Here is a 72,089-nt window from a genome sequence, read left to right on the forward strand (position 1 = left end):
TGATCATAAGAATCTTTTGAGCTATATTGTGATAGAAATATCCATAAGGATCAGAGTATCACTGTGTTCTATAAAGGAGGTCACTATGATCCAAACATGATTTACAAAGAATTCATTCCTCAGAGGAACCAGATTTGTTAAACGTATGGCCCTAATTTTCTTCAAAGGAAGAAAAATGGCTGATGTCTGGTTACCTGGAAAGCTGGAGTGAATGTTGTTTGACAATCTGGTAATCTTTTTGCTATTCTATGGAGCCATGCTTCCTGACTCCCCCAATGTCCTGAGCATTAGTTAAATCTTTGTCCTGAGCTTAGTCTCTTGAAGAATAGGAATCATTCTCATGAAAAAAGTTCCATGTACTTCTTGGAACTCTATCTTTATGCTTGTTACATATCCTTCCTCATTAGGCCTTGCCCCAGCACTGTTTATTAATCAATAGAATTCATTCTTATAGTAAAGGTCACAGGTGCTCTGCTACTTTGCTAAGGGGTTTTGACATAGCTATGCCTAAAGCTTTGTTGTAATGATTATCATGTAGAAGCATCTTTCTAAAGTTTTACTGTACTTAAATGTGCAAGAGAAATAAACCATGACATGAAATTCTAGAAATTTCAAACCAGTACGACTGAAATGGTACTTCGCCTATTGTGGATCATTTCCCTGCCAGCTGTGAGACTTGAAGAGAGGGTAGTTGTCCCAACAATACAATGAAATTCTAGTACTAAGGACCAGCCTCAGATCGGAGAGGGGTTCCTGAGGGAAGGGGTGTTTAAGAACAGTGAAAAAAAGACTTTTAATCCCAGCACTTTCGAGGCAGAGGCAGGCGGATTTCTGAGTTAAAGGCCAGCCTGGTCTACAAAGTGAGTTCCAGGACAGCCAGGGCTATACAGAGAAACCCTATCTCGGGGGGGGGGGGAAAAAAAGACTTGAAGTCAATCATGGGGTACAAGCTAATGGCCTGTGTTCTACTTAAAACAGTTTTTCAGACAACCCTCTGCTTGAGACAGCTTTCTCTAAAGATCTCCAGACAGCTCATCCAGATAGCTCTGCTCTCACAGACCAAGGCCTAGTCTTTTATTTACATATCAATTTGGTCATTTACTCCAGGTTCCCTTTTGATTATCCCACAAATCAGCATTCTTAGACCCCTTGAATTCCTAGAAAGATAGCAAGCACATTTTTTAACATTGCAAATGAATTCAGAGTTATGCCTGCCTTTGTAAACATAGACAATAAATTTAGTTGGGTGGAATCTTGCCCTGTGATCAGCTCTCTCCCAGCTGTATCCTTCCTTAATATCTTTCTGACAAGCTGTCTCCTGGTGTAGCTGCCTTTGTTCTTTTAGGTCCATGGAGCTTCTCATATAATTCATATTGCATCCTTATATTTTGCATAGTTGAGAAATTACATATTTTTAAACCCATGTTTTCAGAATTTTTTCCCACAGCCTTAAGGGCTACCCTGAAGGTCTCAGCATTTTATCATTTTTGCTAAGGACATAAACATGCTCCTCATCCCAGACTCAGGCTGCTTCTACTTATCATGGAGTCATTAACCTTAACAGGAAACACATTTCCAGATAACCTCTGCAGGGAGAATATTTTTGGGTCAGAAATTCTGACTGTGGGTTTGTAACCCCATCCCTCCACTTGAGCCCTATCTACTGAAAGTGGACTCTTCAAGTTTCCTCTCCCCACTGTTGTGAATTTTAGCTAAGGTCATCCCCATTGAGTCCTGAGATTCTCTCACCTCCCAGGTTTCTGGGACTTTCTTTATATACTTTGGATATTAGCCCTCTATTGGATATAAGGTTAGTGGGGGGAAAAGATACAATTCGGAGTAATTCAGCAATGTTAAAAATCTTGGAGTCCTTTACAGAAACTGACTCTTGAGAAGTTTCTGCAGTATTTCCTGCCTATTGGTCTGACTAGTTTCAAAAGTTACAGGGTCTATAACTAATGAGATAGGCTAAACAATACAATATTTTATATATCTTTACAACAGAGAGAAAATTCTTATCTTACTGACACTATTCAAGATGCAAATGGAAAACAAAGGAATAGAAATTATCGCACTGAAAACTTGATACTTGGATCAAAAAGGGAAAGACACTAGATAAATACCAAATAAGCTTGACAATTATAAAATAACTATCTTTGGCATGTTATAGAAGCACCTTGGTGGGTTGGTTTAATCAAGAGAAGCATCCTAAAGAAAATGTCATTCACACTCAAATCATTGCCAAAGAAAGATTGACCTGTTGATGAACAGTTAGTTGAAGTGAGACTTCAGTGCAGCATTGACTTCATCTATACATGACAAGAGCAGATAAAGATCATTAAAGTGGTCACTAACATGATCATGTGTGATATTTAATAACTATCTCTGGCAGTAGTAGCTAAAGGGCAAGACCAGAAGCTAATTAGTAGCTTGTTGGAATGATCAACATGGAAGATGACAAAAGTCTAGATGAGGCCATCAATCATAGCCATGAAGCTATATAATTTTGAAGTGGTGTTACACATCTCCTTTGATGGCCTGTGAAAAATGAGTCTTATTTAACATATATTCTTCCAGGTTAATTTTTAAACCTTTAATGTGTTTGAGTCTCACTTTATCATTGTGTGTTCTACAGGACTCTAGTTAGTATACAAATATTTCACATCAGACTAAAACTTGATAGGTTTCACAATCAAAATTAGAATTATTCAAATTTTTGTATATTAAGGCAATGTCATTAATAAACTCTTATTACCTATTAATCCAGCTCATTAATGATTTATGAAACTTCCCGAGGAATTCATATGTGATATTCCATACAGAACATTATATTATGTCCTGAAGGGAGTCACAGGCATCATAGTAAAAAATGCAAATGCATCACTGAAGAGCAGTCACTGGGCCTAAACTATAGCTAGCTAATACATTTGTTTCCTCATTTATTAAGCACTTATTGTAACTCTAATTATGTATCAATTTGTAAGTCGAATTGTAGAAGTTTAGCTAGATGACTATAGAGAGATGTACATATCCTAGGGCTCAGCAAAGGATATTTTAAATTTCATGTTCATTCACCACCAGTTAAATAAGAAGGGATAGTGTATATAGAACCCTGTGCATAAGTCTACTGGCCAAAAGTTTCAGCTAATTTTTCAAATTATGAAACTGTGAAAAAGTTAAGATAAGTGATGTAGTAGCCCAGGATAAGGCACTTTGTATCACACTAAGAAGTGTTCATTTTTTATAGAAAGTATTAAGACACTGATGAATTTTAAGCAGAAGACAAATAGGACATGGTTTGAGGGTTTATTTAAGGTATCTGAGCTAATGTGTGGAAAAGAGCTATAGATTGTAATAAAGTAAGGCTAGAAAATAAATTCAATTAGCTAACAGTACTAAAAAGGAGAAATAATACTCTAGGGAATTGGTATTAGAAATAAGAAGAAGCTTGCTAAAGAGGTAGATGATAAAATATGCAATGATGAAGAATGGGAAGGAGAAGACTGGCATTGGCATGGCCCCACTTTCAAGAGGCAATGGAAATAATGTCACCATACACTGTGTGTGAGCCAAAGGGAAGGGTAGGTTAGCAAAGAAAAATACTTTCAATGTACATATGACAATCTAGAACATGGAATACTTACTGTGGAGATATGCCACTAAAACCAAGAGATCCACTGCAAGAAAGGTAGCTTTACGACCAGAAGCAGAAACTAATATAGCCTTAGCAACTAGAAGACTGAATCTGCCTGCTAAAACCACCATCTATACACTTCTATAAATTAAACAGTTTTGCTCAATGAGTCCCATATTAACCTGCCTGAACCTTTCTTAGACCTATATTGCAGTTGACGGTCTTCCTACCCAACCTATTTATCTTCCTTTCTCGCACATGTGGATATTTATGGTATTATTTGAAGGCTTTCACTATTTCTTCCTTCCTTTTTACATTTATTCCACCACAACCATTTAGCCCAAGTAAATCCCTTGCATAACTAATCCTATTCTGGCATAACTTCCAGAAGGAAACAAACTAACACAGTCAATAACCATAATGCTAAGAAAACAGATTTGTTGTGTACTGGGAAGATTGAACCTTGGATAGAGATGAGTCTGCTCCACAGCTGAAAATTCTCAAGAGTTGCCATTTTATAACACGGCTGCATGTACAAACAGCTAGGGGGATTGATTGTGGCACAGAACAGGCAATATGATGTATTTAGAATAATTAAGGTATATGAGACTTTAAAGAAGTTAGATTACATTGTAGCACTAACATACAAATACACAAGGAAACATTAGCTTTCACCCTAGTCTTAGTTTTAATCTGTGGATAAATAAATACCATCTTACAATTCTCATATCTTCATGCCAGTATTGAAATTTGAGGACAAAGCTATTGTTTTCCTTCATCTTGCCCAAACCCAAGGTTTGAGTATGAAAGGAAAGACAGATGAACATTCTTCAGTACTTGCAAACCCAATGTCTCTTTATTTGGTCTACAAAATGTCATCTGGCATGGCTGCAGCAGAACACATTTAATCTCCATAGCACTCTGCATATGAACATTATTAAATTTATCATTTGCTATATAAATGATTATGGTATGAATTTGCTCATGTAAAATATTTTAACCCTTTGTCTCAACCTCATCTTGAACTTCTTCCACTTCCTTTGTAAGTTACCAAGTCAGGCACACAGTTGAAACCAAGAATTGTTACTAATGGTAATGATACAGTGGCATAATTCTATTCATAAACCATACAAAATTGTATCTGTATTAAAAATATCTGAAGGGCTTTGTTCTCTATGAGATTACAATTTACATCTTTAGGTTTGCAAGAATTGGTATAGTCATAGCACTGGCATTTAAGTCACATAAGTTGCCACATCTGGGCTTGCAACTAAGTCTACCTAACAAGAAACAGATTTACCTAGGTAGGAGCTACCTTGTGTAACCCAAAGAAAGACACAGATCTATGGTTCTTTGAAAAACATTTATAATGTGAATAGATAAAAGAGACAGAAAAGAGAGTGGAAGATAATTCAACAGTTTTTAAACAATTCCACCAAAATATAGCAATTCTTCTAGTCTATGTAAGAGGAACTGACACTTTTTTCTCAATGAAGATAATTATATTCCATAATATACAAAGCCATAATTCATATGAAGACTGTAAATTTGGTAGGTCAGTTTAAAATACTCAAATTTAAATTCTTACATCTAGAAACCAAATTATATTATTTTTGCCTTGAATCAACAGTCACAGAGATGACTAAAGCATGTTAGAGATATTTTGTAGCCTAAATACATCTCTTATCCAAGCATCACTAAAAATATTTAGTTTGGGGCTGGAGAGATGACTAAGCAGTTAACAACTGGGAGGTGAGAGACTCTCAGAACTCACAGGGAGGGACCTTTGATGAAATGCCCAGCAGTAAGGAGAGGGAACTTATAGAGCCCACTTCCAGCAGGAAGATAGGACATCAAGTGAGGGATGGGGTTGCCATTCCAAAGTCACTCTTCTGACCCATAATTGTTCCTGTCTGAAAGAATTACAGGGATGGAAATGGAGAGGAGCCTGAGGAAAAGAAGGTCCAACGACAGGCCCAAAGTGGGATCCAGCTCAAGGGGCGTTCCCAAAGCCTGACACTATTACTGAGACTATGGAGCTCTCACAAAAAGGAACCTATCATGACTGCACTCTGAAAGGCCCAACAAGCAGCTGAAAGAGTCAGATGCAGATATTGGCACACAACCAATGGACAAAAGCAGCTGACCCCTGTTATTGAATTAGGGAAGGCTGAAAGAAGCTGAGGAGAAAGGCAATTCTGTAGAAGGACCAGCAGTCTCAATTAATCTGTACCCCTGAGATCTTTCAAACACTGGACCACCAAACAGACAGCATACACCAGCTGATATGAGGCCCCCAACACACATATGGCAGAGGAAAGCTGGATCTGTGTTCATTCAGAGATGAAGCACCTAACCCTCAAGAGACTGGAGGCCCCAGGGAGTTTAGAGGTCAGGTGGGGTGGGGGGTGGGGGCATCCATGTGGAGATGGGGTGGGGTAGGGAGGAGGTATGGGATGTGGAGTAGTTGGAGAGTGGATGGGGAGATGTGGGGAATGGAATATGGAGTGTAAAAACCGCATTACAAATAAAATAAAATTAAGAAAAATTATAGAAGAAAACTTTCATAACTTAAAGAAAGAGATGCCCATGAACAAACAAGAAGCCTACAGAACTCCAAATAGACTGGACCAGGAAAGAAATTCCTCCCATCACCTAATAATCAAAACATAAAAGCAGTAAGAGAAAAAGGTCAAGTACCATATGAATGCAGACCTATCAGAATTACACCAGACTTCTCACCAGAGACTATGAAAGCTAGAAAATCCAAGGCAGATGTCATATAGACCCCCACAAGAACACAAATACCAGCACAGGCTACTATACCCAGCAAAACTCTCAATTACCATAGATGGAGAAACTAAGATATTCCGTGACAAAACCAAATTTACATAATATCCTTCCATAAATCCAGCCCTACAGAAGATAATAGATGGAAAACACCAGCACAAAGAGGGAAGCTACACCCTAGAAAAAGCAAGAAAATAATCTTTCAACAAACCCTTAAGAAGATAGCCACACAAACATATTTCCACCTCTAACAACAAAAATAACAGGAAGTAACAATCACTTTTCCTTAATATCTCTTAACATCAATGGACTCAATCCCCCCAAAAAGACATAGACTAACAGACTGGAAATGTAAACAGGGCCCAGCATTTTGCTGCATACAGGAAATGCACCTCAGGGACATAGACAGACACTACCTTAGAGTAAAAGGTTGGAAAATAATTTTCCAAGCAAATGGTCCCAAGAAGCAAGCTGGAGTGGCATTTCTAATATCAAATAAAATCAACTTTCAACCAAAAGTTATCAAAAAAAAGGATAAGGAAGGTCACTTCATACTGGTCAAAGGAAAAAAATCTACCAAGATGGACTCCTAATTCTGAACATCTATGGTTCAATTGCAAAAGCATCCACATTCATAAAAGAAACTTTACTTAAGCTCAAAGCACAGATCACACAGTAATGGTGAGAAACTTCAACACCCCACTCTTAGCAATGGATAGATCATGGAAACAGAAACTAAACAGAGACACAATGAAATTAACAGAAGGTATGAACCAAATGGGTCTAACAGGTATTTATAAAATATTTCATCCTAAAGCAAAAGAGTATACCTTCTTCTCAGTACCTCATGGTACCTTCTCCAAAACTGTCCATATAATCAGTCACAAAACAGGCCTCAACAGATACAAGAAAACTGAAATAATCCCATGCACCCTATCAGATCACCATGGACTAAGGCTGGTCTTAAATACCAACAAAAACAAATCGAAAGCTCACATACAAATCGAAGCTGGCTAATGTTCTACTCAGTGATAACTTGATCAAGGAAGAAATAAAGAAAGAAATTAAAGACTTCTTAGAATTTAATGAAAATGAAGACACATCATACCACTTATGTGACACAATGAAAGCAGTGGCAAGAGGAAAACTCATAGCTCTAAGTGCCTCCAAAAAGATACTGAAGAGAGCTTACACTAGTAGCTTGACAACACACCTGAAAGCTCTAGAAGAGAAAGAATAAAATACATCCAAGAGTGGTAGACGGCAGGTAATAATCAAACTCAGGGATGAAATCAACCAAATAGAAACAAAAAGAACTATACAAACAATCAACAAAACCAGGAGCTGGTTTTTTGAGAAAATCAACAAGAAAGATAAACCCTTAGCCAGACTAACCAGAGGGCAAAGAATCAATATCCAAATTAATAAAATCAGAAATAAAAAGAGAGACATAACAATGAAATATATCTTAAAATAATCATTCTGTTTGTTAAATATTAAGAGTTTATATTTTGTATTTTATAATTTGTATTTTGGACTTTTAAACAGAATTGAGACTGTGATAACCTGTAGGGATTTTGAAGCTGAACTAGATGCATTTCACAATATACTATTGCTATAAGCCTATGGAGGCCAGGGAGTCGAATGTGGTAGTTTGAATACAGATGACCCCCATAGGTTCATATCTTTGAGATTTTAAGTCTTCAAGCGTCTCCACCATCCCCAGGGCTGTTGAAGCAGAGGTTTGATACTGTTGCTTGCACTCTCCCAGGCTGAGCTCTGCTTGGAGTAGCACAACTTCCCAGAACATTGGATTAGACTAGTCTACAAAAGACTAAAAGCTTGATTCTGGCAATTCTTTTTTCTGTTACTGAAAATAGATTTTTTTTCATACAACATACCTCAAGAAGTGACATTGAGGATGAGAAAGAATTAAGCTAAGGTGCTACTGAGATACCTGTGGCAAGCTGGTAAAGATGGCAATCTAGAGAGCAAAATGAGCTGATACAAAAGAAACTTTGTCTCATGGGAGCCACAGGGAAGGGGCAGGGAGACTAGGGGGAAAAAAATATAACTCTCTAGAATCTGGTTCACCTCAGGCCTCAATTAGTCACCCCAAACACAGACATCTTGATGACTAACATCCAGCCACTAGAGCAAGAGGACATGGAAAAGCTATTGAATTAGCTTGGAGAAGTTACTCAACTTCTTCATGAAGTCTGTACCTCATTGTGAAGTGAGTAGACTGTACTACTACTTCTTATCTCATAGGAATATTTTATAAGAAAACACGCTTTTTGAGTACATAGCAAAGAGCAGATTACTGGGGGATAGCAAGACTAATTCCTGAAGACTAATAAAATATTTATGTATTAATTTACATATGTTTTGTGATACATGCATGTTCATGTTAGTATGTGGACATAAGTGTAGTTAACAGATGATTAGGTCTGGTGTCTTTTTCTATGGCTCCCCACCTTATTTTTTGAGATAAGTTCTCTCACTGAACCTGAATTTTGCCAATTTGGATAGACTTGCTGGCCAATAAGATCCAGGATGGTCCTGTCTCCAAACCATCCCTCTTCCAGCACTGGGAATACAAATGGTTACTATCATATCTAGTTTTTTATGTGGGTTTGGGGACCAAACACATCCTCATGCTTGTCTAGCAAATATCACATCAGTTGAAACATTTTTCCAGCTCCATAGAATGATTTTTGAAGTTTAAATAAGATATTGTAGGTAAAACTTGCTGGCAGTATTTTGCATAGTAAATAATAGCTATTAATGTTAGTTACAGTTTAAATTATTAAAAGTTAATCAATTAGCATACTAAATATAACTTTTTGAGATGTTTTACCATGTCACCCTTACTGGACTGGAATTTGATTTGTAGACCAATCTGGCCTAGAACTCCTAGAGACCTACCTCCTGTCTCTGTCTCTGCTTCTGACTCTAGAGTAGTAGAATTAAAGGCATATGCCACCACAGCCTATCTAAATATAATTTAACATTACTTGAAACTACCCAGTGTCTGGTTCCTGAAGGTGACAGAGCTGCTTATACCAACATTCTAATATTGCTTAGAATGTTGAGTCATAAAGGGATCCCCCCAACCCCCACCCCCGTGGTAATAGCACTCACTAGCAGTGGCTAAAACACATACATATTTTTGTTTGTTTGTTTTTGTGTTGTTTTTCTTTACTTTTTGTAGTGATCTACTGTAATTGACAACCACACTGATTAAGCCAATTAAAACTTTTACGTCCTTTTTATTGGAGAATCAACTTGAGCCCCTAAAAACTTACTTGGTGACAAAGCTCAAGGATATATAGCTTTTAAAGGTACACCAAAGTAAAGTGGGTGTTGGAGTAATCTTGAAGCATTTATTATTAGCAGAAAATAGTAGTTATTTTAGACATAACTTGCTAATTATTTCGTTTAATACCTCTGGACCATGGCCAAGGCCCTGGAAATCTTCAAGGAGTTGCCAAGGTCAACTGACCTAAAAACTCTTTAAGCAAACAAAGAAGAGTCAATCAAGATGGCATATCTTAATCATTTCACTTTCGTTATCTTTTCTACTATGCTCAACATCCAAGTTTGCCTTGTTGATTTTTGAGAAAGCATTCCAAATTACATCAACATTCGACTTCCTTTTGTTACTGGGAAGAACTTGATCGAGAACAGTCCGCCAATCCCCCAGGTGGCGCTGAAGCACTATCAGAGCAGTTACTGAAAGCTGAAGATGCTCCTCTAGTCGGGTACTGACGCTAGAGATGTCGTCATCGCGTTCTGGTTTGTGACAGCCGCCCGCGTAAATTTGAAATGGCTGATGATTTGCGGGCTGGTGGAGTTCTGGAACCTATAGCTATGGTTCCACCGAGACCTGACTTGGCGGCGGAGAAGGAACCGGTGTCCTGGCAGGAAGGTGAGCACCTCAACCCGAGTCGGAGAGCTGTTTTCGTGGTTGCCGGCCCCGGGCCTGGCCACCCTTCGGACGCGATTACCTGCGTGGGGAGTGCTGTGCTGGGTCTGGCCCCGCTCTCACGACTTCGGAGTCGGGAGATACTGTGGCCAATTTAGGCTCTCTATCTTCCTGACTCAGCTTCCGGGGAAGAGAAGGGGTTGGATCTGGGTGGACATTTCCCAGGCAGAAGGGACTCAGGGGGCTTTGAATTCATTTATTTGCTGAGCCAAATTTTTGTTTGTTTGATTAATTGATTGATTGATTGATTATTGTTTTGTTTTGTTTTTAACCTACATCTAAGCGATCATGTGCTACACTTCTCCTTTTTAAAAACAACCTTGAACTCTCATCCTATGCACTGGGGACAGATGACAGCAGAGCTGAGTTTGAATAGAATCCAGAAATAGAATTAACCCAGCTTTTCTTTTTCTATTCTTTTCTTTTTTTCTTTTTTTCTCACACAAACCACCAGCATTTATTTCCTGGGCCTAAGTATCAGTCTCTTGGTACAAAGGGCAAAGAATTGGTCAGTTAGTTTTGAATCCAAATCCTTTCCGAAAAATGGATCTGTGAGGCTCCATGTGGAAACTTAGAGCTGCAGAGATCATCAGAACTGAGCTTAAAAATCCAAAACAGAAGAAAAGTGATTGTCAGCTGTCAGCTTCTCTCTCTCTCTCTCTCTCTCTCTCTCTCTCTCTCTCTCTCTCTCTCTGAAAAAGTTATGTTTTTAAAAAATGCAAAAGAGGCTTTTAAAAAGGGCTAGGAAGATCTTTCTGACAGACGGCTGGCTGAAGGGTGAGTGGTGACAGGACAGTCCCTGTCCAGGTGGCAGCTGCTCACCTAGGGGCAGGGCCTGGCTCAAGCCCCGCCTAACTGAATAAATAACATCTTGTGGTGCTAGTGTCTTCAAAGTGTACCTGGGCACCGTGGGGAGGTGGGGAAGAGTGGAGCCTGTGGTGTGGGTGGAGGACTTGGCTGGAGTGGGGGCCACAGAGGACTCCATGAGGCTCTCAGTCGGCCTGGCTGGCCAGGGCTCCAGTCCGGGAGGTACCGCAGGTCTCTTCCAGCCTTGGGACCACAGGCAGACTCAGGACGAGGTGTTCGCATCTCTGCTCTCAGGCTGGCTGCTGGCTTCCTTGTCTGGGGTACTTCCCTCTGCCTGTGCTTCTGCTCCCTCAAGTGCGAGCTCGCCCATGTCTCCAGCGAGCTTCCGCATGCTCAGGGCCTCCGAGTCACCCTGGATGTTAGGGACTGCGGCCTGTCCAGTCGCAGGAGATGAAGTGCGAGTAGGAGGACTCGACTTCCATCATGCCTGTCGCATCACTCCTCAGGCCTGACCAAGGGACAACCAAGAAACATGGGTGCTAATACTGCCTTGAATGTGTCCGAGGGATTCTCAAAGCTCACAGCAGAAGTCCAGGTGGTCTCTGACTGTATAGCAAGTCTAGTCTAATTCCGTTTTCCTGCCTGCATCTCTTCAGGTTTTTCACTCTTGATTAGCCAATGCAGAAGGGCTGCCGCCTTGTCGCCTCGTAGAGCCCCGGCCCTAACCCAGCTTTTCTAACCCTCAGCTTCATTGTACCTTATCATGGGAATTTCATTTTAATTTTTATTTGCCAAACTATGACCTTACATATGCTAGGAAAGAGCTCTACCATCCCCAGTTCCTTTTTTACTTTGAGGCAGGGCCTCTACATAGTCCTGGCTGACCTGAAACTCACTATGTAGACCAAGCCAGCCTCCAACTCAGAGTTCCACCTGTACTGGGGGTTCAAGGCATGAACCACCATGTCTGGCCTTGATGATTTTTAAAGCTAGTTTATATTAACACATTCAGTTATAATGTGTAATGGAAAGAGTTAGGTTGAAGTGAGAAATCATAGGTGTGACTTAATTCTTCAACCAGAGTACTTGGTGAACAGCCAAAAGTTTCATATGTACAGTTTACTGCCTTAGAAAACAGCCAGTATTTCCAATGTGAAAGTGTTATAATATGAAGAGTCAGCTTTAAAGTGTCTGTAAGGAACTAAACTTGTATGCTATTGTATGTGAAATCTTAAAAGTGGCATTTACAGGTTAGAAGTGATAGTGCATCTCTGTGATTCCAGCACTTGAGTGGTAGGAGCAGGAGCAATGGGAATAAAGGGCCATCCTTGGCTACCTAATAAGTTGGAGACCAGCCTGGGCTACATGAAACTCTGTCTCCATAAAACCAAACCAAACCAAAACAACAGTCACAATAAAACACTGAACTTAGAGAAACAGAGTTTACTTCATGGTTTCCCAAAGAATGGGGAAACTGTTTGTCAAAGCAGACTTAATGAACAGCAGCAAGAGTAGAATAGATCATGTATTTTCACCATTTAAAGAAAATATGTGAGGTATGGAAATCTTAGCTTTCTTGTAATTATTTTTTAATATGTAAATAAAACATGAATGTCTTCTGTTGATGAGTTTATCTTTCTACTTTGTTTCTTGGGAAAAAATTTAATTTAATTTAATTTTAATTTAAAAGACAAATACAGCTAAAAAGCATTTGGAATGCATCAACTTAATAAACCTAGTTTCTACCAATCAAAGGGCTAAGAAGGCTATCAGCATCTGAGGTTTATAGCTGAAAGTCATCTACTTGGCTATAACTCGCCTTTTATATTTCCACCAATATATTTGAAGAACGCCTTGATTTATGACTGATTTTATTCTGTTACTATTTTTTTAAAAAACAATGAAACTTCTACATTGGAGCATAGAATTTGGGTATGATGGTTTGTATATGCTCAGCCCAGGGAGTGGCACTATTAGAAGGTGTGGCCTTGTATGTAGGTGTGTCACTGTGGGTGTGGGCTTTAAAACTCTCATCCTAGCTTCCTGGAAGTCAGTACTCTGTTAACAGCCTTCAGATTAAGATATAGAACTCTCAGTTCCTCCTGCACCATGCCTGCCTGGATGCTTCCATGTTCCTGCCTTGATGATGATAAACTGAATTTCTGAACATGTAAGCCAGCCACAGTGTTGTCTTTATAAGACTTGCCTTGGTTATGGTGTCTGTTCCTAGCAGTAAACCCTAAAAATCAATCTTCTGGGAAGTGTTTTCTGAGAGCATTAAGAAGCTGTGTTCCAGAGATAGCCAAGGTTATTCCTCATTCTACAGCGCTCCTTAGTAATGTGTAAAAGTCATCCAGGTGGTACTGGTTTTGAAGGCATGAGGGGTTATGAAGAACAGCTGAGACTTGGCACTGTGAGAGGCAGTGGAAGGCCATTGGTGAAGGTGCAGCCTCAGTTGGTCTACAACTGAAGGTTCATGTAAAGGAGCTAAGGCTTGGCACCATGAAGAGAGCCTATGAGAGGCTATTGGTGAAGCCTAGTTGCAGAAGAAAACCCTAGTGGTTTTGGGTTTTTTTGTTTTTTGTTTTTTGTTTTTTTGTTTTTCTGAAACAGGGTTTCTCTGTGTAGCCCTGGCTGTCCTAGATCTCACTCTGTAGACCAGACTGGCCTTGAACTCAGAAATCCGCCTACCTCTGCCTCCCAAGTGCTGGGACTAAACGTGTGCGCCAGACCCAGCCAGACCCCAGTGTATTAGAGATGCCAGTACTATGGGGATGATCACCAAGAACAGCAGCAGCAGCAGTGGATCAACCTGAGCTTAGAGTGCTACAGAAGGCAGAACTGGAAAAGTGATGCCAGCCCTTTGGAAGAGCTCAGAAGATCATATGTAGAACAAGAAGCTGTGAAGTTGAAAGTGCCTTGGAGACTTAATATTAAAAATGTCAAAGCTGTGGAATATCTGCTGAGGAAAACTTCTAAGAGGGAGTGGGAAAAGGAGACAGAAGTTTGTTGCAAATCAACAAAGATGAAAAAGGAGTTGGAGATCTGAAGACTGCTTTGACATCAGCAATGGAAATGCAGTTTGCCTGGCTGCTTTCCTATCTTTACTTGGTGATTACAACTAAGAGATTGGATGAATCTCAGAAGAGAACTTTGAACTTTGGACCTTTAACATTGTTGAGACTGCTATAGACTATAGGGACTTTAAAGTTTGACTAAATGTATTTTGCATTATGCTATGTTTAGGTATGGCCTCCAAAGACTCATGTTTGAACAAGCCTATGGGAGCCAGGGAGTGGAATGTGAGGGTTTGTATATGCTCAGCCCAGGGAGTGGCACTATTAGAAGGTGTGGCCTTGTTGGAGTAGGTGTGTCACTGTGGGTGTGGGCTTTAAGACTCTCATCCTAGCTTCCTGGAAGTCAGTACTCTGTTAACAGCCTTCAGATTAAGATATAGAACTCTCAGTTCCTCCTGCACCATGCCTGCCTGGATGCTTCCATGTTCTTGCCTTGATGATGATAGACTGAACTTCTGAACATGGAAGCTAGCCACAGTGCTGTCTTAATAAGACTTGCCATGGTTATGGTGTCTATTCCCAGCCGTAAACCCTAAGACATTGGGGTAACCTAAAGCTATGTTTCAGGGTGATGGTCACTGTGCTGGCTAATTTTATGTCATCTGTACACAGCTAGAAGTATCTGAAAGGACTGAACCTCAACTGAGAAAATGCCTCCATAAAATCTTATCAGGGGTAGGACATTTTCTTAATTAATATTTGATGGAGAGGGCACAACCCATTGTGAATGGTGCTGTCCCTGAGCTGGTGGTCCTAGGTTCTCTTAAGAAAACAGTCTGAGCAAGCCACAATGTTCGAGCCAGTAAGTAGCACCCTTCCATGGCCTCCCCCATCTCAGGTCTCTGGTATATCCTAGAGATGCCCCACTCTCCCTGAACCTGATTCCCCCACATACACTTCCCCTCACCATCCCCTCTTCCACTCAGTTTTCTCCCTCCACCCACCACCAATGATTATTTTATTTCCCATTCTGAATGAGATTCAAGCATCCTTTCTTGGGCCCTCTTTATTACTTAGCTTCTTTGGGACTGTGGATTGTACCATGGTTATGTGAACTTTGTGGCTAATATCCACTTATAAGTGAATACATACCATGCATGTCTGTTTGGGTATGGGTTACTTCACTCAGGATAATATTTTTTTAGTTCTGTTTGCCTGCAAATTTCATGATATCCTTTTTAATAGCTGAATAGTAATCCATTTGCGTAAATGAGCCACATTTTCTTCATCCATTTTTCTGTTGAAGGGCATCTGGGTTGTTTCCATTTACTGGCTATAAAGCTGATGCTATAGTTGAGCAGTGGTCCTTGTGATATGATGGAGCATCTTTTGGGTATATGCCCAGGAATGGTATAGCTGGGTCTTGAGGTAGAACTATTCCCAATTTTTTGAGAAACCACCAAACTTACTTCCAGAGTGATTGTACAAGTTTGCACTCCTATCAGCAATGAAAGAGTGTTCCCCTTGCTCTACATCCTTACCAGCATGTGGTGTCACTTGAGTTTTTGATCTTAGCCATTATGATGGCTGTAAAAGGGAATTTCAGAGTCATTTTGATTTGCATTTTCCTGGTGAGTAAGGACATTGAACATTTCTTAAAGTGTTTCTTGGCCATTAGAGATTCCTCTGTTTTCATTTCTCTGTTTAGCTCCATTTTTAAATTGAGTTATTTGGTTTGTTGATGTCTGACTTCTTGAGTTCTTTATATATATATATATATATATATGCATATATATATATTTTTTTTTTTTTGGATATTGGCCCTATATCAGATGTAGGGTTGGAAAAGATATTTTCCCATTCCATAGGCTGCCATTTTGTCCTAATGACAGTGTTCTGAGAGAGAATGAGAGCTCACAAACCTTAAAGCCCATTCCTAGTGACATACTTCATCCAACAATGACACACCTCTAATCTTTTCTAAAGGGACCACCAACTGGGAACCAAACATTCAGATGTTTGAATCTCATTCAACCCACCACAGCAAGCAATGACCTTTGGAAATACTTTGGTCAATAATACTGGTGGCCTGACAGACCAGACGAGGAAATGAAAAGAAGGAAGAAATGGGAGGAGGAAATAAGGCAAGGGAAGAAAACCTATACCTTCCCTGAAGCTTCAAGAAAGCACTCTGCCAATCTGAAGAATCACCATGTGCATTGTTTATTTAGTAATTACTTTGCCTACTTAACCAAAAAAAAAAAAAAAAAAAAACCCTTTTTTTAATAACATAGAATTAAATATGCTAGTATCCAATCGTAGCTTATGAGGCTTAATTACATACAGCTCATGCCTAAAATGGCTTACATTTTCTATTCCTTGCCTTACACAGAGTCACTGGAATTAAAAAATCTACCTAGTTGTCTTAATGGGGTAAACCTTACACAACGTTAAGAATTTCATTCTATTTTTGAGGGGCCACTGACAGATGTGTAGTGTAGAAAATAGAGATCTCAGCACTCCTTTGGAGACGTATAGTGATGCACTTCCTTTGTTTTTTACTGGTTTTCAGAAATTGATGTATTAATTTTTATGTGAATGTGTGTTTGTGTGAGTTCATGTGCACTACATGTAGTCAGTTCCTAAGCAGTGCCCAAAATCTATCAAAGTAGTGGCCAGCCCCTCCTTCCCACTCTAGCCCACAGCACTGCTGTAAGAAGCCAAATCTGTCAAAATGGTGGCACCTGTCAGCAGTGTGAGGCACTGTCCACGGTACAACTTCTTTCCTGCCTCAGCCTACAACCTGCGTGAACTACCACCAAAGGACCTGTCCCACAGTGGCAGCACCTCCTTTCTAGCTTCCCTAAGCTCCACGGAGATGGAGCCTCTGCCAAAGCTGGCTGTGGCTGGGAAAGACTTCCTACCCCAACCCATGAGCCAAGTGTATGGAAAGGGAGATTTTTAAAAAGCCACCTATCCCAGAGCAGGAAAAAAAAAAAAAAAAAAATCTCTGAGCTTTCAAAAAAAGAACAACAACAACAGAGTACCAAATCCTAAATCTAGAAATCTCTGCCTTGAAAAGCTCTGCCCCCCCGCCCCTAAGAATTCCTATATAAGCCCTGCCCTTTTTCCTGTTCCCTACTGTCTACTCCTAGGAGCAGAGGCAGCCATCCCTGGATTTGTTCCTCCACACCTTGGACCCTCCAATAAATCTCTTTTATGAGATTTGTGGTCTAGTGCGACTCTCTTATTGGAAGAAGCCAAGAAGCAATGAAGAGAAGAATTGAAGAAGTGGGATGATGCTGAAGCTCCTGAGCTCCTCAGCTCAGCTAGTGATACCCGCTCTTGGGAGCTGTAACATCTCTGCTGAGGATGCTTCCTCTCAAGCTGTGTGGTTTCTGGACCCCTGTGTCTCAGAATGCCCTTTCACTGGGATACCTTTTCCCCTCAGAGCTGTATGATTCCTGTCCCAGCATACCCTTCCATCCAAGCAGGAACACTTATACCATGTACCTGGAACAGCTTGCTTAGGCCAGAAGAGGGCATCAGATTTCCTGGAATTGGAGATTGTGAACTGCTACATGGGTGCTGGAAATTAAACTCTGGTCTTCTGCAAGAACAGTATATGTTTTTATTTAAGTTTTTTTTCCTTTTTCTTGGATATTTTATTTATTTGCATTTCAAATGTTTTCCCCTTTCCAGGTCTCCCCCTAGGAAACCTCTTAGCCCCTCCCACCTCCCCCTGCCTCTGTGAGGGTGCTCCTCCATCCGCCCAACCATTCTCGTCTTCCTACACTGGGGCATCGAACACCCTCAGGCCCAAGGACCACTCTTCCCACTGATTCCCAAGAAGGCCATCCTCTGCCACATATGCAGCCGGAGCCATGGGTCCCTCCATGTGTACTCTTTGGTTGGTGGTCCAGTCTCCCAGAGCTCCAGGGGTTCTGACCAGTTGTCACTGTTGCTCCCCCAATGGGGCTGCAAACCCCCTTAGCTCCTTCAGTCCCTTCTCCAACTCCTCCATTGGGTACCCTGCACTTGGTCCAATGGTTGGCTTCAAGCATCCACCTCTGTATTTGTATCTGGCAGAGCCTCTCAGGAGACAACCATATCAGGCTCCTGTCAGCAAGCATTTCTTGGCATCCACAATAGTGTCTGGGTTTGGTGACTGTATATAGGATTGATCCCCAGGTGGGACAGTCTCCGGATGGCCTTTCCTTCAGTCTCTGCTCCACACTTTGTTTCCTTATTTCCTCCTGTGAGTATTTTGTTTCCCCTTTTATGAAGCACTGAAGCATCCACACTTTGGTCTTCCTTCTACTTAGGCTTCACAGGGTCTGCAAATTGAACCTTGTGTATTCTGAGCTTTTGAGCTAATATCCACTTATCAGTGATGCATACCGTGTATGTTCTTTTTGTAACTGAGTTACCTCACTCAGGATGGTATTTTCAAGTTCCATCCATTTGCCTGCAAATTTTATGAAGTCATTGTTTTTAATAGCTGTGTAGTGGGCTGGCGAGATGGCTCAGCTGGCAAGAGCACAGACTGTTCTTCCGAAGGTCCTGAGTTCAAATTTCAGCAACCACATGGTGGCTCAAAACCACCCATAATGAGATCTGACGCCCTCTTCTAGTTCGTCTGAAGACAGCTACAGCCTACTTATTTATAATAATAAATCTTTGGGCTGCAGCAAGCAGGGCCCACCAGAGTGATCGGGTTGACCAAAGCAAGCAGAGGTCCTAAATTCCATTCTGAACAACCACAAGAAGGCTCACAACCATCTGTACAGCTCCATAAAAGAAATAAATCCTAAAAGAAAAAAAAAATTCCATTGTGTAAATGTACCACATTTTCTGTATCCATTCCTCTATTGAGGGACATCTGGGTTGTTTCCAGCTTCTGGCTATTATAAATAGGGCTGCTATGGAGCATGTGTTCTTATTACCAGTTGGAGCATCTTCTGGGTATATGCCCGGGAGTGGTATTGCTGTGCCCTCAGGTAGTACTATTTCCAGTTTTCTGAGGAACCGCCACACAGATTTCCAGAGTGGTTGTACCAGCTTGCAATCCCACCAGCAGTGGAGGAGTGTTCCTCTTTCTCCACATCCTCAGCATATTTTTATGTTAGCCATTCTGACTGGTGTGAGGTGTAATCTCAGAGTTGTTTTGATTTGCATTTCCCTGATGACTAAGGATGTTGATCCTTTCTTTAGGTGCTTCTCGGCCATCGATATTCCTCAGTTGAGAATTCTGTGTTTAGCTCTGTGCCCCATTTTTGAATAGGGTTATTTGGTTCTCTGGAATCTAACTTCTTGAGTTCTTTGTGTATATTGGATGTTAGCCCTCTTTTGGATGTAGGATTGGTAAAGATCTTTTCCCAATCTGTTGGTTGCCATTTTATCCTATTTACAGTGTTGTTTACCTTACAGAAGCTTTGCAAATTTTTAAAGATTTATTTATTATTATATGTAAGTACACTGTAGCTGTCTTCAGACACACCAGAAGAGCGCATCAGATCTCATTACAGGTGGTTATGAGCCACCATGTGGTTCCTGGAATTTGAACTCAGGACCTTCGGAAGCACAGCCGGTGCTCTTAACCACTGAGCCATCTCTCCAGCCTGAAGCTTTGCAATTTTATGAGGTCTCATTTGTCGATTCTTGATTTTATAGCATAAGCTATTGGTGTTCTATTCAAGAACTTTCCCCCTGTGCCCATGTGTTTGAGACTTTTCCCCACTTTCACTTCTATTAGATTTAATGTATTTGGTTTTATGTGGAGGTCCTTGATCCATTTGGACTTGAGCTTTGTACCAGGAGATAAGAATGGATCAATTTGCATTCTTCTACATGTTGATTGACAGTTGAACCAGCACCATTTGTTGAAAATGCTCTCTTTTTTCCACTGAATGGTTTTACCTCCTTTGTCAAGATCAAGTGACCATAGGTGTGTGGATTCATTTCTGGATCTTCAATTCTATTCCATTGATCTACCTGTCTGTCGCTGTACCAATACCATGCAGTTTTTATCACTATTGCTTTGTAGTACTGCTTGAGGTCAGGAATGGTGATTCCCTCAGTTCTTTTATTGTTGAGAATAGTTTTCCCTATCCTGGGTTTTTTGTAACTCCAAATTAATTTGCAAATTGCTCTTTCTAACTCTGAAGAATTGAGTTGGAATTTTGATGGGGATTGCATAGAATCTGTAGATTGCCTCAGCAAGATGGCCATTTTTACTATATTAATCCTGCAATCTGTGAGCATGAGAGATCTTTCCATCTTCTGAGGTTTTCTTTTATTTTTGTCTTCAGAGATTTGAAGTTCTTTTCATATAGATCTTTCACTTGTTTAGTTAGAGTCACACCAACATATTTTATAGTTTGTGACTTTCTTGAAGGATGTCATTTCCCTAATTTATTTCTCAGCCTGTTGATCCTTTGTGTATAGGAAGGCTACTGATTTGTGTGAATTAATTTTATATCCAGCCACTTTGCTGAAGTTGTTTAATCAGCTGTAGAAGTTCTCTGGTAGAATTTTTGGGGTCACTTAGTATATACTATCATATCATCTGCAAATAGTGATAGTTTGACTTCTTCCTTTCCAAAATGTATCCCTTTGACCTCCTTTTGTTGTCTAATTGCTCTGGCTAGGACTTCAAGTACTGTATTGAAGAGATAGGGAGAGAGTGGGCAGCCTTGTCTAGTTCCTGATTTTAGTGGGATTGCTTCAAGTTTCTCTCCATCTAGCTGCTCCTCGGTTCCTGTGTCCTGAGGGTTCCAGGCGGTCCCTCTAAGCAGAAGTGGTGGTCTTACCTGTGCTCACTGGCTTGTCAGCACTTCTGGGAGACCAGCTCTCTCCTGGTGGTATTTAGGTATGGAGTGCTGTGGCACAGGATCAGCTCTGCATGCAGACAGAAACCACAAAATATGTTTTTAACTGCTGAGCCATCTCCCTAGCCCCTTGTAGTTCTTTATAAAAATATATATTGATGGAATTGTTTTAGAGGAAATATTAGCTACAAGATACTTGGTCTAACCCTGCTAATTATAGTGAAGAAAATCCTGGGATCTGGAGAGGCTCAGTAGTTAACAGTACTGCTTTTGCAGTGGATCACTCACATTCTAATTCCAGCATCCATGCTGGGCAGCTTAGTAGGTGCAGGGAGTTCCAATACTTCTGGCCTTTGGAACTCCTATTCATACCCACACAGGATTAAACACATGCAAATAATTGAAAACAAAAATCCTTTAAAATCATAACTATTAGCTTTGAAAAAGAACTAGTGTTGCTTCCAGAATTGTCAAAAATATTTGAAAATTACTAAATTGAAGTATAATTTAGATTTTGAGGGATTTTTTTTTAAGCTTTAAAAACTAATGATATTACTGCTCATAAGAAGTAGGGCTTTCAGCCGGGCGGTGGTGGCACACGCCTTTAATCCCAGCACTCGGGAGGCAGAGGCAGTCAGATTTCTGAGTTCGAGGCCAGCCTGGTCTACAAAGTGAGTTCCAGGACAGCCAGGGCTATACAGAGAAACCTTGTCTCAAAAAAAAAAAAAAAAGTAGGGCTTTCATCCTTAAATCCTTGCTTGTATTTTGTTTGAATTATCTAAATAGATTTGCAATTAGGAACACTATCTGATAACTAGATGTTGGGGATTGTTTCTAATGCTCTGAATTAATCGGCAGTCTACTTGTCCTTGTCTGCAATTGGTTTTTGATCAATCAGTAAAGAACCAATGGCCAATTGCTGGATGGAGAGAGAGCGGCGCAGACTAGGAACTGGGAGAAAGGAAGGCAGGAATTGCCATACTTCAGAGGGAGATGGATTAGATTTAGAGCTGCAGAAGGAAAATCCAAAATGTAGGTTCAGAAGGAATGTGGGCCCCCGAAAGGGCTGCCCAGTAATGTCTTGGGCAGCAAAGACTAGGGAACTGGCCAGAAGGAGCCAGGGCAACAAAGATAAAATATAGAATTAGAAGTGTTAAGCCAGACCTGGTGAGATGGCTCAGCAGGTAAGAGCACTAGCTGCTCTTCTGAAGGTCCTGAGTTCAAATCCCAGCAACCACATGATGGATGGCTCAAAACCACCCGTAAACTGGGCATGGTGGCGCACGCCTTTAATCCCAGCACTTGGGAGGCAGAGGCAGGCAAATTTCTGAGTTCGAGGCCAGCCTGGTCTACAAAGTGAGTTCCAGGACAGCCAGGGCTACACAGAGAAACCCTGTCTCAAAAAACAAAAAAACAAAACAAAAAACACCCATAATGAGATCTGACTCCCTCTTCTGGTGCATCTGAAGACAGTGTACTTATGTATAATAATAAATAAATCTTTGGGTTGGAGCTGTACTCATATATGGAAAATAAATCTTAAAAAATAAAAAAGGTGTTAAGCCAGGTTACAGGAGGGGAATGTATGCTAGCTGTGGGAAGAATTAGAACTGCCCAGCATTTTAAAATTAACTGGTCTGTGTGTGTGTGTCTGTCTGTCTGTCTTCCATTTGTGAATCCAGATAGCTCCTGTGTAAGTGCGACCTGCTGGGAGCCAAAGTGGTGTAGCCCATTACCTCTACACTAGATAGTTGAATCTTTGTGTTATATTGCTTTAGGTTTATTCCTGGATGCAGATCCATGCAGTGATCAAGGCTATCATGCTAATCCAGGTGCTACTGTAAACACTCTCATACCAGAAGGAAAAACTCCTTTTCCACGAATTATCCAAACAAATGAACTTCTGTTTTATGAACGATTCAAAGCCTATCAAGATTACATTTTAGGTGAGTATTTTTTTTTCAAGTAGCTTGTCCACAGATTGTCAGTTCTGAGAAAGTGGACTCGGATGGATTTATTAACTTCTCATCTATACATTTCCAATTCTTATTTAATTTGTAGCTGACTGTAAGGCCTCTGAGGTAAAGGAATTCACAGTCAGCTTCTTGGAAAAGGTCCTTGAACCATCTGGATGGTGGGCAGTCTGGCACACTAATGTGTTTGAGGTGTTGGTTGAGGTAAGTTGAATTCTCTTATGTATATATTTTGCCAAGCTGTCCTCTGTGTTTCTAACTTTGTTTCCTAGGTGATGGATTGAATTAATCTGTTTCTTTTTAATCTTCCTTGGAGTCACTAATTATTTTTAATAGTGAAGTTTTAAACTAATTTTTAAGGGTTAAACATTCTAGTTTTAATAATACACGGTGTCCTCATACATGTGTGGCGTACTTTGTTCTCACTTGTCCTCCCCAGACACCCCTCCACTTAGTTCTGACTCCTGCTTTCTTATCACATGTATTCCTTTACTCTTTCTATTTTATGCCTCCATTAAGATATTTTCCTCCATTCCATATTTCTTTTTAAAATGTTTATGTATATTAATTGTGTGTGTGCCTGTGTGCACACACCTGAATATTTATGTAGGAATCAGAGGACAGCTTACAGAAGTCAGTTCTCTTCTTCCACCTTTGAGATTCAGAGGACTGACCCCAGGAACTCAGGTTTGGCAGGAAGCACCTTTATCTGCTGAGCCTTGCCAAACTCTTTCTAGATTCTTGACCACAAATGTATAGCAGAGAATTTCTAATGACTTCACTTGGTATTTTACCTATTTCTATATCTGAATTCAGCAGTTGAAAAGCTGTATTATTTTGGAGGCCTCCTGTTACTTTACTTTTTCCTATTGCTTGTGTATTTTGTGATGGAATTTAGACATTTGTTGGTTTAGATAACTTTTCTGGTTTTACTTAGAGATCGTACATGAACAGCTTCCTGGTTTTAATTCCCAATTAAATTTAATCCTTTCATCAGTTCCGACAGCTGGGTATTTTAATTCCCAATACCATTCAGTGAGGAGAACACAGTTCTGATAGCTCAACACTAAAGTGTAGAAGATATAGAAATATACTTAAAATTGATTAAAGCCCACTAATACATCACTGATGACCATAAGCCAGACAGTGGGAAAATTCATGTAGAATGTGTTATAAAGTTAAAGATTATTTAGGATAAATGTGTCTCTAATGCATTAATGAGGTGAAAGAAAGAGGCTGGGAAAAGAAAGAAATAGAAGAGAAGCAAGGTCAAATAAATGAAAAGAAGATGAAAGTCAAGGAGTGTTAAGACGAGAAAAGAGAAAGGAACAAGTGATTGGACACAAAAAGGAGGGGGAACCCTCAGGAATGAAAAAGTTCATAATTACCTAAATATATGGATAGGAGTAGAAATTAAAATATTATTTAAACAAAAGCCATTAAATAGTTCTACAACTATAGAACAGAATTCAAAGTGAGGGAGCAAGACAAAAAAAGGGGAAGAAGATTACCCACTAACGAAAAAGTCCACAAGTTAGGTGACTGTAGGAAGTGAAGTAATAAATTCTTTTTAAAACTTTAACCATTTTTAAAAATAAATGAAATAAAAATACATCTGATATTGTAATAAAGACAAAAGGCTGGGGGACAGCAAAATATAATGGGTATAATAATAATCGTAATAATAAATAATGTTGGAACAGCTTCTTTCTAGGTCCTTGAAAACTGGAAAACGTCATATGCATAGGATGGGAGAGGTAGATGGTTACTGGGCTTCTGTACCTTTTATTTCCTTCAGCTTCTGCTGGTGTTGAACCTATATTTTACAGTGTCTGAAGTCCACCAGATATGTCTTCACTTTAGTAGTTTATCTTTGTGTTACCTGTGGACTGTGCAGATTTGTGTCGATCTCTTGATGTTTTCCACTTTATACCCATGCGGTAACTAATGTTCTACTTGGGAGTTATCTCTCAAATGTTTTAAGAATGTAAGAAACAACTGCAGCACTGAACTCTTATATAGGTCTAGCTTGTTGTACATTAGAAGTCTTTTAATATTCATCAGATTCATCAGATTGCTGGAGAGATGCAAGTAAAGTAGACTATTGAAACATTCTGGAACATTCCCCGTGGTGAGCGACAGGTTGATGGCCCTGTTGCGTTTAGGCTTAGGGCAGTGGAGCTCTAGGGTTACTTTCAGTTGATTCCTTCTGCTCTTGGCAGCTGAGAATGGGACTGCTTTTCTCTGTGCACTTCACTATTTGAATAGAACTTCCTGCTGCTGGCGCTTTTCTGCTTTCCAGCATCGGGCTTTTCTGCTCTCTATAGCTGGGATCCAGAGCTGTCTGTCTATCATCTGGAGTTGTGGCAGGTTAAATTCAGACTTTCTTTATTATAATTGTTTCTCATAATGAGGTCCCAGTTTTAGCTCAGTTCTAAATAAGTAACATTTTGCAGGGCCTGTGCCCTCCCAGTCATATAGAGTAACAGTAAAATTCTGGAGAATCATGCTTCACCGAAACTCAAAACTGGTTTTGATGTTTGTAAAAACCTGTGGTCTTCTTCTGAAAGTCAGACTCTCATTCTCTTTACCAGCAACACCTGGATTACCGTTTGAAGGAGGCTCCTGTTTTCCTTCCCACTGCTAGGGAACTGAGTTGCCTATCTTTTTCTCAGTACATTTCAGTTTTTCTAGCACTGCTATTTTAATTTCTAGTGCTGATCCTCCTTTTTTTTTTTAATATTCTCATTTTGAAAATTCTAAGTGATTTCTTTCACTGTCTCACCAAAGCAATTTCCTTTGGTGAGATCTTACCCATAAGTCCTCCTGTTTATTTTTCTCCTTGATTTATATTCTGAGGATAAAAGCCATTTCTGTTTTGTTTGTCCTTAAAAGGCACGCTGACACATTACTTACTTTTTAAAAGTAGATTATAAATAGTATTTTATACTGTGAGTTTCCACTTTGATTTCTGAGTATTAAAATGAGCCACATTGTTTTGAATTTCAGGTTACAAATGTGGACTTTCCATCCCTGAAGGCGGTCGTAAGGCTTGCAGAGCCATGCGTCTATGAATCTAAATTGAGCACGTTTACCTTGGCCAATGTGAAGGAGCTTTTGGACCTGAAGGAATTTCATCTGCCTCTGCAGGAGTTGTGGGTGGTATCAGATGACTCACATGAATTCCACCAGATGGCACTTGCAATTGAGCACGTCAGGTAGAAAGGAACACTCATAGATGTAACCTTGTAGCCAAAACTGCAATTTAATGGAAATAAATCTTTTTTTTCTTTTCTCTTTTTTCTTCTCTTTTCTTTCCTTTTTTGTTTTTAAATCCTTTCTTGAGGCTTGAACCTAGGCCCTCATACATACTAGAAAATGTCTTTACTATCAGTGCCATAGGAAATCTTTTAAAAATAAAAACAAAAATCTTGATATCTTAAATTTTTATCCTGTTATCACTTCAAACCCAGAAAAAAAGTTGAAAAAATAGTACATGAAATTCTTGTTTATCGTTAAAATTCTTCAAATATTTACAAAAGATAAAGAATTCTTAATTTGATTCTTATTGATTTAGAAACTGACTTAAACGTCATGGATGCTAAGGCTTGTGATTGGTACATTTTGAATGTAATAGGACAGAAAAAAGGATGGAAGGTAAGAAAATAAAAAAAAGTTGTATACTACTAGTTGAAATAGTATACATCATTTTCAAGACTATGTCTAAGCAGAGAGACTATTTTCTCATGCTTCCTTGGAGGTTCTTAGAGGATGTGTTCCTGTGTCTTGTTTTTGTGGGTAGTGGTGTCCCTTTAAATGAAATAATGTGTGTAATATCTAGATCACTAAATATACTTTATTTTTTAAAAATATTTATGTGGATGGGTATTTTGCCTACACTTTTAAATGTACACCACATATATAAATGTACACCTGGTGAACATAGAGGCATTTAGATCTCCTGGAGCTAGAGTTGCAGAGTCATTGTGATGTTGGTGCTGGGAACTGAAACATGGGTCCTCTGCAAGATCAGTTAGTGTTCTTAGCTGATGAACCACCTCTTGGTATGCTTTTAAAATTACTTCAGATAAATTTTTTATTATAGTTCATGTTATAGTATATTTCTGTCTCTGTCTGTCTGTCTGTCTGTCTCTCTCTCTCTGTCTGTGTGTGTGTGTGTGTGTGTGTGTGTGTGTATAAGAAATTTTGCTTAAAACGGATGTATATGACTATCTTTAATTGGACTCTAAAATCGGAATCTGATTTGCTGAGTAAAAGAAGAAAATTGTATTATTATTTAATAATAAAGACATTTGGGGGTTTTAGCGGGGGGAAGGTGTTGTTTTTGTTGTTGTTGTTGTTTTAAGATTTATTTGTTTTATGTCTGAGTATACTGTTGCTGTCTTCAGATACACCAGAAGAGGGCATCAGATACCATTACACATGGATGTGAGCCACCTTGTGGTTGCTGGGAATTGAACTCAGCACTTCTGGAAGAGGAGTTAGTGCTCTTAACCACCAAGCCATCTCTCCAGCCCCAACATTTTGTTTTCAAATTCTATATAATCTATGTACATGCTAGTATATTTGTCCTTTGTTTTGTATTTGTTTTGTATTCTTTAAGGTATATAATATAAATACAGCTCTTATGCGTTGATATAATAGGCACTGATATACTCATTCTTTATGATTAAGCCTTATTTGTCTAAACAAATTTGTCTTTCACAAATTTTATTTTACTAAAATAAAATTTCAAAGAAACATATATATGAAAAGATACTAAAAATAATAAAATTAGATGTACATTTCAGGAATTGGAAGGTTTGGTGATATCAGTAATATTGTTTGGTGTTTTACAGTCTAAAGGGTACTTTCTAATTTCTCTACCCTTAGTGGCTAAAGCTGGTTTCCTGAGTCCCCCCTAGCCCAGACTCACTGTGCTCAGATTTGTCTTTGGAATTAGAGATTTTTATTTTACACCAATTGAGTACTCAATATTAAAACAAAATAAAACAAAATAAAAAAGTGGTTATCACCCAGACTTACATACATGACTGGAAACGGCAATGAGTACAAATTAGAATCAATATACTGAAATTGTTATCCTATGGTTGTTTCTTAGGAAAGTAACACATAAACTTGAGTCAGGACGGTTACCTAGGCAAGGAGAACGGGTCCAGGATGTCTGTGATATTAAGATACTGAAAGACCTGCACAATCATAACATAGTCCAGGGGTGCTGGATCTGACATTTTTGTAAGTAAGAAGGTGCATAGCTTTGTCAGCCAATTAATCAGTTCTATAATAGAACATTGGAAAGGCACTGCAAAGTTTTCATTGTTTGGAAAATATGATCAGCTTTGTGTATTTAGAAGTTAACATAGGCTTCTTTTTGTAAAACAAAAGGAAGGAGGTAGGAGAGGGAGTTCAGTTAAAAGGTGTGGGCAGTGGACCCAGACATAAATGCTTGTACTGGCATGGGGACATTTATAGAACAGGAAAGAATTTGAGTAGAGCAGCTGGGAGTTGAGCATCTAAACAGACGGATATATAAGTCATATGGGGAGCTGAGGCTCATTCGAGGTTTCTACTTTGAAATAACAAACTCTGAAGGAGATGTATAGTGAATGAGACATAAGTATCTGGTACTGTATTGGTATGGGTAATAATCTGGGCTAGGTATGAAACTTAAATATATTTACCAGGTGGAAAAAGTGAGAGGCATTTGACCAATTTGCCTCTCACTTTTGAAATTTGGAAGAAGTATAAAATTTGAAGTTTGCATGTGCGGGCTCTGAAGCAGAAGTGTTTTAAAGATACATTCTGAAAATGAATGGCTAATATGCCTGAGATTTGTCTTGAAATAATCTAATATCAAAATGATATGGGAGAGAAGAAGAATATTTGAGTTGGGTAGAGACGGAAAAAGATTACCTGTGAACTAACTTTTTTTCAAGCTCCTATTAATAATATTATCTATGTTTTCTTTTGCTATATATTTTTGAAATCTTTCTCTTTTTTATTAGATATTTTCTTTATTTACATTTCAAATGCTATCCTGAAAGTTACCTATACCCTCCCTCCGCCCTGCTCCGCTACCCACCCACTCCTGCTTCTTGGCCCTGGCATTCCCCTGTACTGGGCATATAAAGTTTGCAATACCACAGGGCCTCTCTTCCCACTGATGGCCGACTAGGCCATCTTCTACTACATATGCAGCTAGAGATATGAGCTCTGGGGGTACTGGTTAGTTCATATTGTTGTTCCACCTGTAAGGTAGCAGACCCCTTCAGCTCCTTGGGTGCTTTCTCTAGCTTCTCCACTGGGGGCCCTGTGTTCCATCTTGTAGATGACTGTGAGCATCCACTTCTGTATTTGCCAGGCACTGGCATAGCCTCTTATGAGACAGCTATAATAGAGTCCCTTCAGCAAAATCTTTCTGGCATATGCAATAGTGTCTGGGTGTGGTGGCTGATTATGGAATGGATCCCCTGGTGGGGTAGTCTCTGAATAGTCATCCTTTTGTCTTAGCTCCAAACTTTGTCTCTGTAACTCCTTTCATGGATATTTTGTTCCCTTTTCCAGGGAGGAATGAAGTATCCACCCATTGGACTTCTCTCTTCTTGATTTTCTTGTGTTTTGCAAATTGTATCTTGGGTATTCTATGTTTCTGGGCTAATATCCACTTATCAGTGAGTGCACATCTAATGACTTCTTTTGTGATTGGGTTACCTCACTAAGGATGATATCCTCCAGATACATCCATTTGTCGAAGAATTTCATAAATCCATTGTTTTTAATAGCTGAGTAGTACTCCATTGTGTAAATGTACCACATTTTCTGTATCCATTCTTCTGTTGAGGGACATCTGGGTTCTTTCCAGCTTCTGGCTATTATAAATAAGGCTGCTATGAACATAGTGGAGCATGTGTTCTTATTACCAGTTGGAACTTCTTCTGGGTATATGCCCAGGAGAGGTATTGCTGGATCTTCCGGTAGTCTTATGTCCAATTTTCTGAGGAACCGCCAGACTGATTTCCAGAGTGGTTGTACAAGCTTGCAGTCCCACCAGCAGTGGAGGAGTGTTCCTCTTTCTACACATCCTTGCCAGCATCTGCTGTCACCTGAATTTTTGATCTTAGCCATTCTGACTGGTGTGAGGTGGAATCTCAAGGTTGTTTTGATTTACATTTCCCTGATGATTAAGGATGTTGAACATTTTTTCAGGTGCTTCTCAGCCATTAGGTATTCCTCAGTTGAGAATTCTTTTTTAGCTCTGAAGCCCATTTTTAATGGGTTATTTGAATTTCTGGAGTTCAGCTTCTTGAGCTCTTTGTATATATTGGATATTAGTCCCCTATCAGATTTAGGGTTGGCCGGGTGTGGTGGCGCACGCCGTTAAGCCCAGCACTCGGGAGGCAGAGGCAGGCGGATTTCTGAGTTTGAGGCCAGCCTGGTCTACAGAGTGAGTTCCAGGACAGCCAGGGCTATACAGAGAAACCCTGTCTCGAAAAACCAAAAAAAAAAAAAAAAAAAAAAAAAGATTTAGGATTGGTAAAGATTCTTTCCCAATCTGTTGGTGGCCTTTTTGTCTTATTGATAGTGTCTTTTGCCTTACAGAACCTTTGCAATTTTATGAGGTCCATTTGCCAATTCTTGATCTTACAGAACAAGCCATTGCTGTTCTGTTTAGGAATTTTTCCCCTGTGCCCATATCTTCGAGGCTTTTCCCTACTTTCTCCTCAATTAATGTCAGTGTCTCTGGTCTTATGTGGGGGGCTTTGATCCACTTAGACTTGAGCTTTGTACAAGGAGATAAAAATGGATCAATTCGAATTCTTCTACATAATAACCACCAGTTGTGTCAACATCATTTGTTGAAAATGCTGTCTTTTTTCCACTGGATGGTTTTAGCTCCCTTGTCAAAGATCAAGTGACCATAGATTTGTGGATTCATTTCTGGGTCTTCAATTCTATTCCATTGGTCTACCTGTCTGTCACTGTACCAGTACCATGCAGTTTTTATCACAATTGCTCTGTAGTACAACTTAATGTCAGGCATGGTGATTCCACCAGAGGTTCTTTTATTGTTGAGAATAGTTTTTGCTATCCTAGGTTTTTTTTATTTTTCCAGATGAATTTGCAAATTACCCTTTCTATCTCAGTGAAGAATTGAGTTGGAATTTTAATGGGGATTGCATTGAATCTGTAGATTGCTTTCAGCAGGGTAGCCATTTTTACTATATTACTTCTGCCAATCCATGAGCCTGGGAGATCTTTCCATCTTCTGAGATCTTCTTAAATTTCTTTCTTCAGAGACTTGAAGTTTTTATCATACAGATCTTTCACTTCCTTAGTTAGAGTCACACCAAGATATTTTATATTATTTGTGACTATTGTGAAGGGTGTTGTTTCCCTAATTTCTTTCTCAGTTTATCATTTGTGTAGAGAAAGGCCATAGAATTATTTGAGTTAATTTTATATTCAGCTACTACACTGAAACTGTTTATCAGGTTTAGGAGCTCTCTGGTGGAATTTTTAGGGTCACTTATATATACTATCATATCATCTGCAAGTAGTGATATTTTGACTTCATGCTTTCGAATTTGTATCCCCTTGATGTCCTTTTGTTGTCAAATTGCTATGTCTAGAACTTCAAGTACTATATTGAATAAGTAGGGAGAAAGTGGGCAGCCTTATCCAGTCCCTGATTTTAGTGGGATTGCTTCGAGTTTCTCTCCATTTAGTTTAATGTTGGCTACTGGTTTGCTGTAGATTGCTTTTATTATGTTCAGGTATGGGCCTTGAATTCCTGATCTTTCCAAAACTTTTATCATGAAGGGGTGTTGGATTTTGTCAAATGCTTTCTCCGCGTCTAAGGAGATGATCATGTGTTTTTTGTCTTTGAGTTTGTTTATATAGTGGATTGCATTGATGGACTTCCCTATATTAAGCCATCCCTACATCCCTGGGATGAAGCCTACTTGGTCATGATGGATGATCGTTTTGATGTGTTTTGAGATTTGGTTTGCTAGGATTTTTTTTTTTTTTTTTTTTTTTTTTTTTGGTTTTTCGAGACAGGGTTTCTCTGTATAGCCCTGACTGTCCTAGAACTCACTTTGTAGACCAGGGTTTGCTAGGATTTTATTGAGTATTTTTGCATAGGTATTGCTAAGGGAAATTGGTCTGAAGTTCTATTTCTTTGTTGGATCTTTGTGTGGTTTAGGTATCAGAGTAATTGTATCTTCATGGAATGAATTGGGTACAGTACCTTCTCTTTCTATTTTGTGGAATAGTTTGAGGAGAGTTGGAATTAGGTCTTCTTTGAAGGTCTGATAGAACTCTGCACTAAACCCATCTGGTCCTGGGCTTTTTTTTTTTTTTTTTTTTTTGGTTGAGAGACTATTGATGACTGCTTCTGTTTCTTTATGGGAAATGGGACTGTTTAGATCCCTAATCTGATCCTGATTTAACTATGGTTCCTGTTATCTATCTAGGAAGTTGTCCATTTCATCCAGGTTTTCTAGTTTTGTTGAGTATAGCCTTTTGTAGTAGAATCTGACGATGTTTTGGATTTCCTCTGGTTCTGTTGTTATGTCTCCTTTATCATTTCTGATTTTGTTAATTAGGATACTGTCCCTGTGCCCTCTTGTTAGTCTGGCTAAGGGTTTATCTATTTTGTTGATTTTTCTCAAAGAACCAGCTTCTCCTGGTTTAGTTGATTCTTTGAATAGTTCTTTTTGTTTCCACTTGGTTGATTTCAGCCCTGAGTTTGATTATTTCCTGCTGTCTATTCCTCTTCCGTGAATTTGCTTCCTTTAGTTCTAGAGCTTCTAGGTGTGCTGTCAGGCTGCTAGTGTGTGCTCTCTCTAGTTTCTTTTTGGAGGAACTCAGGGATATGAGTTTTCCTCTTAGGACTGCTTTCATTGTGTTCCATAAGTGCCAAGGGACTCCGGTGGAGCCAGCTTGAGGCAGTAATGCCAAAAAGCTGCTCATGAGAAATGAATTCCTAAAACTTTTCCTGGAAGTCTGACGAAAGTCTGCCCTCCAGTTTGGATCGGTTTGACAGGCGAAAAGCCTGAAAGCTGTTCATGAGGATCAGAGTTCCATTGTAATTTCCCTCCCGGAGGTTTGGCATTTTCTTCCAACCCATAATATTCTAATTTCCACCACGTTAGACTAATGTATAGATTCATGTGCACTCTATTTAGTATTACCTTATTGTAATGCCTTTTAAGATTGTACTCTAACATAGCTAAGGCCTTTTCCCAGTGTTCTTAGATTCCAGATAGCAACAAGGAGTTTAACCTATTCAATAACCAATTAAGTACTAGTCATTATTTCACCTATCTACAAAAAGAGACTGGAATTCTCACTGAGATAGAAATTCTTATTACAGACTATATTCCGTGCCAACAGCAAATTAAGTAACTATACTGATAAATGGGAATTCTCCAGACATAGATAAGAATTAACAAGGCCTAAAAGTCCTTGACACTACATTATTCCTGAGGCCAGGCAAGAGTTAATACCCCTCTAGCCCAATTAACTCTAAAGTGCGAAACTCAGCTCCACCAGAGCAGGTGCTAATCTCTAAGATAAGCATAGTCCTTTTGAAGTCACTCCTCTTGCATCTGGGGGGATGCTGATCCCTAGCATAAACTTTGCAGTCACTCCCTTTGCACCTGGGAAACTTCAATGTACCTTATCTGTTATGTTTTACTATTGATGATATTCGCTGTAATATAATTAGTCTAAGCTCAACCAGAAAATTACATTCAGATTCAACACCTCTCTTGTGTGCTTGATTCTGTCTGTCACCATCTGACTCTTTGCCTATCCACTCGAGAGACTCGTTCTTATGCAGGCACAGGAAAAAGAAGGTCTGCGGCACATAAGTTTGGGTATATTGTGGCTTCATTTTCATTAAACTCTAAAAAGTCTTTAATTTCTTTATTTCATCCTTCACCAAGGTATCATTGAGAAGAGTGTTGTTCAGTTTCCACGTGAATGTTGGCTTTCTATTATTTATACTGTTATTGAAGATCAGCCTTAGTCTGTGGTGATCAGATAGGATGCATGGGACAATTTCAATATTTTTGTATCTGTAGAGACCTGTTTTGTGACCAATTATATGGTCAATTTTGGAGGAGGTACCATGAGGAGCTTGCTGAGAAAAAGGTATATTTTTTTGTTTTAGGGTAAATTGTTCTGTAGATAACTATTAAATCCATTTGTTTCATAACTTCTGTTAGTGTTCATGTGTCTTTGTTTAGTTTCTGTTTCCAGGATCTGCCTATTGGTGAGAGTGGTGTGTTGAAGTCTCACACTATTATTGTGTGGGGTGCAATGTGTGCTTTGAGCTTTTCTAAAGTTTCTTTAATGAATGTGGCTGCCCTTGTATTTGGAGCATATATATTCAGAATTGAGAGTTCATCTTGGTAGATTTTACCTTTGATGAGTATGAAGTGCCCCTCTTTGTCTTTTTTGATAACTTTGGGTTAGAAGTCAATTTTATTCAATATTAGAATGGCTACTCCAGCTTGATTCTTCGTACCATTTGCTTGGAAAATTGTTTTCCAGCCTTTCACTCTGAGATAGTATCTGTTCTTTTTCCTGAGGTGGGTTTCCTGTAAGCAACAAATGTTGGGTCCTGTTTGTGTAGCCAGTCTATTAGTCTATGTCTTTTTATTGGGGAATTGAGTTCATTGATGTTAAGAAAAATTGAAGAAAACTGTTGCTTCCTGGTTTTTTTTGTTGTTAAAGTTGGGATTCTGTTCTTGTGGCTGTCTTCTTTTAGGTTTGTTGAAGGATTACTTTCTTGCTTTTTCTAGGGTGTAATTTCTGTCCTTGTGTTGTTGTTTTCCCTTTATTATCCTTTGAAGGGCTGGATTCATGGAAAGATATTGTGTGAATTTGGTTTTATCATGGAATACTTTGGTTTCTCCATCTATGGTAATTGAGAGTTTTGCTGTGTATAGTACCCTGGGCTGGCATTTGTGTTCTCTTAGAGTCTGCATAACATCTGTCCAGGATCTTCTGGCTTTCATAGTTTCTGGTGAGAAGTCTGGTGTAATTCTAATAGGCCTGCCTTTATATGTCAATTGACCTTTCCCCCCTTACTGCTTTTAATATTCTATCTTTATTTAGTGCGTTTGTTGTTCTGATTATTGTGTGTCGGGAGGAATTTCTTTTCTGGTCCAGTCTATTTGGAGTACTGTAGGCTTCTTGTATGTTCATGGCCATCTCTTTCTTTACATTGGGGAAGTTTTCTTCTATAATTTTGTTGAAGATATTTGCTGGCCCTTTAAGTTGAGAATCTTCATTCTCATCTACTCCTATTATCTGTAGGTTTGGTCTTCTCATTGTGTCCTGGATTTCCTGGATGTTTTGAGTTAGGATTTTTGCATTTTGCATTTTCTTTGATTGTTGTGCCCATGTTCTCTATGGAATCTTCTGCACCTGAGATTCTCTCTTCCATCTCTTGTATTCTGTTTCTGATGCTCGCATCTATAGTTCCAAATTTCTTTCCTAGGTTTTCTATCTCCAGCTTTGTCTCACTTTGGGTTTTCTTTATTGAGTCTACTTCCCTTTTTAGGTTGTATGGTTTTGTTCAATTCCATCACCTGTTTGGTGGTGTTTTCCTGTATTTCTTTAAGAACTTCTACCTCTTTAGCAGTGTTCTCCTGTATTTCTTTAACTGCATTATTAAAGTCCTTCTTGATATCCTCTACCAGCATCATGAGATATTAAATCCGAGTCTTGCTTTTCGGGTGTGTTGGGGTATCCAGGACTTGCTGAGGTGGAAGTGCTGGGTTCTGATGATGGTGAGTGATCTTGGTTTCTGTTAGTAAAATTCTTACATTTGCCTTTCGCCATCTGGTAATCTCTGGAGTTAGTTGTTATAGTTGTCTCTGGTTGGAGCTTATTCCTCCTGTGATTCTGTTAGCCTCTGTCAGCAGACCTGGGAGTCCAGCTCTCTCCTGATTTTCAGTGGTCAGAGTACTCTCTGCAGTCAAGCTCTCCTCTTGCAGGGAAGGTGCACAGATATCTGGCATTCGAACCTGCCTCCTGGCTGAAGATGAAGGCCCGAAACAGGGCCTGTCCCAGAAGCTGTGTTGCTTCTGTAGTCCACACTCTCATCTGCGCAGACTAGTCTCTGAGGGATCCGGGACACAAGATGGCTCACCCAGGTGCTCCGGCCTTGAAATCTTTCAAAAATATGTTAAAACATCTAGGTAGTTTTAAAGAAATTATGGATGTTGTCTTCCCCTCTGAGATCCTGATTTATTGATTTAGATTAATTTTGTTGTTGTTTGTTTGTTTGTTTGTTTAAGATGTACTCACTATGTAACCCTGGGACCTAGGACTCAGTATGTAGACCAGGCTAGCCTCAAATTCATAGAGATCTACTTACTTTGCCTCCAGAGTACTGAGATTAAAGGTATGCACCACCATCCAGCTAGGAAATATAATTCTTAAAAGTATATACCAGGATACACTAATGTGTAGATGTGGCTGGGAGCTAATGCTTTATATTAAGTTCCTGCATCATCTCTTTTACTGCTTTAATAAAAAGCAATAAATTTTATCAGTAAGTTCCAGATTTATATCTCAGCTGGGCTTGGTGGTGCACGTCTTTGATCCCAGCACTCAGAGGCAGAGGCAGGTGAATTTCTGAGTTCACGGCCAGCCTGGTCTACAAAGTGAGTTCCAGGACAGCCAGGACTATACAGAGAAACCCTGTCTCTGGGAAAAAAAACAAAAAAACAAAAACAAAGAAAAACCAGATTTATATCTCCATTTTTTACCCCTTGTCTCTGGAAGGGTGAAAAGGCTATATTGATCTATCCACTGGACATTACTCATTTATAACTCAAATCAGCATGTCATCTGAAATACATTTAAAGCACAACTTTAAATCCTAATTTCTTTCTTTACTACCTAAATAAATGGCACTGCCATCTGTTAAGTTATTGATGGTTAATAATAGATAGTTGTAATCCAATGAAAATCTTGGTAGGAATGGTGACCCACACCTATAATCCCAGCACTCCTGAGGCAGGAGGATTAGGAGTTCAAAGCCATCTTAGTCTACAGAACACTACACTAGCCCCTCTTAAAACAAAAACAAAACAAACAACAACAACAAAAAAAAAGATATCACCCTAATAGCAGTGTTACAATATTGTAGAGAAACTAACTTATTTGAAGGTTTTATTTTGTGTGACTCATGAGTATCCACTGTAGCAAATACCCAACATTGATATGTCTTATAATATGATGTGTACTCAGTGTGTTGGTAGGTGGGAAATTCTAGCTGCTAACACAAAGGCTGTTATGAAATAAATCTAAAGTTTTATATCCTGCTGTTAAGACAAAATACACAAACTAAAGCAACTCACTGAAAAAAGAATTTCTTTTAGCTTACTGCCCCAGGGACTGTGTATGCCATCATAGTAAGGAAGGTAGTACGATGCCATCCCCAAAACTTGTACAGCCAGTATGGATGCAGAGAAATAACAACAGGCACAGCTGAGTTAAAACTGTGTACTCAGTATTTCTTTATATAAGATTTTATCTCCTAAACATCTTTCCAAACATTGCCACCTGCCCTGGACCACGTGTTCACCCACATAAGCCTATGATAGACATATTTAAATCCCAGTATCCACCCTTCTGAGCCAGTGAATGAATTTTATTAATATTAAGCTTCCTTTCAGATTTTTCTACAAACACATCTGGAGGAGTTGGGATGAGGAAGAGGAGGATGAGTATGATTATTTTGTCAGATGTGTTGAACCTCGACTGAGATTGTAAGTATTTACTACTGATGTGATAGACGCACAGAAGTAGATTGGTGTACAAATTGTGCATGTGTGACAAGTTATTAAATAAACCTTGTGAGATAAAACAGACACCTGTACTGTGTGTGTGTGTGTGTGTGTGTGTGTGTGTGTGTGTGTGTGTGTGTGTTCTGTTTTGTTTTGAGATAGAATCTTCCTATAGCCCAACCTGGGTTTGAACTTGTGATTATCTTCTCTTAGTTTCCCAAATATTCTGATAATAGGGGTGCCCCCATGCCATGCTATATTTATAAACTACATTTAAATGAGTTTTAAGAGTATCTAGGTTAAATGCTTGTAAATCTGAATTGTTAGGAGCTAGATCAATCCAAAGCTTCCTCAGCATCCCCCAATGGAAATGGGGGCGAGCAGGTAACTCTAGTTCTGTGTCCTTGTCCAGTGGCTGATGTGGCAAAATCCAGAGGAGGACCGGGGCTAGAGCCAAAAGAGTTATGGGTTTAACTCCTCGGAACTTGGCTTTCCCCTCTAAAAGGACGTGGTTATCAGTAGCAAGGTAGCTGTATCTGAGGAACCCTAAGTTTTCTATTCCAGAATTATCTCTCCTGATCTTGGCCATTTCCTCCCTACAAACAGTATATGATCAAACCATAGTCTTTATTTTATAGTTTGTATGTTTTCCTTTCTAATTCAAAATACACTTTACCAAAATGTGGGGATCTGAAATATGAATTTATTATTTCCAAACTATGGAGTATCCATATAATTTTTTAAAAAGCTAATTAACATGGTTGCAGAAATGCTAAGAGACTTATTTTTAAATTTGAGCCTGGTCTTTATAGCTTGGTTGATCTTATGTTTCAGTCAGCTATGGTTTAGTTTTTGTGTTTGAAAAGTGGATTTGCAGGTTATCTTTAGATGCATATGGGTTAACTAAAGAACAGCAAGTCCGTTCTTTTCTAGTGTCTCCTAATATTTGAAAAGCCAAGAAATTTGTTTTCTTTAAAATATTATTGAGGGGCTGGAGAGATGGCTTAGTGACTAGGAACACTGACTACTCTTCAGAGGTCCTGAGTTCAATCCCCACAATCACCTGGTGCCTCATAACCATCTGCAATGGTATCTGATGCCCTACTCAGTCACTATAATTTGATATGGTTTTCTTCTCCCATCTTAATCAGAGCATTACTGATTTAAAACAACAAAACTCTTCTCCAAAATAGCTAAGGCAATAGTTCTTAACATTTAATATATATTAGTTTCTGTAGAGAAATTTAGAAAGAGCATTTGTGTTCTAGAGACCAACTTAATTGTTCTGATTAGGAGCCAGGGCGTTTACATTTTTAGGTGCTCCACAGGTGAGTATGATGTTAAGTTATGGTTAAAACCTCTGGTCTGGGGCTACTTAGTATATTTTTAAGTGAGAAATAAAACAGTTATTTAAAATATATATCTATTGGTCAGGCACTGGGAGAGCCTCTCAGGGAACAGCTATGCCAGGCTCCTGTCAGCAAGTGCTTCTTGGCATTAGCAATAGTATCTGGGTTTGGTGTCAGCAGATGGGATGGGTCTCCAGGTGGGGCAGTCTCTGGATGGCAGTTCCTTCAGTCTCTGCTCCACTCTTTGTCCTTGCATTTCCTTAATCAGGAACAATTCTGGGTTGAAATTTTTGGATACAGGTGCTCACAACCAACCATTAGACTGAGCATGGGCACCCCAATGGAAGAATTAGGGGAAGGAATGAAGGAGCTGAAGGGGATTGCAACCCCATAGGAAGAACAACAATATCAACTAACCAGACCCCTTAGAGTTCCCAGGGACTAAACCACCAACCAAAGAGTACACATGGAGGACCCATGGCTCCAACTGCATATGTAGCAGAAGATTGCCTAATCTGGCATCAGTGGGCGGGGAGGCCCTTGGTCTTGTGGAGGCTCAGTGCCCCAGCGTAGTGGGATGCTAGGGCTATGAGGTGGGAGTGGGTGGGTGGGTAGGGAAGTACCCTCAGAGAGGCAGAGTGAGTAGGGATGGGATGGGGGTTTGTGGAGGGGAAACTTTGAAATGTAAATAAATAAAATAACCAATAAAAAAGTATATGTAATGACAGTAATAGTGTACTTAAGTTTTATATTTATTTTCTTTTTTTTTTCATTACCATTTACCCATTGGCTATATCTAAATACTTTTTACATTTTTTTAAATCTAACTCTTTTTCTTTGTTGAGTTAGGATGGAGGTCTGTTTATCTTCTCAAAGAACTAACTCTTGATACATTAATACTTTGTATTGGTTTTTTTCTCTATCTTATTAATTGCTACTTTAAGTTTTTGCTATTTTCTACATCTTGAATTATTAAGTAATTATTGTTTTTATTATTTCATAATTATTAATCATTAAGCAAATAATCATGAAGACTTGTATCATTAAGTCATTTATTTGTGCTCTTTCTGATTTTCTAATGTTGGTCCTTGGAGCTATAAAGTTCTCTCCTAGAACTGCTTCTAATGTGTCTCAGAGGTTTTATGGTGTTGTTCTTTTGTTCTTACTTAGTTTCAGGGATACTTTTATTTCTTTGACCAGTTTGCCATTCAGTAATGAGTTGTTTAGCGTCTATAAGTTTATACATTTACCAGAGTTTTATTTGTATCAATTTTATTTTTAAATGTTTAGATAGGATAATGGATGTTTAGATAGGATAATGGGATTGTTTTATGTTTTGTATTAAAGTTTTTTATTACTGTTGTATATGAATTCTTTTATGCCATTTTGGATCATGGAGTTTTTGTTTTGTTCTGTTTTGTTTTAATCATTCAACTACAGCAGAAAATTATTTTCTGGGTACAATCTGAGTTGGCAGTTGTGGTCCTTTAGAACTTAAGCGTTTACTTCTTTTGCCTCTTCCTTCAGGGCTTCCACTGGGAAATCAAATGTGATTCTGGAGTGCTTTCCTTTATGTCATTTATGTCGCCTCTCTTCTAGCTTACTATAGTTTTTCTTTGTCCTGTATAGTTTTTTGACTATGATATGCGGTAGAGTGTTTAACTTTCTGGTTTTGAGTAGTTGGAGTTCTTTGTGCTTCCTATGTATATGATTGTGTCCTTTCTCAGTCTGGAAAAGTTTTCTTCAGTGATGTTGAAGATCTGATTCATGCCTTTGCCTTTAGGTTGTTCTTCTTCTTTGCCTATAATTTCAAATTTTGAGGGTATCCCACATTTCTGAGTTTTGTTTTTTTTTTAACTCTTTGATTAAAAATAATAATCATTTCTTAGCTTATTTTTTTTCTAGAACTGCTCTGTATCTGAGAGTCTTGCTATCCAGTCTACTGCTTGATTCATATAATTGTAAGGCTTTTCTCTAAGTTCTTTAATTGGAATACTGAGTTTTTTCTTTCCACCTTCACTTTGACTTATATTCTCTTAAATGTTCTCCTTGTTGAATTGTTTTCAAATCTCAAATTATCTTCATTAAGCTGTATATTTAAATATATTTTCTTGTCTGTTACTCAAGTATTTATTGTTATCCTCTTGGAGATCAATCAAATGTTTGTGCCTTTAAATTTTTTATGAAATTTATGAATATTTGTCTAAATTCTAAGTTCATCTAGGAAGTTCTCATTAGAGAGCACTTCTGTAGGACCAGTGGTTTGATGGGAGACATGCTATTTTGGCCTTTCATGTTTTTGTTTTTTACAGTTTGACCTGGGCAAGTGGACTTCTTTCTTTGGTTGTGTGTCTGATGTGTGAATCTGGCCTTCTTTAGATTAGGCTAAGCCTAGAGATGTGCCTCTAGAGCAAGGCCAGACATAGCAGGTAGATGAGCTGTTTAATTGGACTTGGGAAACATGGCTCCTAAACCACAAGTGTATAGCTAGTACCAGGAAGAAGGTTATTAAGTGAAGGCGGTTCATGAGCACAGCTCTAGAATTAGGATTATGAGTTTGCAGCTGGTGGGGAAGGGTGAGGTAAAGCCAGGGAAAGGGAATAAGAAGCTTCCTGAGAATGCTAGGAAAATATACGAGAAAAGGTAATGGATTTCAATTCCCTTTTAAACTTTCAGGTATTATGACATACTTGAAGATCGAGTTCCCTCAGGACTTATTGTTGACTACCACAATCTGTTGTCTCAATGTGAAGACAGTTACAGGAAATTTTTAAATCTGAGAAGCAGTTTGTCAAATTGTAATTCTGACTCTGAGCAGGAAAATATCTCCATGGTGGAAGGGTTAAATTTGTATTCAGAAATTGAACAGTTGAAACAAAAGCTAAAGCTCATTGAAAATCCTTTGTTAAGGTATGTGAAATTTTGTTGTTCTTAATTATTTAGCATGTCATCTTTCTAGCTATCTTAGTGAGAACTGATGGGTCTTCTTGATTTTTTTAAAGATATGTTTTTGGTTATCAGAAGAACTCTAATATCCAAGGAAAGGGTACTCGTCAAAATGGCCAGAAGGTCATCCATGTGGTTTCCTCCACAATGAAGACAGGTCTACTTCGGTCTCTATTCAAGGACAGGTTTTATGAGGAGTCTTGCAAAGAAGAAACAGAAATTAAGGTAAAAGAAGTTATTGCTCCAAATGACTAGTTTTGATTCACTCCAGATTTTTACCTGTTCTCCAAATAATTATAAGAACTTTCTGGAGCTGGTTTTCTGTGAGATTCAAATTGTAAGAGCACTGTTCTTCAATGATAACACATGTTGTTAGCTGCCTGTCACTTCAGTGACAAGCACACAACTGGGCTAAGAGCACAATAAAAAAGACAAAGTTTCAATTTTTTGTTTGTTTGTTTTTTGAGACAGTGTTTCTCTGTGTAGCCCTGGCTGTCCTGGAACTCACTCTGTAGACCAGGCTGGCCTCGAACTCAGAAATCCGCCTGCCTCTGCCTCCGGAGTGCTGAATCACATCATGCACCATCGCCCGGCTTTGATTAATTTTCATGAGATACATAAAGGCACTTGAAGTTCTACCTAAGTGGCTTTGGGGGATGTAATTTTACAATATGCTGTTGTTTTCTAGTTCCATAGTGATCTGTTGTCTGGTATAAATGCCTGCTATGATGGTGACACTGTCATTATTTGTCCTGGCCATTATGTAGTTCATGGCACCTGTTCCATAGCTGACTCCATTGAGTTGGAAGGTGAGTATGGAAGATCATAACCAAACGTTCATTTGTAGCAAGTAAACAGTAAGTTAGTGATCGTGATTAGCGCCAAGAATGAATCAACCCATCTGATTTCATTTTTGGTTTTGTTTTACCCTCTCAACAACCTGTGCCTGTCACTTTCTCCTTATTCCCTATAAGTGTCAAACCTTTGATCCCCAATTTTCCTTCTACTTTCATATCACATGTGTTCTATTATTTCTCACACCTCTCTCCCTTAAAGCTTTTTCTTTCTCTCATTCTTCCTTTTCTAGTTTAATGACAAATACATACATCTCCTCTCTTATACATACAAATACATAAAAATTTAGAAACTAAGATACACATATAAGAAAGAAAATGAGGTATTTGACTTTCTCAATCTGGATTACCTCACTTAATATTTTCTACTTCCACTTACCTGTGAACTTTATAATTTCATCTCTTCTTTTATAATTGTATATATGTACCATTATATATGTAGTGTGTATAAGTACAGCAATTTTGTTATCCATCATTAGTTGATGCATATCTATTCTGATTCTTTTTTGTTTGTTTCTGTTTTTTATTTTATTAGATATTTTCTTTATATACATTTCAAATGCTATCCCGAAAGTTCCCTATACTCTCCCCCTCCTCCCCTACCCACCCACTCCTACTTCTTGGCCCTGGCATTCCCCTGTACTGAGGCATATAAAGTTTGCAATACCACGGGGCCTCTCTTCCCACTGATGGCTGACTAGGCCATCTTCTGCTACATATGCAGCTAGAGTCAAGAACTCTGGGGGTACTGGTTAGTTCATATTGTTGTTCCACCTATAGGGTTGCAGACCGCTTCAGCTCCTTGTGTGCTTTCTCTAGCTTCTCCATTGGGGGCCCTGTGTTCCATCCTATAGATGACTGTGAGCATCCACTTCTGTATTTGCCAGGCACTGGCATAGCCTCATATGAGACAGCTATAACAGGGTCCCTTCAGCAAAATCTTTCTGGCATATGCAATAATGTCTGGGTTTGGTGACAGATCATGGGATGGATCCCCGGGTTCAGTATTCTCTGGATAGTCCATCCTTTTGTCTTAGCTCCAAACTTTGTCTCTGTAACTCCTTTCATGGGTATTTTGTTCCCTACTGGAACAGAAATAAATATAAATGAGCAAGTATCTCCTTAGTAGGTTTAGAGAGCTCTTTGAGTATATGTCCAGGACTGGTATAGCAGGGTCATGTTAGTTCTATTTTTAGCATATTAAGAAAATCTTCTTCACTGATTTCCATAGTCCATATTACATTACTACTAATAGTGCATAAGAATTCTCCACATCTTTCACCAGCATTTGGTATCATTTATTTTCTTAAGGATGGCCATTTGACTATGGCAATGAAATCTCATGGTAGTTTTAATTTGCCTTTTCCTAATGTCTAAGAATGTTAAAGACTAAAGATATTTGTTGGCCATTTGTACTACTTCTTTGAATACTCTCTATTCAGTTTCTATGGCTTTTTTTTATTGGGTTTCTTGTTTTCTTTTAGTACTTTGAGTCCTTTTTCTATTCTATATATTAACTATCTGTTGAATGTATAGCTGGAAAATATTTTCTACAATTCTAAAGGATACATTTTCCCTCAATTAAGGTCCTTTGCTGTACAGATGATTTTTAGTTCCATTAGGTCAAATTTATTGTTTGTTGGTCTTATCTCCTAAATACATAGAGTCCTTATTTATGCATAGATCTTGAAGCCTTCCCTGTTTATTTCTCTAACAGTTTCAGAGTTTGGGGGCTTATGTTCAAATATTTGATCAATTTGGGATTGGTTTTCTCTCTCTCTCTCTCTCTCTCTCTCTCTCTCTCTCTCTCTCTCTCTCTCTCTGTGTGTGTGTGTGTGTGTGTGTGTGTGATAAGGGGTCATCTAATTTCATTCTCCTACATGCATATATCTTTTTCCAAACACACTTTGTTAAAGAGACTGTCTATTTTTGGAATCTTTGTCACAAATAAAGTGATTGTAGCTGCATGGGTTTATATCTGGATCTTATGTTCCATTGATCTACATGCCCTACATGTGTGTGTGTACATGTACACAAACCAACACCATACTGGTTTTGGTAAATGGTGATACTTTTTTTTTTAAACTCAGTGTTGCTTTGGCTTTATTAGTACTCTTAAAAATTAAAAGAGGGCCGGGCAGTGGTGGCACCTGCCTTTAATCCCCATACTTGGGAGGCAGAGGCAGGCGGATTTCTGAGTTCGAGGCCAACCTGGTCTACAAATTGAGTTCCAGGACAGCCAGCACTATACAAAGAAACCCTGTCTTGAAAAATCAATAAATTAAAATTAAAAGTAAATAAATAAATAAAAGAGGTAACTATTAACATTTTTTTCTTGACAGTTTCACAAATACTATGTGTTATAATTTTATTCATCCTCACTCATTCATTACCTTCTATCATTTCCTTTTATTTGAACCACTTTTTCCTACATAAAACCCTAATGAAACCCACCCCTATCCTCTCCAGCATCCATTAGCAGTCATCAGCTCCTCAGGAAGGAATAAAGTCTCATGGACACCTTATCTATGCGCGATGAAAAACTGAAAGGCTTAGTCTTGTATAGGCATCTATAAATTCTGTTTTTCCATGGCTGCAATGGCCCTGGTATAGCTGGATGGCAGCATTTCTTAATACTCTTCACAATGTTCTGATTGTTAACTTTTGTTGTCCCCTGACTTCTGTGATATCTCCTGGGCTTTGGATAGTGGTTATTCAGGTGATATAGATGTCGCTTATCAGTCACTCAGCACTTTGACAAGGTATGTCTCCCTCTGCAAAGGCTAAAAACATGTTTAGAAGGCAGTTGGACAGGGCTGGTGAGATGGCTCAACAGTTAAGATCGCCGACTGCTCTTCCAAAGGTCCTGAGTTCAAATCCCAGCAATCACATGGTGGCTCACAACCATCCGTAACGAAATCTGATGCTCTCTTCTGGAGTGTCTGAAGACAGCTACAGTGTACTTACATATAAATAAATAAATACATACATACATACATACATACATACATACATATTTTAAAAAAGAAGGCAGTTGGACAACATGTTCGTTTTTATAGACAGAGGTAGTATGTTCTTCCCTTGGGACCATGAGCTCCTCGGTCATATAATTTTGACCAGGTTTAGAGTACCAGGTAAGTAATCTATCCACAGGAGTTGCCTTCATGTCCATTTACAAAGCAATTAGTTATTCCCAAAATAGTCATTCTACCATTATATTAATGAGCATATCCTGTTTGGCAGGTGTGTTTTATCACATGCGTGATCTACAATTAGGTGAGACTGTTGATAAGATTCTTTCTTGGCAGCCTGGATAGCACCTTCTGGTATTGTGAACCTTAGCCAGCATAGAGGGCATTTTCTGCACAGTTCCTACCTCTTTCTTTGTGTCCTACACCAAAAGTATTTTACTCTCAAGTTCTGGTAGGTGACTAAGAGCAATGACAATAGCCTATGTTCTTTTATTGACTTCTGAAATTGTTCTGGCCTACAAGTCATGAGATAGTATACCTCTTGTATTGGACTCTTATTTAAAAGCTTCTTTTTTTCTTATTTAAATTCCTATAATTATTTTGTATTACTATCATCATCATCATTAAAGTAATAGGTTTCCATATAGCTTTTTTTATCCTCAGTTTTCTTTCCCCATTCCCTATCTTCCCAGTACCCCTATATCCCTGCCCAAACCCTTTCATGCCTAGGCCCCCACTTTCATGTCCTTGTATTTAACTGCCTCCTCCTTTAGTGCTCCCTCTGACCATGAAATCTTCCTTGCCTCTATAAAGAATTAAATTCAAATTTTTTTTAAAAAATTAAATTTTGAAGTTATGTATTTAAGGAAAAAAATTGGGTTTCCCTTTGTAGGCCTAGGCTACTCTACTCAGTGTAACACTTTCTATTTCTATCCATTTTCCTGCAAATTTACTATCTTCCTTTCTTATGGTTTTATAGAACTCCACTGTGATATGTGCTTCATTCTCATTGTTCATTCATCAGGTGGTAGGCAGTTAGATTGTCTTAATATGTTTGTATGTAGATGTTTGTCTTCATTCTTCCTAAGTGATTTTACTATCTTCCTTAGGATATGGCCTACCAGATGACATTGTCATAGAAAAGAGGGGCAAAGGAGATACTTTTGTGGATTGCACGGGTATGGATGTTAAAATTTCAGGCATAAAATTTATTCAGCATGATTCTGTGGAAGGAATCTTAAGTAAGTATCTGGATGTTTGTTGTATTTTTTGTTTTGAGCTTTGAGAGAAAAGTTGACTGTGCATGAAAGTTAAAATTTAATGTAATTGAATATATGGGAGGCAGATTAATAACTCATATAGCATGACAATTTAGGAAGCATCAAAGTTTTATAACTTGTTTTATTCTTGGAAACTTATCAGTTTCTTTTCTGTTACTGTTTGTTGTTGTTTGTTTGTTTGTTTGTTTGTTTGTTCTTGTTTTTGAGAGAAGTTCTCACTCTGAACTAGCTGTCCTGGAATTATAGCAAATAGTCATCCTGTCTCAGCCTCTAGAGCCTTGGCTTTATAGGCAAATCTCACCATATCTTGCACAAGTATAACAGTGTTAAAGTTGTGGAACCCTTTAGAGGTGGGACCTAGTAGTAGCTAATTAGATTACAGGGGTTCTAGTCTCAGGAATGGATTAATATAGGTTTCATAGGAGCAGATTAGTTTCCAGGGAGTAAGGTTTTATAAGAATGAACATGATACGGGGCTGGTGAGATTGCTCAGCGGGTAAGAACACTGTTCTACCAAAGGTCCTGAGTTCAAATCCCAGCAACCATATGGTGGCTCACAACCACCCATAATGAGAGCTGATGCCCTCTTCTGCTGCATCTGAAGTCAGCTACAGTGTACTTATGTATAATAATAAATAAATCTTAAAAAAAAAAAAGGATGAACATGATACCTTTGTACTCTTTCTTCCTTGCTAGTACATGTACACCTTCTGCATGCAATTTCTTTTCCTTATGCCTCTCCACATTGTAACATATCTGGGAAAATCTTATCAGATACCTTGCTGTTCCTAGTTTGCAGATACTAGAATCGTGTATCAGGTATTTTGTTATAGACACACAAAAAGTGACCAAGACATTGTACCTGTTAACTGCAGTTAATGTCAGGATGGCTAGCCTGAGAGCTTCTGGGGCTTCTCCTGTATCCACCTCTCATCTCACTCTAGGATCACTGGGATTGTGTGTATGCACTACTATACCAGGCTTTACCACAGTTCTGGGTATTTAAACTTAGGTCCTCATGTTTTGGCAAATGCTTTACCCACTAAGCCAGTCATTTATTATTAAAAATGTAACCTTTAGTTTTTAGGAAATAGTTAAAAATATATACTGCTATATATTTTATGAGTTTGTAACGTGTACCAACATTTAAATGATACCTCTGAAAAATATCCTATTATCTAGTTATGATCTATACCATCACAGTTTGTTACAAACTTTCTCCTTTTCCATTCAGTTTTGGAAATATCAGCCATATTAACTTTAATTTTAACTTTAATAAACTTTCTAGATTTCCTTATATAAAAATCATTTTATCCTTTATATTAAATCTTTATTGAATAAAAAAATCATTCATCTTTTACTTCCTGGGTTTTTTTCTTAATGACTTGAGGACCATATGTGCTTGATTATTGAGAGTAGGTACTGAAAAAGCAAATCTTTATCATCAGTATGCAAACAATGACGTGCAGATTTTGAGTTTACTCACCTCAGCAGGAAGCCTGTCAGCTCTAGGAAAAGGTTTGGCCTAATTGTTTAAATTTGGAATTCCCAAGAGATCATAGAATTTAAGCTTTATGTTTTTATTACTGCCCATAGCGTGTCATGTTTTTACCCATGTGTTGCTTTCAAATTTTATGGTGGGTTTTGTTTTTAAGGTTGCTGTCAGCCAGTTGGCTGCTTTCAGCAAATTATTACCACATCACACACATAAACATAATACATTGTATGGTGAGAGACATGGCGTAGTGTATAACTTATGGTTAAGCTATACATTCACTTAAGTTGTAAAAGCTGATTATATAAGTTCAAAACAAGTTGGTTACACTGTTCTCTTAAAGGCCAAGGTGGTGGTTTAAATGAGAATGGCCCCAAATTGGCTCATACATTTGAGTGTTTGGTTCCCAGTTGGTGGATTATTGGGAAAGATTAGGGGGTGTGGACTTGTTGGAGAAGGTGTGGTTTCAGAGGTGGGCTTATAGATTTCAAAATTTCCACACCAGACTGAGTCTCATTCTCTGTCTGCTGGTTGCTGACCAGGATGTAAAAATCTCTGGTACTTTTTCAGCACCATGTCTGCCTATCCACTACCATGTTCCCCACTGTGATGATAATGATCTTACCCTCTAAAACTGTTACTCTCACACATACACTTTAAATGCTTCTCCTCATAAGAGTTGTCTTGGTCATGATATCTCTTCACAGCAATACACCAGTGACCAACACACCTATTAAATGTAAGCAGCTGAATACACAACAGGATAGGTTAAGTGCCTAATCTTAACCGATCTCAACATATATTATTAGCTTGGCTGCAAAGTGCATCAAAAGTTAAGTCTTTGGGGTTGAGACATTTTTATAAAGAATTATCACAATGTCTAATGCTAGCTTTAAACTGTTTCTGATATTGATATATTACTTAAAATAGTTAATATTTTTGTTACAGTCATTCACCATGGCAAGACCACATTGGAAAACTGTGTACTACAATGTGAAACCACAGGAGTCACAGTGCGCACATCAGCAGAACTTTTCATGAAAAACTCAGATGTATATGGTGCCAAGGTATTGGTTTATCTTTGGAAAAAAGTAATTATGGTATTTAAGTTTGAAATAAATCAATCAAATATGATACCAAGATGTAAATCTATTATTTCTTCAGTGAAAATCAGACACTTACTATCTCCTAGTCACCTAAAATGTAGGTCGTCATTAAACATACGAGCACTCTAGCATCTTATAAACAGGCTATTGAGAATAGAATTGATTATCTAGTGTTCTCAATGGTAAGCCTTAAAAAGTATAGACTCTTAAGATTATACTTTGTGAAACTGAAGAAGTTGTTCAGTGATTAAGAGCATATACTGCACTTTAAAAAGACCCAGATTCAGTTCCCAGTACCCATGTTAGCATACTAACATCTACTTGTGACTTTAGCTCCAGAGATTCTGACATCCTTTTTGTGAACTCTGGGCACCTGTAGTCAAATTCTCACATTCCTACACACAGACCTACACATATAACATATAATTTTAAAATCTTTTTATAAGCTCATAACTTTGTAAATAAGTTTCTAACCATTGAAGCTATTACTGTAAGTGCTTAAGAATTTCACACATGAATACACATATCCACCTCCTTTCCCCTCTCCAATTCTTCCCCTACTTCTCTACTACTTTCCCTCCCAACTTCTTGTGTTTCCTTTTTTAAACCTTCTATATCCATGTACTGCTGCTTATATACATATGTGGTTTAGGGCATGAACTGTCTTAGGCTTGTATGTTTAAATACTTGTGTCTGACTAATGATTGAGACAATGATCATTTTGAATAACTCTATATTTCAACAAAATTGTTAAATAATTTATTAATATAATCAAAAAGTTGATTTGTCTAGAATGAAAACATGTAATCATTAAGTGTGGCACTCTTTACTCCTTATATATGTATATGTATGTCTTTATAAGGGAGTGTATGTGTAATTTTATGTGTGTGCTAGTATGCATCTCTGTTCAGTGTAGTGTGCATGTGTGTTTGTTTGTGTACATGTATGCTTAAGTACACATGCATATGTAAGATAGTAGTTGGCAGTGAGTGTCTTCCTCAATTACTTTTACAGTATTTTTTTGAAGTAGGGTTTCACTGGCTGTGGAGCTCAGTTAGTCTAGCTGATCAGTGACACTTGCTGCAAAACCTGAAAACCTGAGCTTGGTCCATGGGAACCAAAACTATGGAAGAGGAGTATTGATTAGCATTGGTTGTGGGTGCCACAGTAGAGAGAGAAGCTCACCAAGATGATTTGCAGAAGCAGCAGAGTGGCCCAGCCTTCCTAGAAGACTCACCATGACGTGGTTCACTCCAGTTACTTTTATTCAATCATTACACAAAATTAATTGGGGCTGGGAAAGGGTCTACTTACCAAAGTTATTTTGACCTTGCTACCCAAGAGAGCAGACAACTCACCCAAATCTTGGTTCCTTTTTATCATGGCTAGCCATAATCAAAAGTAAGAACTCCCAAGTTTGCCAGGAATGTTCTAGGACTAGGGTTTGTGCGGGTGCAAGCTCTCATGTAGTGCCAAGTACAGATCTTCCAGAGAGATTTTAAATATGTACACTCACGTTTGTACATTCACAGACATCCCCAATATAAATAAATAGGAAGGAAGGAAGGAAAAGCTTTTCTTTTTTATCTTTTCTTTTTAAAATATTTGTTTGTATAGGAGTGTTTTGCCTGCTTCTGTGTCTGTGCACCACATATGTTCCTGGTGCTCATGGGGAAGGGCCAGAAGAGGGTGTCAGATTCCCTGGAATTAGGCTCATGATTTTGTGAGCCACCATATGGGTGCTAGGAATTGAACCCTGGGTCCTCTAGAATAGTAGCCAGTGGTCTTAACTGATGAGCCATCTCTCCTGCCCCTGGTTTGACTTTTTAAAGCTTTACCTCATATTTTATAGGGTGCTGGTATAGAAATATATCCTGGAAGTAAATGTACCCTGACTGACAATGGAATCCATCACTGTAAGGAAGGAATCCTCATTAAGGTAGGTATTGGCTGAAACATATTTTTCTAAAGGTTAGAATGATTTCACCCCTAAAAAGTTATATTTATTTCGTTCTTATGTTGTGCTCTGTTCATTTTTTGTAAAGTATAAACATTGTTTAAATTTTAATAACACTAATAATGATTAAAAATTTCCTAAAAAGCTTTTGTTATCTTCAGATCTACAGAAATAAAAACACTGCTACAACTTACTAATAAGCATAGCTTTTTTAATTTTATTTTTAGAAATAGTGTGGGAAAGGGTAGAGAATTGATGAAACATATGTTTAATATGACAATTCCTTACGACATTTGTTTTCAATGTCACAGGACTTCCTTGATGAACATTATGATATTCCCAAAATATCGATGATAAATAACGTCATACACAATAATGAAGGTTATGGTGTTGTCTTGGTGAAGCCTACAATTTTCTGTGATCTACAGGAAAATACACAAGATGAAATTAATGGTATGCTATATTTAGTAATTTAATTTTAAGGGATGTAAATGTATTTATTAATTGAATATAAAAATAGATATAGTTTACTCTATTTCAGCACCAAATTCTGATGAGGACTTTGGTTTTCTCCCTCAAAAATATTGCTGAAAGTCTAGGGATATAGTTCAGCTTGTAGACTGCTGGCCTAACATGCACAAAACTGTAGTTTCAGTCCCAACATTTGGGAGTTAGAAGCAGGAGGATTGAAGGTCAAAGTTATACTTAACTACAAAGAGCCAGAGATCACTTTTCAAAAAAAAAGAGAGAAAGAAATTTGAGTATGCTTGGTCATAGAGATAGAACAAGGTCAGAGAGAATGGTGAAGCAATTATTGAATCTAAGCATAGAAAATACTTTCAAATTTAGCTTGTTGATCTGTTCATTTGGAGCTTCAGTGTGGTTCAATAAGTCTTCTTGGCTTCTTGTGTATAAAACTAAATGACTTCTGTAGATATTTGTGGAGGATAGAAGTAGGAAATGAATTTTCTAAATTTGAGGTTTCTTTTGCATTTACTTTTCATTGGTAAATGTAAGTTTCTCTCAGTTACCACTTTTCCTGACAGAAAAGGTAAGCACACACAGTGGAAATTTGTAAATCTCAAGCCACTGATGTGTAAATCACTTTTAAATATAAGACCTAAAGAAGTAAAAAGTCTTAGTATGGCTGTGGAAATTTGCAGTGGTTTAAAGAATAGGCCTTGTCATCCTTCAGGAGCCCTTCCACTCAGGACAGAGCAGAGAACAACTGAGACGTGTGTTGAACAGAGCCTTACCTTTAAAGCTCTGGAGGACGAGTCTACGCCCAATGCTACTCGTGTCATTCGTCTGCAGAGTCCGTGGTATAGATCTTAGGACTAAGCTCTGTCTTGGCTGGAATCATTCTGTTGCCCCATTGATTAAGATACACAGATTCAAGCTAATTTCTTATGCTTTGAATCTTCAGCAACCAGCTAGGAAAAACAAAAACAAAAGACTTGCCTAAATAGACTTAATCACATTAAAAGATAATAATCACATTGGACGATAATAACAAAATATTTTTGCATTTAGCAATCATGAGAGTGTCAGGAGCTATCTAGGAAAGGCTAAGGCTAGCAGATGACCTTTCTCAAGGTAACCCACCATTTTTGCATGGATGAGCTCTGAGAGGCAAGGTCCCTAGACACTTCTTCTCAGGATTGCTTCTTGCAGCTGATATACCTTTCCTGTCACTATTATATAGCCTAAGGATTCCTGGGCATTAACCTACCCTGTTGAGCAGATTTCCTGCAGATCAACATAAAGGTGAACTTTCATTAATACTGTTTAGATGAATTAATGATAGAATTCCTCATTTGATTCAAATAATTTTAGAAAGAAAGTTTTAAGATGGTTTTATTTGTTTTACTAGAAATATGTAATAAAATTAGAATCAAGAATAAAATAAGCCCACTTCTTATAATTAGTAAGTAAGAGTTGCATAATAAGCAATACAATGAGCTTTTATAATTACACTAAAAAACCATATATGCTTGGGAGAAATTTGTGTTAAAGCAAAAACATTCCGGTGCAAGGATGAAGCCACAAGTGTGCACTATGATAAGGCAAGGTCATGTAAAGACTTGCTTTGAACTTATGATGAGCTTACAATGTGAAACAGTGCTTTGTACTTATTATTAATACTTCTCTGTAATTCCCCTTTCATGTAACATTTTATCTATGAGGTAATTCTTATATAAAGAACTTCTTGTCTAAAAAGCTATGAAAAAAAAAAAAGCTGCCGGGCGTGGTGGCGCACGCCTTTAGTCCCAGCACTCGGGAGGCAGAGGCAGGCGGATTTCTGAGTTCGAGGCCAGCCTGGTCTACAAAGTGAGTGCCAGGACAGCCAGGGCTACACAGAGAAACCCTGTCTCGAAAAACCAAAAAAAAAAAAAAAAAAAAAAAAAGCTGAAAGTAATAAAGACAGATGGTATAACTAGTTTCCACCTCACCTGGTGTGTGTGTTGTCTGTGTGAGTGGCTTTTTTCCTTTCCGTTCTTCTCTCTCTGGTTCAAAAAGAGGTAATGAGCTTTCTAGCCAGTGAGAGGCTTCTTAGCTGACTGGCCAGAGACAAAAGCACTAGCAATAAATCCTTTTCATAATTGTCCAGCACTTGTTCAAGCACAGAGAGTTAGAGCAAAAGGAAGCCAGTGGTTTTCATCCAGAAAATAAGCAAGAGAGTGTTAAGTTTGCAGAAGCCATCAGCTTCTCACCCCCAGAGTTACAGAGCTGGAGATCATCCAACTCTGTTCCACCTCAACTCCAAACCCCAGGAGGCCAGGGCAGGCCACCAGCATGAGAGTACAACTCGTTTTTTGGTTTTTTTTTTAATTTGGTTTTTCAAGACAGGGTTTCTCTGTGTAGCCCTGGCTGTCCTGGAACTCACTCTGTAGACCAGGCTGGCCTCGAACTCAGAAATCCGCCTGCCTCTGCCTCCCAAGTGCTGGGATTAAAGGCGTGCGCCACCACACCCGGCTGAGAGTAGTACAACTCTTGAGGATGGGAACTAGCTGGTAGATTATGAGTTTAACAACTAGCTCCCAGTACATAGCTTAGCAGATAGTAAATATCTAGGAAAATATCTGTCCAGTGGCTGAGATTTTAGGATGAAGAAGGTAAACAAAGTTTAAAATTAATGACCCTATTAATGAAACTTTGCAAGAAGATCTAAGTAGCTACTCATTGAGGTTCTTATAGTAAAGAAATTCTATAAACTCTTGGCAGAAAATACTTGAATCTAAAAGACTGTATTATAAATATCTCCTTGTTTGTTTAAACTGTATATTTAACTTCATTATAATTTGTTTCCTCAGACAATATGGTTCAGAAAAATAAAGAGGCAGATGTCACTGAAGGATTAGATCTGGAAGAAATGCTTCAGTGTGTGGCTAGCAAAATGGAGCCTTATGCCACAGCTGACTTTAATGAACAAGCTAAGGGAAACTGTGAAATTATAAATGAACTACTTGCTATTTCCATGCAAAAAGGCCGGATGAAGAAAAGACTGAGTGAACTTGGGATCACACAAGCTGATGACAACATAATGTCACAGGAGATGTTTATTGAAATTATGGGGAACCAGTTTAAGTGGAATGGCAAAGGGAGTTTTGGCACATTTCTTTACTAGCTACAATAATATCAATACTCACAAAATACTGTATTTTGAACACGTCTTAAGTATGCTGCTTATATACTTTGCTTCATGGCTGTGTATTATATAAAGTGTACTTGATTAAGCTTGTGTGAAATGTGGATTTATTTCTATCTACATGTATTACATACAAAGCACACCTTTGTAAGAAAGCCACAAAAAACATAAAATATGACTGTAGATATAGTGAAGGAAGATGAAATATTGTAACTTGTGAGTTGTCTAGGAGCCAGCGGCCCTGGCCTGGGGCTGAGAACAAAGCAGAACAGGCCCAGGCATGCCAGGGCAGAGCTGTTGTTAAGGCATTCCTAAGAACATCTTGCCGGTAAAGATGGAAAGGTATTCAAGGACAAACAGGGCTATATTATCTGAGTCAACACCATCTGGCCGGAACCTCCCCTCTGTCTGTTACCCTTTGGCGCCAGGTAAAGTCATACATCAACTGGTTGTTATGTGAACAAAGATAAGCCCCAAGCCCACCGGAACAAAGTCCTGATGCCCCTTTTTGCTGACATGTAATCTTTCTGTTAATGTTTTAATGAGCCAATCCCGTACCTTTGCTAAAATTCCTCATACCCCCTAACCCTTTGCTTCTATAAAAATCCCTAGCTTCCGAGCCCCAGGGTCGACTTCCCTGCCTCCTATGTGAGGTACGTGTCGGCCTAGAGCTCTGCCAATAAAGCCTCGTGCGTCTTTCATCAAGAAGGATTCTTGTGTTAGTGGGTGCATCCTGTCCCTGGACTAGAGTGGGGATCCCCATATCTGGGGTCCCACAGTAGTTCAGTAGTAGAGCATTTGTCTAACATGTCCAAGGCCCAATGCCCAAGGTACAATACCCAGCTCTCCCTGCTTCCCTCCCCAAAATAAAACCAATGGAGATTTCTTGTCTAGAAAAATCTCTTCTTCACTCTGCCATATTGAGTCTGCTAGTACTTTTTTTCTTGTAAATACCCTTCAGCATTGAAAATGAAAGAGAAAGGAAATGCAAGATGTGAGAATAGCATGCATTAGGTGCCAGGTGTTCCTTTGTGTGTTTGTTATAGTAGATATAGCAGTTGCTGTCCAGAAGCTCAGTGTGTAAACCATGCTGGACTCAGATTCATCTTGACCTGCCTACCTCTGCCTCCCATGTGCTGATATTAAAAACACATACCACCATAACTAGTTTGAATGGGACACATTTTTATATTGAAATGTATTGTCATCAAAAAAGAAAAACTAGGTTACAGGTATGAAACAAATGTGTTCAGAGCCACTATTGAATATAAATTATTAATAAGAAAGTAACTATATTCTAATTCTTTTTCACTCTCCACCCCTCCTGTTGGTCTCCCTTTCTTGCCTCCCCAACTTTTCTAGTTAAGACAATAATGTTATACCTCAGGCTGATTTAAAATTAGTCATTAATGTCCTAAAGATTAGGGGTTAAGGTTAGGGTTGTTTTAGGGTTAGTGATAGAGTTGTTAGGGTTAGGGGTTAGGGCTCAGGCAGCAGGTTAAGGACTCTTCTTTATGTCATTTAAATGCATGTAAAACTTTTTAAGTATTCAAAAGTGTGTTGCAGTTAACAGTTTGTCCCTGACTCCATTTTAGGCATCTGGAAATTTAATAAAACTGTTGTTTGAAATGTTCCTTATTCCTCTGCTCATCAGTTAAAACCTCTCAAAACCTCTTCCCACAGGTAAAGTTTCATGAGCTAGGTCAACATTGCCCTCATCTAGGTAGTCCAAAATCAGTAAGATATTGTGAGACTTGGGGATTTATACATCACAGGGTGAAAGCTCAGAGTAACCTAATTTGATGAGATTGAATCGAGGGATAAATGTGGAACAAGACAGTTTAAACACAAAACTAGGTCTTTCTTGTTTGGCATATGAAGGCTCCAAATTACTAGGGTAGCACAAATAAAGACCAATTTTGAAATATAGTAGCCCAGTGGTGGGCTGAGGATTAGGGACACAAAATATATAATATATTTATCACAGTTCCTCCTGTTGTGGTGGTCTGCTACCAAAAATAATATATGACAGGAAAATTGGTAATATAATATCACATTTAAGATAATAAAATTAACATTTTCCTTGAAATTCAGTATAAGAATTTCTGTTTTGAAAACCGGACTGAGTAGGGCCACAAGACTCTTCCAGTCTGACCAGCACCGGGATAGCTAGGGCACAAGGTCGGCTGACACCTGCCAGCTACCCACGACACCCGCCACAGGATTTTGAGAATTCTGGTGAGTGGAACACAGCTTATGCTCCAGTCCAATTGTGCGGGACCTGAGACTGCTTTGGTTGGGGAGGCAGAAACCCGGCCTGAGTAGGGCCACAAGCCTCTTCCGGTCTGACCAGCACCTGGGTCAAGTAACATATAAAGGCAAGCCTGTCAGAATTACACTGGATTTTTCACCATAGACTATGAAAGCCAGAAGGGCCTGGACAGATGTTATACAGAAACTAAAAGAACACAATTTCCAGCCCAGGCTACTATACCCAGCCAAACTCTCAATTACCATAGATGGAGAAACCAAAGTATTCCACGATAAAACCAAATTCACATATTATCTTTCCACGAATCCAGCACTTCAAAGGATAATAACAGAAAAAAACCAATACAAGGACGGAAACAACGTCATAGAAAGAGCAAGAAGGTAATCCCTCAACAAACCTAAAGGAAGATAGCCACAAAAACAGAACACCAACTCTAACAACAAAAATAAAAGGAAGCAACAATAACTTCTCCCTAATATCTCTTAATATCAATGGACTCAACTCCCCAATAAAAAGACATAGACAAACAGGCTGGCTACAGAAACAGGACCCAACATTTTGCTGCTTACAGGAAACTCATCTCAGAGAAAAAGATAGACACTACCTCAGAATGAAAGGCTGGAAAACAATTTTCCAAGCAAATGGTAGGAAGAAACAAGCTGGTGTAGCCATTATAATATCTGATAAGATTGACTTCCAACCCAAAGTCATCAAAAAAGACAAGGAAGGGCACTTCATTCGCATCAAAGGTAAAATCCTCCAAGAGGAACTATCAATTCTGAATATCTATGCTCCAAATACAAGGGCAGCCTCATTCATTAAAGATACTTTAGTAAAGCTCAAAGCACACATTGCACCTCACACAATAATAGTGGGAGACTTCAACACACCACTTTCACCAATGGACAGATCATGGAAACAGAAACTAAACAGGGACACAGTGAAACTAACAGAGGTTATGAAACAAATGGATCTGACAGATATCTACAGAACATTTTATCCTAAAACGAAAGAATATACCTTCTTCTCAGCACCTCACGGTTCCTTCTCCAAAATTGACCACATAATTGGTCACAAAACAAGCCTCAATATATACAAAAATATTGAAATTGTCCCATGCACCCTATCAGATCACCATGGACTAAGACTGATCTTCAATAACAAAATAAATAATAGAAAGCCAACACACACGTGGAAACTAAACAACACTCTTCTCAATGATACCTTGGTCAAGAAAGAAATAAAGAAAGAAATTAAGGACTTTCTGGAGTTTAATGAAAATGAAGCCACAACATACCCAAACTTATGGGACACACTGAAAGCATTTCTAAGAGGAAAACTCATAGCTCTGAGTGCCTCCAAAAAGAAACTAGAGAGAGCACACATTAGCAGCTTGACAACACACCTAAAAGCTCTAGAACGAAAGGAAGCAAATTCACCCAAGAGGAGTAGACAGCAGGAAATAATCAAACTCAGGGGTGAAATCAACCAAGTGGAAACAAGAAGAACAATTCAAAGAATCAACCAATCGAGTAGCTGGTTCTTTGAGAAAATCAACAAGATAGATAAATGCTTAGCCAGACTCACTAGAGGGCATAGGGAAAGTACTCTAATTAACAAAATCAGAAATGAAAAGGGAGACATAACAACAGACCCTGAAGAAATCCAAAACACCATCAGATCATTCTACAAAAGGCTATACTCAACAAAACTGAAGATCCTAGATGAAATGGACAAGTTTCTAGACAGATACCAGGTACCAAAGTTAAATCAAGATCAGGTTAATGATCTAAACAGTCCCATATCCCCTAAAGAAATAGAAGCAGTCATTAATAGTCTCCCAACCAAGAAAAGCCCAGGACCAGATGGGTTTAGTGCAGAGTTCTATGAAACCTTCAAAGAAGATCTAATCCCAGTTCTTCACAAACTATTCCACAAAATAGTATCAGAAGGTACTCTACCGAACTCATTCTATGAAGCCACAATTACTCTGATACCTAAACCACATAAAGACCCAACAAAAATAGAGAACTTCAGACGAATTTCCCTTATGAATATTGATGCAAAAATCCTCAATAAAGTTCTCGCTAACCGAATTCAAGAACACATCAAAACAATCATCCATCCTGACCAAGTAGGATTCATCCCAGGGATACAAGGATGGTTCAATATACGAAAATCCATCACTGTAATCCATTATATAAACAAACTCAAAGACAAAAACCACATGATCATCTCGTTAGATGCTGAAAAAGCATTTGACAAAATCCAACACCCATTCATGATAAAATTCTTGGAAAGATCAGGAATTCAAGGCCCATACCTAACCATGATAAAAGCAATATACAGCAAACCAGTACCCAACATCAAAGTAAATGGTGAGAAGCTGGAAGCAATCCCACTAAAATCAGGGACTAGACAAGGCAGCCCACTCTCTCCATACCTATTCAACATTGTACTTGAAGTCCTAGCCACAGCAATTAGACAACAAAAGGAAATCAAGGGGATACAAATCAGAAAAGAAGAAGTCAAAATATCGCTTTTTGCAGATGATATGATAGTATACATAAGTGACCCTAAAAATTCCACCAGAGAACTCCTAAGCCTGATAAACAGCTTCGGTGAAGTACTGGATATAAAATTTACCCAAGCAAGTCAATGGCCTTTCTGTACACAAAGGATAAACAAGCAGAGAAGGAAATTAGGGAAACAACACCCTTCTCAATAGTCACAAACAATATAAAATACCTTGGCGTGACTCTAACTAAGGAAGTGAAAGATCTGTATGACAAGAACTTCAAGTCCCTGAAGAAAGAAATTAAAGAAGATCTCAGAAGATGGAAAAACCTCCCATGCTCATGGATTGGCAGGATCAACATTGTAAAAATGGCTATCTTGCCAAAAGCAATCTACAGATTCAATGCAATCCCCATCAAAATTCCAACTCAATTCTTCAACGAATTGGAAAGGGCAATCTGCAAATTCATCTGGAACAACAAATAACCTAGGATAGCAAAAACTCTTCTCAAGGATAAAAGAACCTCTGGAGGAATCACCATGCCTGACCTAAAGCTGTACTACAGAGCAATTGTGATAAAAACTGCATGCTACTGGTATAACGACAGACAAGTAGACCAATGGAACAGAATTGAAGACCCTGAGATCAACCCACATACCTATGGTCACTTGATCTTTGACAAGGGAGCAAAAACCATCCAGTGGAAAAAAGACAGCATTTTCAACAAATGGTGCTGGCACAACTGGCGGTTATCATGTAGAAGAATGCGAATTGATCCATTCCTATCTCCTTGTACCAAGGTCAAATCTAAGTGGATTAAGGAACTCCACATAAAACCAGAGACACTGAAACTTATAGAGGAGAAAGTAGGGAAAAGCCTCGAAGATATGGGTACAGGGGAAAAATTCCTGAATAGAACAGCAAAGGCTTGTGCTGTAAGATCGAGAATCGATAAATGGGACCTCATAAACTTGCAAAGCTTCTTTCTGTAAGGCAAAAGACACCGTCAATAAGACAAAAAGACCACCAACAGATTGGGAAAGGATCTTTACCTATCCTAAATCAGATAGGGGACTAATATCCAATATATATAAAGAACTCAAGAAGGTGGACTCCAGAAAATCAAATAACCCCATTCAAAATTGGGTCTCAGAACTGAACAAAGAATTCTCACCTGAGGAATACCGAATGGCAGAGAAGCACCTGAAGAAATGTTCAACATCCTTAATCATCAGGGAAATGCAAATCAAAACAACCCTGAGATTCCACCTCACACCAGTCAGAATGGCTAAGATCAAAAATTCAGGTGACAGCAGATGCTGGCGAGGATGTGGAGAAAGAGGAACACTCCTTCATTGTTGGTGGGATTGCAAGCTGATACAACCACTCTGGAAATCAGTCTGGTGGTTCCTCAGAAAATTGGACATAATACTACCAGAGGATCCAGCAATACCTCTCCTGGGCATATATCCAGAAGATGTTCCAACCTGTAAGAAGGACACATGCTCCACTATGTTCATAGCAGCCTTATTTATAATAGCCAGAAGCTGGAAAGAACCCAGATGCCCCTCAACAGAGGAATGGATACAGAAAATGTGGTACATTTACACAATGGAGTACTACTCAGCTATTAAAAGGAATGAATTTATGAAATTCCTAGGCAAATGGATGGATCTGGAGGGCATCATCCTGAGTGAGGTAACATATTCACAAAGGAACTCACACAATATGTACTCACTGATAAGTGGATATTAGCCCAAAAACTTAGGATACCCAAGATATAAGATACAATTTGTTAAACGCATGAAACTCAAGAAGAACGAAGACCAAAGTGTGGACACTGTGCCCCTTCTTGGAATTGGGAACAAAACACCCATGGAAAGAGATAAAGTTTGGAGCTGTGATGAAAGGATGGACCATCTAAAGACTGCCATATCCAGGGATCCATCCCATAATCAGCTTCCAAACGCTGACACCATTGCATACACTAGCAAGATTTTGCTGAAAGTACCCAGACATAGCTGTCTCTTGTGAGACAATGCCGGGGCCTAGCAAACACAGAAGTGGATGCTCACAGTCAGCTATTGGATGGATCACAGGGCCCCCAATGGAGGAGCTAGAGAAAGTACCCAAGGAGCTAAAGGGAACTGCAACCCCATAGGTGGAACATTATTATGAACTAACCAGTACCCCAGAGCTCTTGACTCTAGCTGCATTTGTATCAAAAGATGGCCTAGTCGGCCATCACTGGAAAGAGAGGCCCATTGGACTTGCCAACTTTATATGCCCCAGTACAGGGGAATGCCAGGGCCAAGGGGTGGGGGTGGGTGGGTGGGTGACTGGGAGGGGGAGTGTATTGGGGACTTTTTGGATAGCATTGGAAATGTAATTGAGGAAAATACCTAATAAAAAATACATATATAATACCTTGAAAAAAAAAAGAATTTCTGTTTTATATTTTAACTATTATTTCACTACTAATTCAGTATTTGAGCTTTCTCATTTAATAAACTCATGTGTATGACCTACAGAAATTAAAAAAAAAATACTCTTAAATCTATAAACATACTTTTAATGGCAAATTACCTTGAAAACAGAAAAATAAGTAATTCTCACCATGTAATGTTTTTATTTTTAAAGACTTCACAAGAGCTAGTGAACTAAAACATTTTCCAGGCTAAATTATACCTTATTCTCTTATACTGTTTTTAATGTATTAACAATAAAAAGATGCCATCAATTTTATGTTTTACTCTCATGAGAAAAGATAATAGCCTAAGGAAAATAAGAAGTATACACAAATATACATACCCATACACATAGACATACTCACAGTGACAGACCCATATTTCATTCAAAATCTCTGTAGCCAAGAAAATGTTTAATGTTTTCAGTATAAACTTAATTGACAAAACAATGTACATTTTTCTTCTGATTGTTTATAAAAATTGCTCCTAAAGTACTCCCACACTCACTTCCAGACCATTAGATACTGCTAAACTGTGGTTTGCTGAGAATGAAGGATCTTTGTTAGAGACAAAAACTTATTAAGAGCAAGAAAAATTCATTCTAGTGGGACATAGAATTTTTTCAAAACAAATTTCTATGTATGCTCATTAATTCCCACTCCAAACTCATAAACAGAAATACAAATCTCTTGAATTTTTTTGACTGTTGCAGTAAATCTCCAACCCACATAAGCCCAGGCAATGAAAACACAACTCAATTAATATGAATACATGCTATGTGCCTCGATTGGGCAGATCTACCACTGCACTACCATCCTCCCAAGAGACCCCTTATAGGTTGCAGTTTCTCTAGGCCATGTGCTTCTCCACTTTCCTTTTTCTGCCACCATTGTTCTCTCTCTCTCTCTCTCTCTCTCTCTCTCTCTCTCTCTCTCTCTCTCTCTCTCTCTCTCTCTCTCTCTCTCTCCCCCCAAAACCTTCAGCTCCACCTTCCCCTCTTTCTCCGCCCAATCCCCAGGCTCTAGCCTCCAAACAAGGAATGAGTCAGCACTCAGGTGATTTCCTGTAAACCTTCTTCTCACCTTAATTTATAAATAAATCTGATTATGGGATAAGGTGAGAAGAAGGTTTACAGGAAATCACCTGAGTGCTGACTCATTCCTTGTTTGGAGTCCCTCACAAAAGAACAGAGTTCACATCAAATACAATTAGCCCCAGGGCTATCCACAAAAATGACTAACATATGGAAAGACAATGAAGTATTTAATAGCCTCTTCTAGAACACATTCAACCTCCAAAATGGGGAATTTTCCTGAGAACCATAAACTAGTTTTATGGTTAATTCATTAAATAGAGATCAAAACACCCTTTTAAAGTCTTTTGTTGTGGCATTATATCATTTAATAAATGCTGAAATTCAACATGTTCTGTTACTATTACTTAGAACAAATTTCTTAATGTTGTGACCCTTTATTACAGTTATCACATTGTGATGACCTGAAACCATAAAATTATTTTCATTGCTACTTCATAATTGTAATTTTTCTACTCTTATGGATCTTAATGTTTGTTTTCTGATGGTCTTAGGTGACCCTTGTGAAAGCATCTTTCAAATCCCTCAAAGGTATTGCAACTCACAGGTTGAGAAACGGTGACAAAGAAGGACACCCAGCATGGGAACTTAGCTTAGATATTTTACTATTTAGCATGTATAAGGACTTTTATTTGATCTTAAGCTCATGAAATACTGTCCCATTTAAACACTAAAATATTAATATTTTAAGCAATATAAATGAAATTTCCAGCAAATACCACAAAAGTATTTTAAGTTGAAAATAGATTCTTTTTCATACATCTCACAGAGCTTCCTTTCCTTTCACTCTTCCCAGCTCATCACCTCTCTTCTTCCCCAATCAACTCCCCTTCATCTCCTATCAGAAGAGCAGGGCTCCAAAAGATAACCAAATATGACAAAACAAAACAGACAAGACAATAACCCTCCCACAGAAGCTGGACAAGGCAACCAAACATGAGGAAAAGTGTCCCAAGAGCAGACAAAATAGAGATACACCCGCTCCCACAGTTAGGTGTCAAAAAAAAAAAAAAAAAGCTAACAGTCACAACATATATGCAAAGGACCTGGTGGTACAGACCACTGCAGGACCCGTGCTTGCCATTTCAGTCTCTATGAGCCCTGTATTGTTGATTCAGTGGCTCTTCTCCTGCTGTCCTCCATCCCCCTGACCCCAAGAATTCTTTAGGCCCCACTTTTGCACAATTCCCAGAACTCTGAGAAAGATCCTATGATCCAATGTAGACTCTCTCTCTCCTCATAATGTCTGGCTGTGGGTCTCAGCATCTGCTCAGTCTGCTAGAGGACCTTTGTGCTGAAAGTATAACGTAAAAACAAAATTCTAGGCCTTTAGGCCCAGGCTTGGAAATGTGACCTCTGTGACTTAATGCTCCAAGGTATGCTAATCAGATAGCGACATTCCTCCACCCACCAGCTTCCTGGGTTCAAAGAGTGTTCAAAGAAAGTCACCTGACCATTACCGGAACCTGCTATGCAAATGTGTTATTGTTAGGGGCTCTTAGAAACTGAGAGTTAACCGGAACAATTACCAGGTATTCTTTGTGACTATTGTGACTTTGCACTTCCTTGTGACTCTTAACTGGTATCTTTGGTATTTTTCCAACAATGCCCTCCCCACTTCCTTGAGTTGTGGTTTCTTCCTTTAAATACCCCCTTATACAGCTACTCGGGGCGCCACAGTCCTCTACCCATGCGTGCTGTATGACCGTGGGCCCGAGAGCGCTCTTAAATAAAAACCCTCTTGTAAGTTGCAGCAAGACCATTTCTTGTGGGTGATTTGGGGGTGTCGTCTCTCCTGAGTCAGAACGTGGGGGAGTCCTCACGTTGTGGGTCTTTCATTTGCTGCGTTGGCCGGGAAACACGAACACCTCTCACACCCGAGAACCGACTTGGAGGTATGGGGATCCCCTCTTGTGTGCGTGCCGGCCGTTTTCTCTGTTTTGAGTGTCTGTTTTCTGAAATGAACATTGAAACATGTGCTTGTTGTGTTGGGTTGTTTGTGTCTTGTCCTATATTTCTGAAGCACTGCGAAGTCTGAGTTTGGATCCGTCTGAGTTTATTGAATTTGTGTCTTGGTTTCAGGGTTACGAGATCGTGGGTTCGAGTCCCACCTCGTGCCTTGGTTTTACACCTGGCAGAGTGAGGAACAAGTGTGCTTCTCTGGTTTTGGTCGTCTAGGTAGACTTCAACTTCAAAGGCATGAAAGAATTCACACTGGAGAGAAGTCTTACAAATGTAATCAATGTGGCAAAGCCTTTTCACGACAAAGTCATCTCCAAGTTCATAAAAGAACACATACTGGAGAGAAACCCTATGTAACCAATGTGTTAAAAGCCTTTGCAGGTCAGAGTGATCTTGAAAAGCATGAAAGAGCCGGGCAGTGGTGGTGCATGCCTGTAATGCTAGCATTTGTGAGGCAGAGGCAGGTGTATTTCTGAGTTCAAGGGCAGCCTGGTCTACAGAGTGAGTTCTAGGACAGCCAGGACTGCACAGAGAAACCCTGTCTCGAAAAGAAAAAAGAAAAAAAAAAAGCATGAAAGAAGTCATACTGGATGTCTCCTACGAGGCTCTGCCAGTGCCTGGCAAATACAGAAGTGGATGCTCATAGTCAACCATTGGACAGAGCACAAGGTCCCCAATGAAGGAGGCAGAGTAATACCCAGGGAGCTGAAGGGGACTGACGCCCCATAGGAGGAACATCAATATGAACTAACCACTATCCCCAGAGCTCCTTGGAACTATACCACCAATCAAAGAAAACACATGGTGGAACTTGTGGCTCTAGCTATATATGTATCAAAGGGAGTCATACTGGAGAGAAACCTTACCAATGTAATGAATGTGGTAAAGCCTTTATATATAACACTAAATCCCAAATACATAAAGCAACACATACTGGAGTGAAACCTTATGAGTGTATACAATGTAGTAAAGCCTATTCACAATCAAATCACCTCAAAGTACATAAAAGAACACATATTAGAGTAACCCTATGAATGTAACCCATGTGGTAAAGCCTTTCCAGATCACAGTGATGTTCTAAGGTGTGGTGGCTTGAATATGCTTGGCCCATGGCAAGTGGCACTATTAGGATGTGTGACCTTTCTGGAGTAGATGTGGCCTTTGAAGAAGTATGTCACTATGGGGATGGACTCTGAGATCCTATGCTTAAACTCTATCCAGGGTTGCCTTGTGATCAAGATGTAGAATTCTCAGCTCCTCTATCACCATTTCTGCTTGGATACTTGCCATTCTTTCTGCCTTGATGATAATAGATTGAACCTCTGAATCTGTACACCACCCCCAATTAAATGTTGCCCTTTATAAGAGTTGTCTTGGTCATAGTATCTTTTTACAGCAATAAAACCCAAATTAAGACAAAATATATAAAAGACAACACAGTGGAGAGAGACCCTATGAATATATTGACTATGGTGAAGCTTTTGCACATTTCTATAGTTCTCATTATAGCAAAAGTTCATACTTCCACTCACTGAAACCCTGTAAATGAAAGCAATGTACAGCCTTTGCCCTTCACAGTTATCTCTGAATACAGAAAACAACACATACTGGATAAAAGCTTTATGGATGTGCACAGTGTGCTCAAGTCTTTTGTGTGTGTTTTTTTTTAATTATTATTATATGTAAGTACATTCTAGCTGTCTTCAGACACTCTAGAAGAGGGAGTCAGATCTCATTACGGATGGTTGTGAGTCACCATGTGGTTGCTGGGATTTGAACTCCAGACCTTCGGAAGAGCAGTCGGGTGCTCTTACCCACTGAGCCATCTCACCAGCCCCATCTTTTGTGTTTTGAAATCTACATAGATCCTTAACAATTCAAACACCTGGTCAAAGTAAATGCCAAAAGTTTATTGTAAACAAGCTGTTTTGAATTCGGAGGATAGCGGTTAGGGTTAGTATTAGAAAGTTAAGGGTTAGTGTTGGGGGGATAGGGTTAGATAGGGTAAGGTTAGAGGGTTAGGGATAGACATTGAAGTTGGGGCTGGAGTTAGGGTTAGAGGGTTAGGGGGATAAGGTTTAGGGGTAGGATTAGGGTGAAAATGGTTAGAAAGGATAGAGTTAGGAGTTAGGGTTTGTGGTTAGGAGGTTTGGGTTAGGGTTAGAAACTACAGATACTACAGGGGTGGGGGTTAGGATTAGACAGTTTACTGGCTGGTTTTGTCAACTTGACACAAGCTGGAGTTATCACAGAGAAAGGAGCCTGCCTTGAGGAAATGCCTCCATGAGATCCAGCTGTAAGGCATTTTCTCAATTGATTAGGAGTGGGAGGACCCATTATGGATGATGTCATCAGTGGACTGGTAGTCCTGAGTTCTATAGTAAAGCAAGCTGAAGAAGATGGCATAGTCAGCCATCACTGGGTGCCAGGGCCAGGAAGCGAGAGTGGTGGGTTGGGGAGCAGGGTGGGGGGAGGATATAGGGGACTTTTGGGATAGCATTTTAAATGTAAATGAAGAAAATATCTAATTTAAAAATTGTTAAAAACAGAAAAAGAAAAAGAAAGAAAGCTGAGCAACCCAGGGGAAGTAGCATCCCTCTACAGCCTGAGGCAGACCTCAGCTCCTGCTTCCTGACCTGCTTGAGTTCCAGTCCTAACTTCCTTTGGTGATGAACAGCAATGTGTAAGTGTAAACTGAATAAGCCCTTTCCTCCCCAACTTGCTTTTTGGTGGTGATGTTTGTGGAGTGACCAAGCCTGGTCAGTCAGTCAACAGGTTCTCCAGCGTAGGAGTGAGGATTAAAAAGAAAAAAGACAGTTAGACAACATTGTAGCATGACCCCAGTCAATTCTCAGACTGAATGCTGCAGACCCTCTGGGCCCCTTTGTCTGCGTGGAATGGGTCTCTAGTCGTGGGTGGGCAAAGCGTCGGATGAATTGACAGACAGATGCACACAGGAGAGGTTGTGTGGAATCTGAATGTATTTTGTCAAGTCGAGCATCAGACTTTTTATGCAGAAGACAATAAGGAAGTTGGGTGACATACCCGCAAGGTACAAATGAGGTAACCAGAATCTTACATAAAACAGAGGAATGCAAACACAAAAGGTCTAACGGGAACCACCTGGGATAGAATTTATTGTTAACAACTGGGATAAAAAAAAGGGCTTTTTTTTAAAAAAAAGAAAAGATTTATTTATTATATGTAAGTACACTGTAGCTGTCCTCAAACACTCTAGAAGAGGGTGCCAGATCTTATTATGGATGGTTGTCAGCCACCATGTGGTTGTTGGGATTTGAACTCAGGACCTTTGGAAGAGCAGTCAGTGCTCTTAACCACTGAGCCATCTCTCTAGCCTGTAACAACTGAAGGCAAATTTAATTGTTCCAATCCACTGTTTAATACCATTTTAGTTATATGCAAGTATTTTGGGCAAACAGTATAATAAGGAACTAACAGAGCAGTAAGCAAAGTCCTGTGATTACTTCCATGACAGTTGTTTAAAAGGACTTGTCATAATGACCAAAATACTTGAGTCCACTTCCTTGTCCAAGCCCAAAATCTTGCCTGAAGCCTAGTTCTTCTGTTCCAACCTAAGACTAAAATTCCTGCCTTATCATACTTCCCTATAACAGCCTAAAGTTAGATTCTTGCTTCCTTCCTTCCTTATTATGCCCTAATGTCAGATTCCTGCCTGAGCTTACTTCCTTGTCATGGCCAGTGTCAGATTCCTGTCTGAAGCCCACTGCCTTTGTCCTTAGCCAATGTCAGACTCCTGCCAAGTGGTACCTCAGAAGACTTTCCACAGTGGAGGAATAGAAACCCTGACAAAGACAGACAAGTTTAGGTTTAGAGGATTGGGGTGTTAGGAATTATTGTTAGGTTAGGGTCAGGGTCAGAGTGAGGGTTGGGGTAGGGGTTAGGGTTACAGGGTTAGAGTTAGGGTTGGAGAGGTTGTTAGGGATAGGGTTACAGTTTGGGCTAGGATGAGGGGGGCTAGGCTTAAGGGTTAAGGTTAGGGTGAGAAAGAAATAAAAAGAGAGAGAGAGAGAATGAATGTATGAATTTGAGGTAGATAATAGGATGAGGTTGATTGGGGAAGGGGGGGATAGAAATAATATAAATATAGTATTCACATATAAAATTCTCAAAACAATTAAATACAAAAAAACTCAAGGTGAAAAGTCTCAAAATAAATAAACTGGAGGGTAAGGGGAGCTATTACCACACACATTAATGATATTCAGAAAAATTGTTAGATCTTTCCTTAAAAAATCATACATTCTAATGAATTGGAAAACTCTAAAATAAAATATATACATTTCTAGAGGTATATGACCTACCAAAAGTAAAACATGAAGATATAAAAAACAAAATGAGCAGTTTTATAGACAGCAATAAGAGTGAAACAGTAATCAAATATCTACCAATTAAAAAAATTACCTGACCTTCAATGAAATACTAACAAAAGGCTTCTCAAACTATTTTATTAAATAGCAAAAGAAGGGTACAATACCAAACTCTTTCTGAAGCTAGTATTAGCTTAATACTAAAACCAGATAAAAAACAAAATAAAAAAATTACTGACCAATCTCCAATATAAATATGAATATGCAAATTTTTAAATACTTGCAAACTTGATTCAATAATACATCAAAAGAAAATCACTCACTGTGATTGAAAGAACCTAGTGGGAAACCCCCACTCAATTTCCGTTTGGTGTGCACCCAAGAATCACGAACAGACGACCATCTTGATGTAAAAGCATGAGATAGTTTAATGACGGAGCTCCGGGCCGACATGTATCTCCTGCAGGAGACAGAGGTGTCGACCACTTGGTGGAGCCATAATGGCGGAGCGCCAGATCGAAACATATCTCACACAGGAGACAGTGGTTTCAACTCAGAGGCTTGGAAGCTAGGGGTTTTTATAGACAAGGTGGGGGTTGGGGGAGGAATTGGCGTGGTTTCACATGATTGGTCCATTTAAACATCAACAGACTGTCAGAAGGGCGGGAGATAGGGAGGCACCAGGCCAGTCAGGACATGTAACGACGGGCCTGCCCGGGCATGTCCTGGCCTGTTCTGCTATGTTCTCAGCCCCAGGTTTCAAAGCTCACAAACAACTCTTTGGGCTATTTGACATACATTACATGAATCACAGGTCTCAAGTTTTATTTCCTTTCATGATCAAGCTGGTTTATTCCAGAAATGTAGTGCTGGTTCAATATGTCAATAAATTTTATAAATTTCACAAATGATCTCTTGTTTTTGATAGACTAGAAATCATATGATATCTTGATAGACATGGAAGGCTTTTCTTTTTTTTTTTTAAAGATTTATTTATTTATTATATGTAAGTACACTGTAGCTGTCTTCAGACACTCCAGAAGAGGGAGTCAGATCTCCTTACGGATGGTTGTGAGCCACCATGTGGTTGCTGGGATTTGAACTCCAGACCTTCGGAAGAGCAGTCGGGTGCCCTTACCCACTGAGCCATCTCACCAGCCCGACATGGAAGGCTTTTAACAAAGCCAACACCAATCATGTCTAACATCCCAAAGAAACTCAGAATATAAGAAACACATCTCACCATAATAATATGGCAAGCCTATAGCTGACATTATATTAAATGGAGAAAACAAGGGTTCCCACTTTCCGGACTCTTATTCAAGATGGTACTGAAAAATCTTAGCTAGAACAACATAAAGCAAATAAAAGGAATATAATATAGAAAAGAAGAAGTCAACGTATCTCTATTTGCAGATAATGTAATTCTATACCTCAAAATTTCTAAAGACTCCACCAGAAAAAACTAAAGAATGGATAAATAATTTCGACAAAATGGCAGAATGCAAAAATGACATAAAAATCAGTGGCCTTCTTATAAACAGTTTTTGTTTTAAGATTTATTTTATTTATATGAGTATACTGTTGCTGTCTTCAGACACACCAGAAGAGGGCATCAGATCCCATTACAGGTGGTTGTGAGCCACCATGTGGTTGCTGGAAATTGAACTCAGGACCTCTGGAAGAGTAGCGAGTGCTCTTTAACCATTGAGCCATTTCTCCAGTCCCGGCCTTCTTATAAAAAAACGAAAAATATACTGAGAAAGAAATCAGGGGCATAATCTCATTCATAAGACTTTAAAAATCCAAGCAAAAAATCTCTTGAATTAAACCTGACCAAGGAAGTGAAAGACTTCTATAATGAAAACTTTATGTACTGCAGAACGACATTAAAGAAGACACTAGAAGATGGAAAGAACTTACATGCTCATGGAATAGCCATACTT

At 38.9% G+C, this 72,089-nt stretch overlaps 1 protein-coding gene and 1 pseudogene across 1 annotated transcript; one reads left to right on the forward strand and one right to left on the reverse strand.

Annotated features, from left to right (window-relative positions):
• The first annotated feature begins 10,229 nt into the window (after positions 1–10,229).
• Shcbp1 (SHC binding and spindle associated 1) lies at positions 10,230–55,561 on the forward strand. Its single transcript, XM_021170314.2, has 13 exons — positions 10,230–10,355; positions 22,845–23,012; positions 23,128–23,243; positions 26,049–26,257; positions 37,763–37,855; positions 41,899–42,132; positions 42,225–42,393; positions 42,857–42,977; positions 47,104–47,235; positions 49,718–49,836; positions 51,728–51,814; positions 52,144–52,285; positions 55,147–55,561. The coding sequence occupies exons 1-13, from the start codon at positions 10,253–10,255 to the stop codon at positions 55,458–55,460; spliced, it is 2,007 nt and encodes a 668-aa protein (XP_021025973.1). The 5' UTR covers positions 10,230–10,252; the 3' UTR covers positions 55,461–55,561.
• Positions 11,482–11,704, reverse strand: LOC110300232 (cAMP-dependent protein kinase inhibitor gamma pseudogene; annotated as a pseudogene).
• Positions 55,562–72,089: the final 16,528 nt, after the last annotated feature.

Source organism: Mus caroli, unplaced genomic scaffold (assembly GCF_978045245.1).
Source record: "Mus caroli unplaced genomic scaffold, Mus_caroli_1 scaffold_10, whole genome shotgun sequence".
In the NCBI taxonomy this organism is placed as follows: Eukaryota; Metazoa; Chordata; class Mammalia; order Rodentia; family Muridae; genus Mus; species Mus caroli.

Excerpts from the sequence above, each read along its gene's own strand:
- Shcbp1 (XM_021170314.2), top strand. The coding sequence starts at position 10,253 with ATGGCTGATGATTTGCGGGCTGGTGGAGTTCTGGAACCTATAGCTATG. Across the intron at positions 23,013-23,127 it reads CTATCAAGATTACATTTTAG|CTGACTGTAAGGCCTCTGAG; the intron begins GTGAGTATTTTT and ends TTTAATTTGTAG. Across the intron at positions 42,133-42,224 it reads ATTGAAAATCCTTTGTTAAG|ATATGTTTTTGGTTATCAGA; the intron begins GTATGTGAAATT and ends ATTTTTTTAAAG.